This window comes from Triticum aestivum, chromosome 6D, assembly GCF_018294505.1.
Source record: "Triticum aestivum cultivar Chinese Spring chromosome 6D, IWGSC CS RefSeq v2.1, whole genome shotgun sequence".
Classification (NCBI taxonomy): domain Eukaryota; kingdom Viridiplantae; phylum Streptophyta; class Magnoliopsida; order Poales; family Poaceae; genus Triticum; species Triticum aestivum.
In genome coordinates this window covers 211,243,340-211,315,428 of record NC_057811.1, presented here as the reverse complement: position 1 = coordinate 211,315,428, position 72,089 = coordinate 211,243,340, and the positions used below count along the sequence as shown (strand labels likewise).

General features: G+C 46.6%; 1 protein-coding gene and 1 long non-coding RNA gene across 5 annotated transcripts in view; one reads left to right on the top strand and one right to left on the bottom strand.

Annotated features, from left to right (window-relative positions):
• The window catches only part of LOC123141435 (uncharacterized), a 4,544-nt gene extending 1,063 nt beyond the window's left edge, over positions 1–3,481 (bottom strand). Inside the window, exons 1-7 of one of the 2 annotated variants that reach the window (XR_006470281.1) lie at positions 3,107–3,481; positions 2,936–3,019; positions 2,578–2,679; positions 2,398–2,496; positions 2,177–2,249; positions 1,200–1,278; positions 557–685 (exon numbers count right to left, since the gene is read on the bottom strand). This is a non-coding gene — a long non-coding RNA (uncharacterized lncRNA). Of the gene's footprint in view, positions 1–556; positions 686–1,199; positions 2,250–2,397; positions 2,497–2,577; positions 2,680–2,935; positions 3,020–3,106 lie in introns of both variants that reach the window. The other variant, XR_006470279.1, reaches the window with a different exon arrangement.
• A 21,934-nt stretch (positions 3,482–25,415) lies between these two features.
• On the top strand, positions 25,416–57,457 carry LOC123144482 (ran-binding protein M homolog). Of its 3 annotated transcripts, none has more exons than XM_044563640.1 (11): positions 25,416–25,586; positions 25,688–26,073; positions 26,707–26,853; positions 27,222–27,308; positions 28,829–28,874; positions 29,247–29,323; positions 29,670–29,823; positions 56,172–56,240; positions 56,442–56,501; positions 56,633–56,719; positions 56,839–57,457. In XM_044563640.1, exons 2-11 carry the CDS (start codon positions 25,703–25,705, stop codon positions 57,115–57,117), a joined length of 1,377 nt encoding a protein of 458 aa, XP_044419575.1. In that variant the 5' UTR covers positions 25,416–25,586; positions 25,688–25,702; the 3' UTR covers positions 57,118–57,457. The 3 variants fall into 3 exon arrangements, with proteins under 3 accessions (XP_044419575.1, XP_044419574.1, XP_044419573.1); XM_044563638.1 differs by having other exon boundaries at positions 25,463–25,586; positions 25,691–26,073; XM_044563639.1 differs by lacking the exon at positions 56,442–56,501 and having other exon boundaries at positions 25,438–25,586.
• The last annotated feature ends 14,632 nt before the right edge of the window (positions 57,458–72,089 follow it).

Here is a 72,089-nt window from a genome sequence, read left to right as displayed (position 1 = left end):
GAATAGATTACAAAACATACCACATGTAAAAATGAGAAAGCTAAGAATAATATATTAGCTGCACTGTAACTTTGTGGCACAATATATACATCCATTTGAGCATACAAAATTAATTCCATGGATGTAGAAGTCAAAACAAATCAAAAGAAAATGGTTAAGAAAAACAAACATACAACTACAAAAATGAGCAGAGCTAAATCAAGGAAAAGTAACACAAGCCTAAATTAGTATATGGCTAAATTACGTTACCGTACCCTGTTCAACACAAACAATAGTACCACTATAGCAATATCTTGCACCAGATTAAACTAAAGCCCACATAGTTTATTACCCAAAACTTCCTGGCAGCACATCTATAATCCTAGCCACTAATAACTCAATCTGCCACATCTATTCAGAGCAGAGAACAAGGGCAACAACCATCCATGTGCAAACAAACAAAAAATCCCACCCCTAGTAGGATCTACACAAGGAACAAAAAGCACACACCTATAACCCACAAAAGAACAAACAAGGAAGGACAGGAGGCCAAAAAAATCCAACCATGGGATAATACCTTTTGCCTCTACCAGAAAGAAGACAACGAAGAGATACAGTCATTGGGTAACCTGCATACCAATCGAAGGTGCTCCGAACCCAACTATTTTCTTCATAAGCATGGAGAAACTCTCGTGAACAGAGCAAGCTCGCGTCATATAAAAAAATATTATAAGAAACAACACCAGATAAGAGCTAACAAAAGTAAGTTTAGAATATATGCTAGCAAATCAAGAACTTTACAAAAATATCGTGGGCCGAATCGAAGTCATATAGGCCACTAACTAAACTGAAGGGAACTCAACTTTTATATTTTAACCAATTGTTCAGCATTAGTCTGAAGCTCTTGTTCATTCATCCAAATGGATCCATCTTGCGAGTACAATTTCAACGATAAACTTACATAATCACTAAATTCTTTCATATCAGAGAGGCAACATATCACACACAAATGGTAGAGCGTTGGCAAAGTTCATAGTTGATTGTACACATGAACATCACTAATACTCTCATGAGTTTATTTTAGTAAGAATATACACATTGGAACCCAGATTCTACCATCGCCATTAAGCACTAGTTTTGTCTACAGAAATTTCAACCAATGTGGAGGAAGAAAACAGAGTGAATTACTCAAAACATGAAAACCACATATAACTCTTTACCTTCAACAACTACATCATCATCTATATCCTTAAAAGAGCTTGAAAATAATAAATCTTTGGTTTGCTGAATAGAAAAAGGCTGCATAGAAGATAAAAAAGAAATAAGAACCATGTGGGTACCAGCAACATGTCGCCACTAAGATAAAACACTCTCGCTTGTTTAAGTGTACAACAGTTCCCTGTGAAGCTTGATTTTCAGAACTACTTCATCCATTACAAATCTTTATCCACTCATAATGTACAACAAAATGTTATGGAAGATTTGTTCTACATGTTTTATAGTCTACTGATTATGAATAGAAATCTAGCATTAAACCTAAATCCATACTCTAATTATATACATGACATTCCAGTTTATACATACACAAATATAAGGAGCTATATCCTTACAGCCATCGTGAGCGTAGCATGCAAACGAGTCATTGCTTTGTCCACCCCAAATAATCAAATCATAAAGTAACATTTGGTTATGTAAATGGAATACTACACTAAGCATCACTAAAAAATTGATAAAAAGGAAATACATAAATATATACATGCATACGAACCTACTATAAATCAAACTAATGCTGGCATAGCAATCCATTAACTTTACATCATTCAAGAGAACAGATCAATATTACCAGTTTGAGAAAACAACAGTTTCATCACCAATGCACTATGTAATGCTTCTATCATACCAATGACTCAAGCACAACTGCTAAGCAATGGTACTCGTCACTCTTAGTAGTTGCCTCACAGGAAACAGTTAAGATTGTGTAAACAGAAGGACTTCATATATCATCCAGAGCATTTGGTCACATATAAGCCATGGAAAGAAATTGGTGGAATTCAGAGTGTGCTCTAACAACCTACCTATAACGCTTTACTACTGAAATGCAAAACAACATGAATTGATCATTGAGTCCTACTGTTCTTTCGTTTTCATCAAAAGATATGTGAGAAATGACATTAGGCGAGATGAGATTTGACTGTACAAAATTAATCCCTTTCGTGTAAAATATCAGGAGAATTTGGTTCAAATTCCAATGCTTTATCCAAGTCATCAGCCTGAAAAGAAAAGGAATAGAATAGAATATATCATCATGCTTGTTAATTTATTGCTATTACAATGCGACTATACTACCATACAATATCAGGGGTTTCTAAAATATAACATGTCTTTATTAACTTGACCCATGTTAGTTTGGATGCTTACACAAATATAGCAAGGTTGCCTCGACGAACTCTCCTAAAGCAGCGCGAGCTTGTCCCGCTACTTCCACGCCTCCCCAGCTGATGGATTTGATTGTATAGCCTGCCATTAGAGTTAGATCATAAGGTCATTTTACACAAAAGTAAAGGGAATGTTCTGAAGTTCTAAATTTAAAATTTCAACCTTGGTGAAGTTGGAAATAGCAGAGTCCAGTTCTCTTTGAAATGCATATGTTGTACCTCTCCCAGTTGGTGCCTCTGGATAAGCTGGACTTTCCTACAGTATCTGCAAATGTAAATGCAGATTTTTAGGTTCCTTTTCGGATGAGAGAGAATAAGCGAGAAAAATTGATAATAGACCAAAAGAAAACCAGACAAAAGAACCAGATTATAGGTAATAAAACCTAATAAAAATTAATGGTGAAATTTGCTTCAAAACAACAGTATGCACATGTAAAAGAAATAGAGATGATATCTACGGAAACTTCACTGCAGATGGAAGAACTTTTTTCATTCATGTGTTCTTTTGATCATTACTGTACCTTGGACTCAGAGCAGTGGAGCATCCACTTACAAGCCAGGCTAACGCTCAGCAACCTTCGAGCCCAACACAAGAGGTTCACCTCCTGCAGTTCCATGATGATGGGTGGAGCAATGGTCAGAGAGAGGGAGAGAGAGAGAGAGAGAGAGAGAGAGAGAGAGAGAGAGAGGACATGTAGTAGAACTGCAGTCGAGCCCCTCCTGGCAATGAAGGAGAAGGAGGAGCGATGGGGAAGCATCTGCAGTAGACGTGGAAGGAGGAGTGACGGGGGAGCGCCGCATCGAGCGCCTGCTGCAGGCGCTCCTCGGCCGCGCGCACAGCCTGACCCCCGCTTGGACAATCCCCTTGAGCATGTTGGGGACGCCCAGGGTGCAGCCGGTGTACATGGCGCGCATCACCTGGCCTCCTCCCGTCGCTGTGCCAGCCGGTGGTGATGGTGCGCCTCCGCCGGCTGGCCTCCTCCTGTCAATCCGCCTGGCCTCCTCTTGTCGATCTGCCTGACCTCCTCCCGTCGACGACGCGACAGCGTGATCCCCCGGCCGAAAGAGCAGCGCCAGGTGAGGATGCTGGGGGCGGCGCGAGGGGGAGTGATAACCCACAAGTATAGGGGATCGCAACAGTTTTCGAGGGTAGAGTATTCAACCCAAATTTATTGATTCGACACAAGGGGAGCCAAAGAATATTCTCAAGTATTGGCAGTTGAGTTGTCAATTCAACCACACCTGGATAACTTAATATCTGCAGCAAAGTATTTAGTAGCAAGTAGTATGATAGTAGTAGTAACGGTAACAAAAGTAGCGGTAGCAAAAGTAATATTTTTGGTGTTTTGTAGTGATTGTAACAGTAGTAACGGAAAAGTAAATAAGCGAAGAACAATATGTGAAAAGCTTGTAGGTATTGGATCGGTGATGGAGATTTATGCCGGATGCAGTTCATCATGTAACAGTCATAACATAGGGTGACACAGAACTAGCTCCAATTCATCAATGTAATGTAGGCATGTATTCCGAATATAGTCATACGGGCTTATGGAAAAGAACTTGCATGGCATCTTTTATCCTACCCTCCCGTGGCAGCGGGGTCCTAATGGAAACTAAGGGATATTAAGGCCTCCTTTTAATAGAGTACCGGAACAAAGCATTAGCACATAGTGAATACATGAACTCCTCAAACTATGATCATCACCGGGAGTGGTCCCGATTATTGTCACTTCAGGGTTGCCAGATCATAACACATAGTAGGTGACTATAGACTTGCAAGATAGGATCAAGAACTCACATATATTCATGAAAACATAATAGGTTCATATCTGAAATCATGGCACTCGGGCCCTAGTGACAAGCATTAAGCATAGCAAAGTCATAGCAACATCAATCTCAGAACATAGTGGATACTAGGGATCAAACCGTAACAAAACTAACTCGAATACATGATAGATCTCATCCAACCCATCACCGTCCAGCAAGCCTACGATGGAATTACTCACACACGGCGGTGACCATCATGAAATTGGTGATGGAGGATGGTTGATGATGACCACGACGATGAATCCCCCTCTCCGGAGCCCCGAACGGACTCCAGATCAGCCCTCCCGAGAGGTTTTAGGGCTTGGCGGTGGCTCCGTATCGTAAAACGCGATGATTCCTTCTCTCTGATCTTTTTCTCCCTGAAAGTGAATATATGGAGTTGGAGTTGAGGTCGGTGGAGCGTCAGGGGGCCCACGAGGTAGGGGAGCGCGCCCCCACCCTCGTGGGCAGGGTGTGGGCCCCCTGACGTGGATTTTTCTTCCAGTATTTTTCTTATTTTCCAAATAGATGTTCCATGGAGTTTCAGGTCATTCCGAGAACTTTTGTTTCTGCACATAAATAACACCATGGAAAGTCTGCTGAAAACAGCGTCAATCCAGGTTAGTTCCATTCAAATCATGCAAGTTAGAGTCCAAAACAAGGGCAAAAGTGTTTGGAAAAGTAGATACGACGAAGACGTATCAACTCCCCCAAGCTTAAACCTTTGCTTGTCCTCAAGCAATTCAGTTGACAAACTGAAAGTGATAAAGAACAACTTTTACAAACTCTGTTTGCTCTTGTTGTTGTAAATATGTAAAGCCAGCATTCAAGTTTTCAGCAAAGATTATGACTAACCACATTTGCAATAACTCTTAGGTCTCATGTTTACTCATATCAATAGCATAATCAACTAGCGAGCCATAATAATAAATCTTGGATGACAACACTTTCTCAAAACAATCATGATATGATATAACAAGATGGTATCTCGCTAGCCCTTTCTGAGACCGCAAAACATAAATGCAGAGCACCTTTAAAGATCAAGGACTGACTAGACATTGTAATTCATGGTAAAAGAGATCTAGTCATAGTCATACCCAATATAAATTAATAGTAATGGATGCAAATGACAGCTGCGCTCTCCAGCTAGTGCTTTTTAATAAGAGGGTGATGACTCAACATAAAAGTAAATAGATAGGCCCTTCGCAGAGGGAAGCAGGGATTTGTAAAGGTGCCAGAGCTCGATTTTGAAATAGAGATAAATAATATTTTGAGCGGCATACTTTCATTGTCAACATAACAACCAAGAGATGGCGATATCTTCCATGCTACACACATTATAGGCGGTTCCCAAACAGAATGGTAAAGTTTATACTCCCCCTCCACCAACAAGCATCAATCCATGGCTTGCTCGAAACAACGAGTGCCTCCAACTAGCAACAGGCCCAGGGGGAGTTTTGTTTGCAATTATTTTGATTTAGTTTGCATAAAGCATGGGACTGGGCATCCCGGTGACCAGCCATTTTCTCGTGAGTGAGGAGCGGAGTCCACTCCTCTTGAGAATAACCCGCCTAGAATGGAAGATACGGGCAGCCCTAGTTGATACATGAGCTATTCGAGCATACAAAACAGAATGTTTATTTGAAGGTTTAGAGTTTGGCACATACAAATTTACTTGGAATGGCAGGTAGATACCGCATATAGGAAGGTATAGTGGACTCATATGGAATAACTTTGGGGTTTAAGGGATTGGATGCACAAGCAGTATTCCCGCTTAGTACAAGTGAAGGCTAGCAAAAGACTGGGAAGCGACCAACTAGAGAGTGACAACAGTCATGAACATGCATTAAAATTAATAAACATTGGATGCAAGCATGAGTAGGATATAATCCACCATGAACATAAATATCGTGAAGGCTATGTTGATTTGTTTCAACTACATGTGTGAACATGTGCCAAGTCAAGTCACTTAAATCATTCAAAGGAGGATACCACCCCACTATACCACATCACAACAATTTTAATAGCATGTTGGCACGCAAGGTAAACCATTATAATTCATAGCTAATCAAGCATGGCACAAGCAACTATGATCTCTAATTGTCATTGCAAACATGTTTATTCATAATAGGCTGAATCAGGAACGATGAACTCATCATATTTACAAAAACAAGAGAGGTCGAGTTCATACCAGCTTTTCTCATCTCAGTCAGTCCATCATATATCGTCATAATTGCCTTTCACTTGCACGACCGAACGAAGTGAATAATAATAAGAGTGCACGTGCATTGGACTAAGCTGGAATCTGCGAGCATTCAATAAACAGGAGAAGACAAGGCAATATGGGCTCTTGGTTAAATCAACAATAATGCATATAAGAGCCACTTCAACAATTTAATCATGGTCTTCCCCTATCGACCCCCAAAGAAAAGAAAAGAAATAAAATTATTTACACGGGAAAGCTCCCAACAAGCAAAAAGAAGAATAGGAAATCTTTTTGGGTTTTCTTTTAATTACTACTACTACAGCAAGAAAGTAAACTAGCTAGAGGCTATTACTATTTTTTTTGTTTTTCTTAAGATTTAACAAACACACAAGAAGAAAGCAAGAAAAGGAAAATAAACTAGCACGGATATTACAGTGAAAGAGTATGAGCACCGACATCTAGCAGTGAGTGTGTGTGAACATAAATGTAATGTCGGTGGGAAATACGTACTCCCCCAAGCTTAGGCTTTTGGCCTAAGTTGGTTCATTGCCATGGATGGCCTGGCGGATATCCGTAGTTGTAGCCAGAGTCGTACTGAGATGCAGCGGCTATCGCCTCCTGAGCTGCAGCGTGGCGGCGAGCTGCCTCCGCCCTCCTCTCGTACTCATCTGCCTCCTCTCTGGTAATAACATATCTTTCTTTTGCCTGATAATCAAAGAAGGCAGGAGCAGGGAGAGTAATACGGACAGCACGACGTCTGTCAAATATTAAGCGATACCGGAGAGGTGATTCATTCCTCTCGACAAACTGGTGGTGGACCATAGCATTATAGTCTAAATAAGTAGGAGGCAACTCAATATCATCCTCACGAACGTCCACACCAAGAAAATCAGCTAAGCGGGTTGCATAAATTCCACCAAAGAAATCTCCATTAAATCTATTATGATGCAACCTACGTGCAACAATGGCTCCCAAATTATAAGATTTGTCTCCTAACACAGCACTCCTAAGAATACTAAGGTCAGGGACACACATATGACATGCGTCATCTTTACCATTTATGCACCTACCTATGAAGAGAGCAAAATAATGTATAGCAGGAAAATGAATGCTCCCTATGGTAGCTTGTGCTATATCTCTAGATTCCCCCACAGTTATACTAGCAAGAAAATTTCTAAATTCAGATTTGCGAGGTTCACTAGCACTACCCCATTGTGGAAGTTTGCAAGCAGTGGTAAAATCCTCTAAGTCCATAGTATAAGATTTTTCATAAAGATCAAACAGGACAGTTGGAGAATTACGTGAAGATGAAAATTCAAACCTCCTCACAAAGGAACTAGTGAGATAGTGGTACTGGCGGCATTTGTCTGCCTCAAAGCTCACAAGATCAGCGTTACGCAAATATGCGTTAAATTCTTCCTTGATTCCCGCTCGATCCATAAAGTTCTCTGAAGGCCATTCACAAGGCCGCACTGGAGCGTCCCTTGGTGGCTCATCGTCAGCATCACGCATTGCAAGCATGGGTCCTTGCTTCCTTGAAGAACCACCTTGGAACATTTTCCTAAGCATATTTCTTCCTCTGAAAAATTTCTGAAATTTTTAGTAACTTCAAATAAAAGTAAACCAAACTCAACAAAATTGATAGCAACCACTCCTACAAGTGCCTAGAGCCTATATCATGCATTAGAGCTACTTGGAACCATATAAATTTGACATGCAAGCTCAAGAACATGGTCACCTAGGCAGCACAAATTTGCAATGAATAAAGCACTAGAACAAAAAACTAATTGGACCAATGGAGGAGTCACATACCAAGGAACAATCCCCCCAAGCAGTTTTGTGAGAGGTGCTTTGAGCAAGGAGATCGAAAATCGCAGCAAAATGAGCTAGAACTCGTGCTTGAGCCGGATGGTGATTTTTTGGGAGGAAGAAGGAGTGTGTGGGTGCAGGAATAAGTGGAGGGGGCCCACCATGGGCCCACGAGGCAGGGGGGCGCGCCCAGAGAGTAGGGCGCGCCCAGGGGGTAGGGCGCGCCCTCCACCCTCGTGGCCAGGTGCTTGCCCCTCCTGCTGTGTTCTCAGTGCCAGATATTCTCAAATATTCCGGAAAAATCGTATTCCATTTTCAGGGCATTTGGAGAACTTTTATTTTCGAGGTATTTTTATATTGCACGGATAAATCATAGAACAGACAGAAAAATACTATTTTTACTTTATTTCAACTAAATAACAGAAAGTAGAAAGAGGGTACAGAAGGTTGTGCCTTCTAGTTTCATCCATCTCATGCTCATCAAAAGGAATCCACTAACAAGGTTGATCAAGTCTTGTTAACAAACTCATTCCGAATAACATGGAACCGGAGAAATTTCGAATAACACTATGTTACCTCAACGGGGATATGCACATCCCCTATAATATGAATATCATATTTCTTCTTGACAGTAGGAAGAGAAAATTCAAAACCCCCAAAAATAATCGATGGAATTTTTCCAATAGAATTGATACTGTGAACTTGAGGTTGTTTCCCCGGAAAGTGTACCGTATGCTCATTACCATTAACATGAAAAGTGACATTGCCTTTGTTGCAATCAATAACAGCCCCTGCAGTATTCAAAAAGGGTCTTCCAAGAATAATACACTACTGGAATCAGCTACTTTGCCATCTGCCAGCTCTTTGCCGTCTGCTAGCAGACGACAAAGAAGCTCTTTGCCATCAGCTACCCAAAAGCTGACGGCAAAGAACTGGCTGATGGCAAAGAATTCTTTGCCGTCCGCTAGCTGACGGCAAAGAGGGAGGGGGGCCCCATTGACGAGCTGCTTAAAAAAACTTAACGGCTCCCCTCTTTGCCGTCTGCTAGCAGACGGCAAAGAGCAAAAAAGCGGACGGCAAAGGGGGCGGACGGCAAAGACTTAACATATCTAACGGTCGCGCCCCACCCCGCCCTGTTTCTCTCCCTGCTCTTCACACGCGCGCCGCCGCCCCCACCACTCGCCGCCGCCCGGTCGCCCCACCACCCCGCCGCCCCACCGGCCCCCCGCCCCGTCGCCACTGTCGCCCGGCGCCGTCGCCCCACCACCCGGCGCCCCACCGGCCCCCCGCCCCGTCGCCCCCGCCGCCCTACCGTCTCGGCGCCGCCGCGCCCCGGCCCCCCGCGCCCCACCGCCCCGGGCCCGGCGCTGCCGCCCCAGGCCGCCCCGCCCCCCTCCTCCACCGGCCACCTCCCCCACCGGCCCCCCGCCCCGTCGCCCCCGCCGCCCTACCGTCTCGGCGCCGCCGCGCCCCGGCCCCCCCGCGCCCCACCGCCCCGGGCCCGGCGCCGCCCCGCCCCCCTCCTCCACCGGCCACCTCCTCCACCGGCCCTGCCCCAGGTGAGCTCTACCTCCTCTTTTTTTCCTTTTTTCTGTTTTTTTAGTTTTAGGTTTATGTTTAGTTTAGATTTAGTTTTAGGTTTAGTTTTAGGTTTAGTTTTAGTTTAGTTTTAGGTTTAGATTTAGTTTTTTCCGTTTTTCTGTTTTTTTAGTTTTAGGTTTATGTTTAGTTTAGATTTAGTTTTAGTTTTAGATTTAGGTTTAGTTTTAGGTTTAGTTTAGTTTGAGGAAAGAAGAAGAAGAAGAAGAAGAAGAAGAAGAAGAAAAGAGGAGAGGAGGAGAAGAAGAAGAGGAAAAAGGAAAGGAAGAAGAAGAGGAGGAGGAGGAGAAGAAAAAAGAAGAAGAGGAAGAAGAAGAAGAAAAAAGAGGAGAGGAGGAGAAGAAGAAGAGGAAAAAGGAAAGGAGGAAGAAGAAGAAGAAGAAGAAGAAGAAGAAGAAGGAAAAAAAAGGAAGAAAAGGAAGAAAAGGAAGAAGAAGAAAAGGAAAAAAGAGGGAAAAACCCCGACCCGACACGGCACCCCGACCCCGACCCGGCACCCCGACACGACACCCCGACCCCTAGACCCCGACCCAGACACCCCGACCTCGACCCCGACCCCGACACCCCGAGCCTGACCCGACACCCCGACCCCGACACCGACACGACACCCCGACCTGGCACCCCGACCCGACACCCCGACCCCGAGACCCCGACCCCGACACGACACCCCGACCCCCGACACCTCCCGAAAAGGTGTTCTTTGGCCTTCTAGAGGCCGACGGGGTCATATATTTGTGAATTATTAGTTAGGTCATATATTTTTCGATTTTGTTATGAAAAACATCATATATAATTGTGTTGATCGGGTAGTTTTAAATGTGCAGTTGTTTCATCGCTGTGAGGTTTGGTGTTCGACGACCTCGCCGTGCGTTTGACGAGCTCTGCCCCTTCGTTCGTGGGTGAGCACAAATGACATGTCCTCCTCCCCCATTAATTATTTGATCTATTCCGATGAAACTTGATAGCTAGCTATATATGTGTCTTGAATCATTAGTATGCGTAACCAATATGTGTCTCCCGTTCGAAAGCGTCATAGTTATAAATATGCATGCATTTGCATATTTATAACCTTGATTCTTTCGAATTGTCCAACGCTATCCATGGACAGCCCGAGTATGTTTAGATTGGGTTCGTTTTCCCATATGCTTTGCTCCGGATCCGACGCATAAATTTCGTCAGTGCCTCCCCTGTCTTTCTCCGGGTAAACATCCTCTCTGTTTATTACAGAGACGTGTATCAGGAGAACAGCGGGGAGGTGCTGCCGAAATTTTGCGTAGGATCCGGAGCATAGCATGGGAAAATGAACCCAATCTAAACATACTCGGGTGGGATTAGGACCTATCATTACCTATTAGAGTGTAGGTTGCATGGACGTAATAAAATTGACAAAGTAGATCAACTGATGAATATATACATGGTGAATTATATATATATATATATATTTGTTGTGTGTCTAGTAGCTCTGAAAGTCAAGATGAGTGATCGTGCGTGGATGTACACCAGTCACACTGGTCAGAACAAATGGAGCACTGAATGGTTCACAAAAACCAAGGGGTTTGTGCGAGCCGCATTTGCAAATGGCCAGAGGAAAACCTGGTGCCCCTGTTTACGGTGCGGCAATTGGGAAAAGAGGACAGAGGCTGAAATGGGCAAACACCTGCAGAAGAGTGGTTTTACGCCCGATTATACGGTGTGGACATTTCATGGTGAGTCTGCCCAACGTGACCGAGCTGAGGTGGATCGTCGTCGCACCGACGAGCATGGTACCGGGATGGAAAACATGGTGCAAGACTTCGATGATGCTCGGGATTCGGACGAGGAGATGGAGGAATCTGCAAAGGCCTTCAATGAAATGTTGGAGTCTTCAAAACGTCCGCTCCATGAGCACACTGAGCTTTGTCAGTTGGATGCCATCTCACAAGTAATGGCTCTGAAGGCTCAGTTCAACTTGGGCAGAGAATGCTACGATGCAATGATGACAGTATTTGGACGCTTTCTACCCAAAGGCCATGTAATGCCTGCAAACCTGTACCAGTCGGACAAAATCCTCCGTGCACTGAAGATGCCCTATGATAAGATACATGCCTGTGAGAAAGGATGTGTCTTGTTTAGGCTTGACTATGCGGACTTGAACTATTGTCCCATTTGCAAGTCTTCCAGGTATGTTGTGGTAGACAACGGTATGGGTGAGAAGACACAGACCAAAATCCCCGTTAGTGTTCTTCGGTATATGCCAATCGTACCAAGACTTCAACGTCTTTTCATGGTCGAAGAGACGGCCAGACAGATGACATGGCACAAAACGGGCAAAAGAACCGAACTAGATGCAGATGGGAATCTGATGATTGTACACACATCGGATGGTGTTGCGTGGAAAAAGTTTGATGAATTACATGGTGACAAAGCGGCAGATCCGAGGCATCCTCGAGTCGGCATCAGCACGGATGGGTTCAGTGTGTTTGGTATGACGGCAGCCCAATACAGTTGTTGGCCCGTATTTGTCTTTCCACTCAATCTCCCCCCCGGACAGATTATGCAAAGAAAGAACATTTTCCTGACGTTGATAATTCCAGGGCCCAACTATCCGGGGAAAAATATGAATGTGTACATGCAGCCGCTTAAGGACGAATTGCAAGAAGCCTGGGATAATGGGTTCAAGACATACGACGCCTATAGCAAACGGAACTTCATAATGCGTGTCTGGTACATGTACTCGACGCATGACTTGCCGGCGTATGCGCTATTCGTTGGCTGGTGTGTGCATGGAAGGTTCCCGTGCCCCACATGCAAGGGAGCTCTTGAGTTTCGTTGGCTTCAGGCCGGTCGCAAGTTTTCTTGCTTCGACATGCATAGACAGTTCCTGAATCCTCGCCATAAGTTCAGGAAAGACAAGAAGAACTTCATCAGAGGTAGAGTTGTCAAAAACTCTGCACCACCTGCATTGACAGGCCAACAGACCCTGGATCAGTTAAACGCTCTCGAGCCAGATCCAGAGCGTCCAGGGTACTTCAAGGGGTATAATTCTAAGCACGCCTGGACTCACAAAACATGCTTATGGGATCTGCCTTACTTCAAAGACCTCCTTTGCCCACACAACATCGACGTGATGCACACTGAGAAGAATATCGCCGAGGCACTTTTTGGTACATTGTTCGGCATAGATGGGAAGTCAAAGGATAATACTAAGGCTAGAGTCGATCTGGAGGCGCTATGTGATAGGCCGTTACAAAACATGAAAGAACCGAAAGGAAAGCAGAACTGGACGAAGCCAAAGGCATGGTTCAATCTTGGAAGGCCAGCTATGAGGGAAATTATCTTGTGGGTGAAAATGCAGTTGATGTTCCCCGATGGGTATGCAGCGAATCTAAAGAGGGGAGCCAGTCTTGATAAATTGAAGATATTTGGTCTCAAGAGTCATGATTGGCACATATGGATTGAGCGGGTAATGCCGGTGATGTTGCGTGGCTTCATCCCTGAGGATGAATGGCTAGTACTGGCAGAACTCAGCTATTTCTTCCGTGTTCTTTGTGCGAAAGAACTATCGCCTGGCGTGCTAGAAGAAATGGAAGAGTTGGCGCCGGAGTTGATCTGCAAGTTAGAGAAGATCTTTCCACCGGGCTTCTTTAATCCAATGCAACATTTGATTTTGCATCTCCCGACCGAGGCAAGATTGGGGGGGCCCGTGCAAAATCGTTGGTGCTACCCAACTGAGAGGATGCAGAAGACGCTTCGACAAAAATGTAAAAATAAACGTAGAATTGAAGCATCGATGGCTGAGGCATTCATCACTGAGGAGGCGGCAAACTTCGTGACAGCACACTACGAAGCCAAAAATCGTCATTTGCATAATCCGAAGCCTCGGTACAATGCTGACGACCCTAAAAAGGGTGGATCCAACCTCAGCCTATTCAAAGGGAATCTCGCACCAGCCAGTGTTTCAAATCCAGTATCTTTGGATAACGAACAATGGCGGACCATTTCGTTGTATATCTTCAACAACCTGATAGAAGTGCGGCCGTACATCGAGTAAGTTCTCGGTACATAGTTTCGCAACTTCTATTTCCTTTGAACTGCTCTTATTCCTGGATATTTCATACAGTCGATACGTCGCCTTATTCTCGTATGGAGCGGTGATCCAAAAGGATTCTGTCGAAGAGTATGAGCTTCTCGCAAAGCAAGGAGGCGGCTATCCCGGTTTCATCTCTTGGTTCAAACAAACGGTAATTTCTATTAGACAATTTCATTTCATTCGCTAATTTGTGCGTAATGCAACAATCCTTTCATATTAAACTTGTAGGCTAATTCAGAGTCTATGGACGCCGAATTGAGACAAGTCGCTAATGGTTTTGACTATAAGGTCCGTTCATTTGACAAATACGACATCAACGGGTATCGCTTTCGTACCTATGGCAAAGAGCTATCTATGGCCGACCGAAAGTCTACAAATTGTTGTGTATCTGCTATCGGCGAAGGAGGTACCGAGTATTATGGGAGAGTTGAAGCAATTTATGAACTTCTATTCTATGGTGAAAACCCACCGAATGTCGTAGTCTTCAAATGTTATTGGTTTCAGCCGAAGGAGACTAGAAGGACTCATGAACATATAGGGCTAGTTGAAATCAACCAAAGCACCCATTTAGATGTTCCTGATGTCTATATTACGGCTCAACAGGCGACCCAAGTATTCTATCTACCGTGGGCCTGCCAAACTAATCCAAATCTGAAAGGTTGGGATGTCGTTTATGAAGTGCCGCCACGTGCTAGACTATCTCCCCCAAAGGAAGAGGATTATGAACCTCACATTAACCCAGACACATATGAAGGAGAATTCTTCCAAGAGACACGTCTTTCCAAAAAGCGTTTCAAGAACCGCTATACTTCACCCCAAAACATTGAAGTAGACAGCGACAGTGAATCCGACATCACCCCAGAGGAGGAACAAGAAGAGCCGGAACAAGAAGAGGTTACTGCTGCGGATGACCTGTCATTGCTTGACCGATTACGTCAAGGTGGCCTTCCACATGTTGATGCCACTGAACCCTATGAGCCCGTCATTGATTATAGTGATGATGATGATTATGCATTTATTGATGATACTGATCGAGATTATTAGTAGTGTCAGGTATTAAATTTTTTTATGTTGTACTTGATGATGATACACTTAAGTGATACACATATTATTATTCATGTCGGTCTTTTTTTTATGTTGTACTAATTTCGTTTACTGTTTGTCATGGCAGGTGTTGAAAGATGGTGGGCGCTGGTCGGGAGCGCGCCAAGGCCCCTTCTTCGTCGGCGCGTGGTCTGAGGTCTTCCATTCCAGACGCACCTCTCCGCCGAGCGTTGCTGGACAGTATGGCGACACCGCCGGGCCCTTCTTCGTCGACCGCGGTGCCCAGCAGGGGACGAGGTAGGAAGAGAGGAGGTGGGGCACGTGGTCGCGGGAGAGGAGGTAGGGTGACTGCTACGGCGCCTTCCTCGCCGCCACCCCCAGCTGTTTCACCCGAGCACGTGACTGCTAGGGTGGACTCGTCCGAGGAGGAGGCTACACGGACTCCGGTCCACGAGCCTCCGGTCCACGGGTCTTGGGCCCACGAGCCTCGGGTCGACTGGCCTTCGGCCCACGAGAGTTCGGCCCACGAGACCCCGGAGGAGCACACGTCCGGATGGGGTACCTGGCCGGATCAGCCCGAGGAGCCGAGTGGCCATGCTGATGATGGCGGGGAGCCGACTGATATTGAGGAGGAGGGGGGCACCGTCTACCAGCGTGGTGCTACACGGCTCCCGTCCGTGCCGGCGACCCGCGAGCAGAGGTGGTTGATTTTCCCTGATGGGGAGAGGTACGTAAGTGCATTTAATATTTTTGTACCTTCTGCATTCACGTTTCTTCAAATAACTAATGCGTTGGCCTTGTCATGCTGCAGGGGTTGGGACCACCATCATAGTGTCCGCCGGCCCAACTCCGTCCTTGGAGTTCTTTGCCGGCAAAACTTCCCGGGGTTTGTCACGTTGCCTGGTGAGGGTCGGCTTCCAGAGCTTGGATTGAGCTGGGAGCACTACTTGGCTGCCCCGGCCCCGCCGGATGAGATTATCGACGGTGTCTTGTGCGACACGAGGGCAGACATGGTGATCAGAAAGTTCTGGGTAATTTCTCCTTTACACATTTAAAAATCTTCAACTAGCTAGTTATTAATTGTACTAATCAATATTGTCTCATTTGATTGCAGACATTCTACAGGTGTGAGGAGGGATACGAGGAGGACGCGGCACATGTTATCGAGAACGTCTGCAAGCGCCTACTACAGAACTTACGGCACGAGGCTCGGGTGCAGGCTGTTCGAGACTACTACGCCTTGCGTGGTATCAAGAAGACCAAGCCGGCGTGCCGCGATAAGTTCCTGAGTAAGGAGCAGTACATGAAGGTAATTCTTAAGGCCTTCTACTTAAGTTCCTTCATTTAGTAATTCTTAGCCGTAGCGCTCAAGTTTCTATTTGCTAACTTAGGCGCCTCCGAGATGGTGTGCGGATCGGATGGATTGTTGGGAGGTGTTGGTCAATGAGTGGTGCTCAAAAGAATGGCTAGCCCTCCACAACGAGGCCAAGGACAAACGTGCCCAAATGGAAGGTGTGCCACACCATCAAGGCAGCTCCAACTTATATCAGTTCGGGCGGAACTGGGTATGTGGTTTGCTTCATGATTCATGCAATTCATTCATCATGCTAGCTTGAGCCCTTTAATTACTAATTTACATTGTTTCTCTCTTTCAGGCACGCCACAATAAGGTGGATAAGGTGCCAGAGGTGTACGACCTGTATGCCATGGCCCACACTGCCTCTTTCAAGAAAGTCAAGGCTTTCTCTCAGTCTGACCTCGATGATGCAAACAACTTCACCAACATCTCCTCCCACAACAAGCTCGTGAGATATAGAGATGAGGGGAAGGCGAGGAAAGGGGAGGACTTTAACCCGAGCCAGGGTCCCATTGATCCAGAGCTGGTGATGATATCTGGTGGCGGGAGGTCCCATGGCTCCATAGCCATTGGAGATGGACTTATCCGTTGTCCTAGCACTCTCCCGGAGATCAAGGCGCGCCAGTCGAGCTCCGCTCCTGAGATAAGGCCTCGTGAACGGCCAGTGCAACTCGCCATCAAGGTTAGTGATACGTACTCAGCTATCTTTCTCCATTACATTGTGTGCGCTTCCATCAATGATTACAAATGGTCATGTGAGTGGTGTTGCAGGCTGCTATACAGAGTGAGAGAGATAGAACGGAGAAACTTCTGGCGGAGGCGGCGGAGAGGCAGCGGGAGTTGGAGGAGAGGACGACAAAGATGATGGAGGAGGAGAGGGCACGGAATGACATGCAGGCAAGGGCCATGTACGAGCTCCTTGTGGTAAGTTTCTTCTGCAGATTAGCCAAAACATTCATGTAGTGTTTGTCTCATTACTAACTAGTATGACTGAGTCGTCAAAACCAAATGTGCAGTCTGTGTGCGAGAAGACCGGTCAGACCGCTCCGCCGATGCCAGTGATTGCTCCTGGGACCACGGTGAGTTTAATTTGAATGGACATTACTTGCTAGTCTTAACATTTGAGTGTCATAATGCTAACGAGACATTGGAAATGATCTTTGGTGCAGCTTAACTCCAGAAACGCATCGCACGATCCTTCTCCAGCTACCGGCACTAGCCAGCCCGCTCCTACACCTCCCTGATCACGGTAAGTTTCTCTAGTGTTTTGCTTAACAAATGCATAAAGACCTAGACTTAGCTTTATTTCCTCCAATATGCTTACCATAATGACCTAGAGTTAGCTTCTTTTCCTCCAAAATGACTTAATAAGCTTACTGACCTCATAAACCATCCATTTTACCTAAGTTAGCTCTAAAACGATATGTACTTAGCTTACTTATGTCAAAAATTGCATAATTAGCTCATAAACGACCCATTTCACCTAGGTTAACTCATAAACGACCCATTTCACCTAGGTTAGCTCATAAACGACCCATTTCACCTAGGTTAGCTCATAAACGACCCATTTCACCTAGGTTAGCTCATAAACGACCTATTCACCTAGGTTAGCTCATAAACGACCCATTTCACCTAGGTTAGCTCATAAATGATCCATTTCACCTAGGTTAGCTCATAAACGATCCATTTCACCTAACTTAGCTCCAAAAGATCCATTTCACCTAGGTTAGCTCATAAACGACCCATTTCACCTAGGTTAGCTCATAAACGACCCATTTCACCTAAGTTAGCTCATAAACGACCCATTTCACCTAGGTTAGCTCATAAACGACCCATTTCACCTAGGTTAGCTCATAAACGACCTATTTCACCTAGGTTAGCTCATAAACGACCCATTTCACCTAAGTTAGCTCATAAACGATCCATTTCACCTAGGTTAGCTCATAAACGATCCATTTCACCTAACTTAGCTCATAAACGATCCATTTCACCTAAGATAGCTCATAAACGATCCATTTCACCTAGGTTAGCTAATAAACGATCCATTTCACCTAAGTTAGCTCATAGACGATCCATTTCAACTAATTTAGCTCATAAATGATCTAGTTCTCCTAAGTTAGCTAATAAATGGCATATACTTCTTCTTCTAGTCTTCTTCTTCTTCTTCTATTCTTTTTCTTCTAGTCTAATTCTTCTTCTAGTCTTCTTTTTCTAACTTTCTTATTTGTCATTTTGCAGGTTTCATTCACTTCACGGAAGCCAGCTTCCTATGATGGATTGCTTGTTTTTTCCTTTGATGCACTTCTTGTATTCTGCTCGCTTGCTATGATGGAATTAACTTGCTATGATGAAACTAGATTGCTATGATGAAACTTTGCATATTGTAATATGTATGGATCGATGGAACTATGTGCAACCTACTATGTATGTATGGATGGATATATATGTGCTGGATATTTATTATGTTGGATATATATGTGCTGGATATTTATTGTGAAAGAGTCCTGTGATATATTTGCTGTGATAATTGTTGGATATAAGAAAAACAGAATAAAAAAAGAGGCAGTGCAGGCTCTTTGCCGTCCGCGGCAGACGGCAAAGACACCTTTGCCATCGGTGGCAGACGGCAAAGGGGGCACGTGGCGCCCACCCGTGCTTCCTGAGACTTGGGCCATTTGGCAAATTTGCCTACCGTGGCGGACGACAAAGCTAAGCTGATGGCAAAGACTTTGCCTTTGCCGTCCGCCGTGGCAGACGGCAAAAAATAGTGGGCACTGACGCATTGCTGACGTCAACTGGCGGACGGCAAAGAGGCGCTCAAATTTGCCGTCCGCTGGCGGACGGCAAAGGCCGCCGTTAGCCGCCTAACGGACTAACGCTGGCGGACGTCCAGTATTTTGCCGTCCCTCCTCTTTGCCGTCCGCCGCTGTAGGCAAAGGACTCTTTGTCGTCCGCCATAAAAAGCAGACGGCAAAGGACCTGTTTGCTGACCCTGTCTTTGCCGTCCTTATTTGCCGTCCGCCGCTGACGGCAAAGCTCTTTGCCGTCCGCCGTCCGTGCCTTTGCCGTCCGCCGTGGCAGACGGCAAAATACTGGATTCCTGTAGTGATAGACATACTATCGTCCTCAGGAATATCAAGAATAACAAAGTTCGTAAAATAAGTAACGTTTGCAACCACAACAGGCACATCCTCACAAATACCGATAGGTATAGCAGTTGATTTATCAGCCATTTGCAAAGATATTTCAGTAGGTGTCAACTTATTCAAATCAAGTCTACGATATAAAGAGAGAGGCATAACACTAACACCGGCTCCAAGATCACATAAAGCAGTTTTAACATAGTTTCTTTTAATGGAGCATGGTATAGTGGGTACTCCTGGATCTCCGAGTTTCTTAGGTATTCCACCCTTAAAAGTATAATTAGCAAGCATGGTAGAAATTTCAGCTTCCGGTATCTTTCTTTTATTTGTAACAATATCTTTCATGTCAATCGCATACGCAAAAAGATAGGTCTAATCATTTCAGCAAAGCGCTCAAAATCCTCATCATCCTTTTTCTTGGATGGTTTTGGAGGAAAAGGCATGGGTTTCTGAACCCATGGTTCTCTTTCTTTACCATGTTTCCTAGCAACAAAGTCTCTCTTATCATAACGTTGATTCTTTGATTGTGGGTTATCAAGATCAACAGCAGGTTCAATTTCTACATCATTATCATTACTAGGTTGAGCATCATCATGAACATCATCATTAACATTTTCACTAGGTTCATGTTCATTACCAGATTGTGTTTCAGCATCAGAAATAGATATATCATTTGGATTCTCAGGTGGTTCAGCAATAGGTTCACTAGAAGCATGCAAAGTCCTATCATTTTTCTTTTTCTTCTTTTTAGAAGGACTAGGTGCATCAATATTATTTCTCTGAGAATCTTGCTCAATTCTCTTAGGGTGGCCTTCAGGATACAAAGGTTCCTGAGTCATTTTACCAGTTCTAGTAGCCACTCTAACAGCATAATCATTTTTCTTACTATTCATTTCATTGAGCAAATCATTTTGAGCCTTAAGTACTTGTTCTACTTGAGTGGTAACCATAAAAGCATGTTTAGTAATGAGTTTGAGTTCACCTTTAACTCTAGACATATAATCACCCAAGTGTTCAAGCATATCGGAATTGTATTTCAATTGTCTACCAAAATAAGCATTGATGTTTTCTTGTTTGACAATAAAATTATCAAACTCTTCTAAGCATTGTCTAGCAGACTTATAGTGAGGAATATCACCTTCATCAAATCTATAGAGAGAATTTACCTTTACTACCTGTGTCGGGTTATCAAGACCATGAGGTTCTTCAATAGGTAATGGATTAAGATCATATGTTTCTTCAATAGGCGGTAGATTAAGACCATGTATTTCTTCAATATGAGGTAAATTCTTAACATTTTCAGCTTTAATACCTTTTTCTTTCATGGATTTCTTTGCCTCTTGCATATCTTCAGGACTGAGAAATAGGACACCTCTCTTCTTCAGAGTTGGTTTAGGAATAGGCTCAGGAACTGGCTCAGGAAGTGTCTAATTATTTTCATTTGTCAACATATTATTCAATAGAATTCCAGCTTCATCCGGTGTTCTTTCCCTGAAAACATAACCAGCACAACTATCCAGGTAATCTCTGGAAGCATCGGTTAGTCCATTATAAAAGATATCAAGTATTTCATTTTTCTTGAGGGGATGATCAGGCAAAGCATTAAGTAACTTGAGAAGCCTCCCCCAAGCTTGTGGAGACTCTCTTCTTCAATTTGCACAAAATTATATATATCCCTCAAAGCAGCTTGTTTCTTATGAGCAGGGAAATATTTAGCAGAGAAGTAATAAATCATATCCTGGGGACTACGCACACAACCAGGATCAAGAGAATTAAACCATATCTTAGCATCACCCTTTAATGAGAACGGAAATATTTTAAGGATAAAAGGTAGCGAGATTTCTCATCATTAGTGAACAGGGTGGCTATATCATTTAATTTAGTAAGATGTGCCACAACAGTTTCAGATTCATAGCCATGAAAAGGATCAGATTCAACCAAAGTAATTATATAAGGATCAACAGAGAATTCATAATCCTTATCACTAACACAGATAGGTGAAATAGCAAAAGCAGGGTCAGGTTTCATTCTAGCATTAAGAGATTGTTGCTTCCATTTAGCTCGTAACCTCTTGAGTTCATATCTATCCTTGCAAGCTAAAATAGCTAAAGCAGCTTCTTTTTCAAAAACATAACCCTCAGGAATAACAGGCAAGTCTTCATCATCACTTTCATCAATATAATCAGTTTTAATAATTTCTTCCTCTCTAACCCTAGCAATTTGTTCATCAAGAAATTCACTAAGTGGCACAGTAGTATCAAGCATAGAAGTAGTTTCATCATAAGTATCATGCATAGCAGAAGTGGCATCATCAATAACATGCGACATATCAGAACGAATAGCAGAAGCAGGTTTAGGTGTCGCAAGCTTACTCAAAACAGAAGGTGAATCGAGTGCAGAGCTAGATGGCAGTTCCTTACCTCCCCTCGTAGTTGAGGGATAAATTGTTGTCTTAGCGTCTTTCAAGTTCTTCATAGTGACCAGCAGATATAAATCCCAAGTGACTCAAAGAATAGAGCTATGCTCCCCGGCAACGGCGCCAGAAAATAGTCTTGATAACCCACAAGTATAGGGGATCGCAACAGTTTTCGAGGGTAGAGTATTCAACCCAAATTTATTGATTCGACACAAGGGGAGACAAAGAATATTCTCAAGTATTGGCAGTTGAGTTGTCAATTCAACCACACCTGGATAACTTAATATCTGCAGCAAAGTATTTAGTAGCAAGTAGTATGATAGTAGTAGTAACGGTAACAAAAGTAGCGGTAGCAAAAGTATTATTTTTGGTGTTTTGTAGTGATTGTAACAGTAGCAACGGAAAAGTAAATAAGCGAAGAACAATATATGAAAAGCTCGTAGGCATTGGATCAGTGATGGAGAATTATGCCAGATGCGGTTCATCATGTAACAGTCATAACATAGGGTGACACAGAACTAGCTCCAATTCATCAATGTAATGTAGGCATGTATTCCGAATATAGTCATACGGGCTTATGGAAAGGAACTTGCATGACATCTTTTGTCCTACCCTCCCGTGGCAGCGGGGTCCTAATGGAAACTAAGGGATATTAAGGCCTCCTTTTAATAGAGTACCGGAACAAAGCATTAGCACATAGTGAATACATGAACTCCTCAAATTATGGTCATCACCGGGAGTGGTCCCGATTATTGTCACTTCGGGGTTGCCGGATCATAACACATAGTAGGTGACTATAGACTTGCAAGATAGGATCAAGAACTCACATATATTCATGAAAACATAATAGGTTCAGATCTGAAATCATGGCACTCGGGCCCTAGTGACAAGCATTAAGCATAGCAAAGTCATAGCAACATCAATCTTAGAACATATGGATACTAGGGATCAAACCCTAACAAAACTAACTCGATTACATGATAGATCTCATCCAACCCATCACCGTCCAACAAGCCTACGATGGAATTACTCACACACGGCGGTGAGAATCATGAAATTGGTGATGGAGGATGGTTGACAATGATGACGGCGGCGACGAATCCCCCTCTCCGGAGCCCCGAACGGACTCCAGATCAGCCCTCCCGAGAGGTTTTAGGGCTTGGTGGCGGCTCTGTATCGTAAAACGCGATGATTCCTTCTCTCTGATTTTTTTCTCCCTGAAAGTGAATATATGGAGTTGGAGTTGAGGTCGGTGGAGCGTCAGGGGGCCCACGAGGTAGGGGGGCGGCCCCCCACCCTCGTGGGCAGGGTGTGGGCCCCCTGACGTGGATTTTCCTTCCAGTATTTTTCTTATTTTCCAAATAGATGTTCCGTGGAGTTTCAGGTCATTCCGAGAACTTTTGTTTCTGCACATAAATAACACCATGGAAAGTCTCCTGAAAACAGCGTCAGTCCGGGTTAGTTCCATTCAAATCATGCAAGTTAGAGTCCAAAACAAGGGCAAAAGTGTTTGGAAAAGTAAATACGACGGAGACGTAACAGGGAGCAACAGCGATATGAGAGGATGAGGGAGGCGGCGCGAGGGGGAGGAGCAACGACGAGAGAGGATGAGGGAGGCGGCGACTGCAATAGAGAAGGGATGGGGCGGAGGCTAGGGTTCTCACCCAATCGGCGCTTTCCTCGCCTCATTCGACCACGGGCCAACCAGTGCCCAACACGCACGAAGAGGCAGGACATGAAAAGGCGACAATGCCCTCGACGGGGTGCGCGATTTACGGCGGTGGCATGTGATATTTCCAGTGAAGAGCAGATTGTTCATTGTGACAGTGTCGTTGGCTCAATCCGACGACTAGGTCGTCTGAAGGCTTGATCCCATGGCCCAGATTCGGTCAAGCAAGCAGATCCAACGGCCAGGAATCCAAATCGCTGAGGAGGCTGGAGGTTCCCCGTCATTCTTATTTCTCGAGGTGTAGTCTGTGAGCGAAAATGCTAGACTCACGGGGGCACTACGGGCTAATACGGGCTTCTACCAACAAATCAAACTAGCCCCCCCTGATTTTCAGGGGGTGTGGGCCGATTTTCTCCAATGCCCAATGACAAATAGCCAAGTGGAACAACCCCCGTAATAACACAGTATTAGTCCGTGTGTGTAGCATTAGACTAGCCACAATGGGGAGTAACATATGTGTGGTAACATGTAACACTTTATTTATTAGGCTATAGACTCATTTTGCCTTGATATGTGTGATGTTACTCATACTATTAGTAACTAGCTATGTTACCACTTTCCTTCATTTCTTCATTTATTTGCTTGCCACATCATCTATTTTATCTAAACATGTGTGATGTTACTACCTATGTTACTCCAATTGTGGGTAGTCTTAGTGGTCTGTGAGTGTTGCTAAAAAAGAAATGTTTTTATCAGTTTTGCCATCGATTGTATAACACTACTTAGTTTTGCCACTAAAATTTTTCACTACTAAAAAATGCCACTGTTTCGATAGACACATACTCAAAAACACCATTTTTCATCATTACCGTCAAGTCAATGCAAGTTGACTGAAGGTAGATGACGAAAATACCCCTGCTCTTATTTTGCAAGTCTCTCCATAGTGTGGGCCCCACTTGTCCAGGAGTAAGGATAAAGAATTTCGAAGAAAAAAGAGCCATGTCAGTGTTCGAACCAATGACTTCACTGTGGATCCACGAGCATGACAACCATTCCGACCAACATACGCATTCGGTTGAAATTAGAAATATTCTAATACTATAATTTATCTGGACCTAACTAAACAGACCCAATCCTACTGAACCTAATCCTCTGGCCGATCAGCCCGTGCCAGTTTTGCCAGTTTCCCCAGCGGGAACAACAAATCCCTAGCGACGTCAGCCTGCCTAATCCCTCTCCTGGCACCGCCAGTCGCCGGGCTAGCCGCCTAGGTCCGGCGCGCCTCCACTCGCCGCTGCAGCGGCGCCTCCTGCCGAGTGCCGTTGTGCTGCCCGTCCACTGCCGCCACCCCCGGCCCGCAGCTTCGGCTCTGCCTCCCGCCCAACATCGGCACTAGACGCAGGCAGCTCCGGCGCTTCTCCCGCCTGACCCCCCAGCTCCTCCAGAGTCTTGAAGTGCAGCAGTTCCACGGCAATGGCGACGGACAGCAGGCCCGGATCAGAGGGTTGCGTCGGCCACCCGACACCCCAACATGCTGCTGTGTTGGCATATTATTCCGTATAAACATTATAGAGAACATAGTTCATTGTACACTAAAGGCTTCTGTAGCTTAGTTGGTTAGCTCGCGTGACGGGCAGGTCCTGGTCATGGGTTCGAAACCTCACAATGCTCATTTATTTCTCTTTTTATGCGCCCCTTACAGATGGGCCCACCAAAAGAGAGGTGATTTGACAAACATGATAGGGTATTTTCGTCATCTACCTTCAGTCAACGTGCATTGACCTGATGGTAATGGTGAAAAATGGTCTTTTTGAGCATATGTCTAACGGGACAGTGCCGTTTTTGAGTAGTGAAAATATTTAGTGGCAAAATTGAGTAGTTTTATACAACCGACAACCCAAAAAGAAAAGCTCTCTATACGTTACCCTCACGCGACCCCCCATCCTGGCGGACACGCTTCTCGGCCCGTTCCCCACCCCCGCGCCGCAAACGCGACCTGCCAGTTCATCACTTTCCCCGCCGCCTGCTATCCTAGCGGTTCGATCCGCCTTTGGGTAAGCTCCTCCAATTCCTTATTTTGTGTTGGAGCAGTCTAGATATCTTTCTTTCTTCACTACTTGTCTAGACTGTTTTGTTCTGATGATTTATTCGCCAGAAGTTGGATTGGCGAATGGTGGCGCACCAGGAGGCGGAGGCGACGACGACGACGACGGTGGACCCGATGCGCCTGGCGTCGCGGTGGCGGTCCCCGGCGGAGTGGGTTGCCACCGCAGCGGCACTGGACTCGGAGCCCATGCCATCCGAGCTCAACACCGCCAACAGCTCGGGCCTCTTTGCAGTCGTCTCCGTCGACAAGATGTCCGTCAAGTACCTCGGCGTCAACCACCACGGCCATGACGTCGGAGTCGTGCAGGCCGACTGCCCCGCTCCCATGCACCGAGCCGTCTACTACTTTGAGATGACCGTGAGGAATGCTGGGCTCAAGGGCCAGACCTCCATCGGCTTCACCACCGAGAGCTTCAAGATGCGCCGCCAACCTGGGTGAGCCACCTTTTCTTGGCTCTTGCTGCTATTTTGGTCTCTCTAGCCTGGGTTTAGTGCTCTGCTAGCAATTAGCAATTCCAAACTTGTCTCATTTTGTGAAAATGTACTACTTTGTGGTATTCGTGCATAACCTGTCTGAGTCTGAGATGATGTGTGATAGCTGAAATTGCACAATCTGGGCGAGGAAGGCCAAATAACATGTACTCCCTCCGTTCCGAATTACTTGTTGCAGGTATATGGATGTATCTAGATGTATTTTAGTTCTAGATACATTCATTTCTGCGACAAGTAATTTGGAACGGAGGGAGTAGTTTTTAGTAGTTGTATGCGGCTATTTGTTGTAATTCCTACACCGTTCATGCTAAAAAGAGGTTTTGTGAATCTAATGAACTTACCCATTGTTGTTTGCCCTGGTGGGCATGTCTTTTTCAGGCAGTCTGTTAGTTGTAGCGTTGCTTGCTATGATCTCTATTTCTATGTAATGCTTCATATATTTTATGCGACCTGTCTCCTGTTCATTTGAACTGACTTGAAATTTGACCTGCTATAACACTTTATTTTAGTGGTTGCTACTTGCTACTCAACGACAATTACCTGCTGATTATTCTTTCTGTTCTTTCTTCATTCCAGTTGGGAATCTCAAAGTTGTGGATACCATGGCGATGATGGCTATCTTTACCGGGGTCCAGGGAAAAGTGAGTCTTTTGGTCCCAAATTCACATCAGGCGACATAATTGGCGCTGGAATTAACTACATAGAACAACTTCTTTTCTTCACGTAAGTGTTGTTGATTACACTGTTTGTTTATTTGATTCGCAGACCATTACTCTTCTATGAGGTTTTGTATTATTACATAACATTACATTTTCAGTTACCATCCTTAATATTTTCGGTTTTCTTCTGAAGATGAATAAATGCATTTGGTTGGTACTTTTGTCATTTAACTTTAATAAAAAAATGATAGTTTTGGATTTGCACTGCCACCATAACTTTATGAATGGGCATATCTTCCTCTTATGCACTCATGTTGAATGCTGTATGCACCATATGCTTATCTCTTATTCTCTGCATTAAGTCCGTCACCTGTTTAATTTATTTAAAATATTGTGCTGTGCTGTGATCTAACTAGTTGTAGCATCTTGCAGAAAAAATGGATCTCTGATTGGAGCCTTTCCAAAAGATATTAAAGGACCACTATATCCTACTATTGCGGTCCATAGCCAGGATGAAGAGTAAGCTGTCTCTTTCTATAGTGATTATTATGTTGGTTTTGTACATGCTAAATAGAAACTAAAATTTGCCCCAAATATTTCAACCTTAGTTGCAAAAACATGCGTACTTATTGAAGCGAATTCTCCCTTACATTTATATCAAGCCTTCCCTGTCCTGATTTACTGAATAAATGTTGCTATAGGAATTTATTTTTAAGCCACTCAGTGGCTTAACTCTCTGATGATTATAATAAAGAGACAAGACCAGTGGACATCTTTTAAACCGTTCCATAGCTTTAGTGCACTTTGGTCTTGGCAATTGTTGACTAGGCTCCTTCTATAGAATCATCAGCTTTTGTGTTTCTTCGTTAGTTAAGCCACATTTTATAGGAAGGATTGTAGTAATCAGTAATTACAGGCCAAGTGGACCAATCACAAGAGCTCTGACCAAGAAATTAAATGAAATAACCCCTATGCTTATTTAGCAATGAAAGCATCTGAGTTGGTATTCAAAGTTAGTTAAAATATTTGCTGAACACAGTTTTTTTTTCTGTATCTTTACTTGACAGACCTACGTAAAGCACAATTCACTCGTTTATTTTGTTTCTTTCATTCATAATAGCTTCAAATTGAAGGTGATTTTCCTTTGTGCTTCCAAATCATATACTTTATTAGTAACACTTGGTAATGACTCTTTGTTTAATGCTTATATATAACTTCTATGCAAAAATTAATTGATTGAATTTTAGATTTTGACATTCTGAATATAACATTAGTAAGTATTTTCTCACGTGTAAAATTTATGATTAGTTTAGGAGCTAATAAGTGCTACTGAATTGGGGACTTAGTAGTTAGTACCAAGAAAAAAGTCTTTAATACCGTACGAGCTTTGATAGACTGCAAAACCAGGTATTATGCCCCTTGATATTCTAAAACTGCAAATAGTCCCTGAGGTGGTTTTGCCAATGTGACGGATAACATGACGTACAAAAGAAAAATCTTCACCAGGTAAAAGTTATCTCGATCCTCTCCTTATCTGGAGGGTGAGGTTGCCAACCCGTCCCCTGCAACAGTGCAGAGGGGTAGGGTGTCAGTGGAGGAGGACATCCAGCGCCATGGCCACAGCAGGAGCAGCCTGTGGTGCTGTTTGTCATCAGGCGCTGTAGTGGCAGGTCCTCAAAGTTTCCAGTGAGAAAGGACACACAGAGAGCACTATATCAAAGCTGACCTCCTTGGCACGCTACAACCTAAGCTGGAAAAACTGCCTCCACAAAACACATAAGGCTGTTGTTTGCTCCAGTTCTAAAAGATCAGGAGGCTTAATACCTGTTTTGGAGTTCAAGGTTTAAATAGACACACCATTAAAGAGTGGGGAGGGGTAATATATATTCATTTACCATTGGTTATTCTATCGATCCCGTCTTCATCTATTTATCAACCACCTAACAGAAGCTATTCCTTGTGTTTCATTGCTGCATATACCTGCCGTGATTGTTTTTTTGTCAGATCTGATTATTTGATATTTTTTTTTTGCAAACCAGGTTGACAGTAAACTTCGGAAAAGAACAGTTCTGTTTTGATATTGAGGTGAGGCAAGATATTGCTGCTACTTAAAATTGTCCTAATTTTTCTTATCTCATCTGCAATTCCTCTTTCCATGGCCTAACTGTACACCAACAGTATTTGCATCCATGGAACATGTTTCACTGTATTATGATTATCCATCCCAGTTTGCTGGATTCGCTGCATCTTTAGGTGCAACGATTTTTATGTACTCTGAAAGGAATAATAATAATCACATACACCGTTAATAAAAAATTGGTTGATTTTTTTCTAACATAGTTGATATAGTTGCAAACTAATGATGTGCTTGTGATAGATAAACACTACACAAATATTCACTTGGTGTATACACTATAGATTTTTTTGTGTTTGATGCAATTCACTCCTGTTTGGCAGGGTTATATTCTTGAGCAGAAAATGACGCAACAATCTATTAGCGACAAACTGTACTTGCAACCTGATATCAGTCATTGGTATGCCTCCATATACTAAATGACAGCCCATTATGTTTAGTGTTGCATCACACGATCTTAGATGTGGATCCAGAATTAAGGTCAACATGGATATGATTTAGCCATTTCACATGCACTAAATGATATGCACTGTTCACTTATTTTGGGTGCTGTTTTGTTGTTCTTGAGGTTTACCATTTGGTACAATCTACTTCGTAGCTTGCCATCTTCCCATCCAACCTTATTTCGAGCTTTGTTTCCAGTAAACTGTTTAAACATTGTGTTGCATAGATCATTCCTTTCTTAATATTTAAAATCATTTCTAGGCTGACGCGTCTTATGCGTATGTACCATGCACTTATGGCAGGATTGTTCGTTCATATCTCCTACATTACGGCTACCAAGATACATTGAGTTCTTTTGATGCGGCAAGTGAAACTGACCCTCCAGCGAATCATCAAACTGGTTATGGGGAACCTCCTGAAATGTATGGTCTTAGCCACAGAAAAATGTTGCGTCAGGTAAGCTGATACATTACATCACATGTAACTGTGTTTCTGCGATAAGTCTTATTTGTTTATATTTTGTCCCCTTAATTAGCAGCTCCAGAGAATCTGATCTCTTGGTTAACCTTTTATGCAATAGTTTAACAGCTAAAGATCAGTTACTAGCCAGATGGATGAACCCTTTGTGCCCATGTGTGTTTTAGTGTAGTTATTGTCTTTGTGTGCCGTGGTGGGGTAACCGGACTATTGTTTACGATAATTCAACACATTTTATTCTTTTGAACTTGTTCATTTTTACATTTGATTGGCCTCTGAAAATGGTATGGTTGCAAGCTTCATGAGAATATCCTTAAATTATGAAACAATTATTGCCCACTCCTCTCAGCTGTTATTTAGATTGCCTTAGGCTTGTCATTTTCCATATTTTTTCTGTACAGTACTGTTGTATGTGAAGCCCATCACTCTTGGCCTATGAGGCCCAGGCCCAGGCCCATTCAGTCAAGTGACTAGCTGCCTCTGAGCACCGCTAGAGCCGTTGCAGCCACCTTGCCACGTCTCCTAGATGCTCCACATGGTATCAGTCACAGGCGGGGCACTGAAGACGGCGGCAACGGTGGTCTAGTCGTCGGCCGGATGGCTGGTGGCAGGGTCCGGCGAGGAGGCGGCGTCACATCTGGGCATGGCTGTGCGCGCGTGTGCGGGTGTGCGGTGCTGTCGGGCTGCGCGAGAGGGGGCTGCAGGACAGCAGGTGCTCTTGCCGGAGATCAGTCGGCGGCGGCGGCAGGTCTGAGCGGGAGCGCGATGGCGTGTCCAGGCGCAGGAAGGAGTAAACTCCTGCGCCTCGTTCCTGCTGGTGCGGAGGTAGCTACGGGTGCGCGTGTGTGGCTGTGCGCGCGTGTGCGGTTGTGCGGTGCTGTCGGGCTGCGCGAGAGGGGGCTGCAGGACAGCAGGTGCTCTTGCCGGAGATCAGTCGGGAAGGAGCTGTGGTACATGGACCGTGAGGGAGCTTGATCGGATGGACAGCTCAGTGATTGCGGCAATTGTGGAAGAAAGAGAGTCCTTGGTGACGAAACATCACTACAGAATGGGGCATGTATCCTTTGATAAAATGTGCAAGCTATTTCCTGATGTAATGAATGAAGTAGACAAGAACAAGCTGAAATGTGATGTGTGTGAGTTTGCAAAACTTTGCTAAACACACGAGGACGTCTTATGTGAGCAAGGGACTTAGAAGTATATCCCCATTCATGCTTATTCACTCGGATGTGTGGACAAGTCATGTGTTGTCGGATAGTGTGCAAAGTATTTTGTGACCTTTATTGATTGTCACTCGCCTATGACATGGGTCTATTTGATCCGTCACAAGGACGAAACTTTCCAATGCTTCAGGAGGTTCTATGCCTATGTGAAAAATCACTTCACTGTTCAGGTACAAGTGATAAGAAATGATAATGACACCGAGTATGTGAACAAAGTGTTTGGGACTTTTTGTCAGAGCAAGGGATTTTGCATCAAACCTCATGTTCGGACACAACTCAGAATGGAGTGGCAGAAAGGAGGAATCGACATATTTTGGTTGTTGCTCAATCACTCATGTTTACTACTATGAACGTGCCGAAATTCTTGTTGACTGAAGCTGTGATGACTGTGACATACCTGATCAATCGCACATCATTGAGAGTACTAGGTATGAAAGCACCTTCCGAGTTACTCAGGGGAAAGAATGATTTCGTGGTTCCTTCCAAGCTGTTCGATTGTGTCTTCTTTGTCAGCGATCACATGTCATCCGTGGGCAATTGGATCCATGGGCCATCAAGTGTATCTTCATTGGACATTCTTCTGGGCAGCGCGGCTACAAGTGTGGGAGTCCTGAACGAAGGACCTTTGCGAGCATGGATGTCACCTTCAGGAATCCAACCATTTTATGGTGAGAAAACTGATCTTAGTGGATTATCTGAAAGTCTTGACCATACTCAATCTACCTTGATAGGTCAAGGGGGTGGCGGTAACTGTGGTGGTGCTGATTCAATGCTGCAACAACCAATTGAGGGTGACATTCTGGTACGGTGAAGTGAGTAGCAGCCCCAGTAACTGATAACATCGCCGAGTGGTAGGCCGAGTGAAGGACTGATTGTGATTGATGGGGCGCCGAGTCAGTCAGACGGTGCTCCCACATGGATCGGTTGTGTACCGAGGTGGACGGCAGAGCAAGATGAGTAGCTAAAGACAGGCGGTGCTCCCACCTTGGTTGGTTGTGTACTGAGGTGGATGACAGAGCAATAGGAGTAGCTAAAGGTGTACACGGAAGCGAGGTGATGGTGTTACACCAACTCAAATTGGTAGTGTGCCGAGGTGGATAGCAGAGCAAGAGGAACAACTAAAGGTGTATTCACAGAAGCGAGATGATGGTATTGCTATCACAGTGAGCAACTAGGCCAGTCATTGATGGAGCAACAAGGTAGTACTGATGCGATGTCCATCTCCTCTGATGGGGATAAGGGCCAGTTGCTACTGAAGGGTCAATTGATAGGCCAATTGCTTTGAGGAAAACTACTCGAGCAACAAGAAGAATACCCCAACGACATTGGACATTATGTTACCTGTGAAGCATTATCTCTAGCCTACAAAGCATTTGGTTCTTCTCTTCGGTCTGTGTCAATTCTGACTGACTTGAAGAAGGCAAAGGAGGGCTCAAAATGGCGCATGGCCATGGTGGAGGAGCTGGAGGATCTATGTAAGAACAAGACATGGGTACTGCCACCTTGTAATAGGAAATAAGGCAGCCAGCTGCAAGTGGATATACACTAAGAAGCAGAATGTAGAAGGAAAAATTGAAATGTACAAAGCAAGGCTTGTGGCGAGGGGGTACAGCCAGACCTACAACATTGACTATTATGAGATATTTGCTCCAGTGGCAAAGATAAACGTTGAGGATTGTGATCTCCTATGCAACAAATTTCGGCTGCTCTTTACATCAGTTTGACGTGAAGAATGCGTTCTTGCATGAGAACATACAAGAGGACTACATGCCTCCTACGTGGAGATCCCATCTGGGTTCTCTACTTTGGAGACTGCTGGCAGGATATGCAGGTTAAAGAAAGCTCTTTATGGTTTGAAATAGTCTATGACAGCATGGTTCGACAAGTTCAGATGTGATGTATGTAATGTGAGGTATGGGCAGTGTAATGGTGATCATACGCTGTTCTACAGAGATGGGAAGGGGAAAATCACTATATTTGCTATATATGTGGATGATATTATTATCAACGAGAAAGCTAAAATCCATCCGACAGGAATTCTGCGACAGATCCGAATGACGTGCGATCAGTCCGATAATCTCGCGCACTCCCGCAAATAAAACGGGCTGCGCTCCCTACTCCTTTCGCTAAAACCGCTCTAGGTGCGCTCTGTAGGCTCGGCCAATCAGAGAAAAAGAGAAACTGAAAAAGGAGGTCGTGTGCATGATTTGAACCTGCGTCTCTGCCAACACTATCTCAAAGACCTCACGCCGTAGCCAACTAGTCCAACCATCATTATTGTACACTAGCTGGAAGCCATTAATTTTTACCTCAACTACTATAGAAACATGAGATATTTCATAGATATTTTCATGCCTTGTATAGTGATCATCATTGCAGTGCATCACCAATCTTGCACTTCATGTGATGGGTATAAGGGCATCTCCAATTTACCACATGTGTCCGGACCGCGCTGTCTGGACCATGGAAGTCATCCAATGCGGTCCTGTATCGGTCTGTGGTGCGGTACAAACGTACTTTCTCCCGCAAACAAGAGACAAACATGGGGCTTTGCGGGTCTGGACCGCTCACACCCCCGCTTCTGACCACCCTGGCCCACCCAAAAAACCCTCCCGCGCTTTCCTTTAGATGCACGCACCGCTTACCGTGCCGCCTTCATGCCGCCCTAGAGCACGAAGCGGCCGACATTGATGTCGCGTGGCGTGACAGGACGAAGGGCGGTGCTGACCGGCGCGACCTCTCGTCAGCCGCCGCTTCAAGCGGACGCAACTTCTCGAGAAACCTGTTAGGAATAAGCAACTTGTATTCCCATGAGGCCATAGGCCGATATATATATACGTACAGGTGTGGTACATATGCAGGAAACCCCTTATACAACGGGATAAATACAAAGGGGTATACATGACTTATATTATAACTCTAACACCCCCCCTCAAACTCATGGTGGAGGAACAACACTGAGTTTGGAGAGATAATAGCCATGTTGTGCTCTAGTCTGGGCCTTCGTCAGGAAATCCGCCAACTGTAACTCGGAAGGCACATACTGAAGAGCAATGACCTGATCCTGCACAGCAGCGCGCACATAGAAAGCATCAACACCAATATGCTTGGTGAGCTCATGCTTCACAGGATCGCGCGCAATGCTAATAGCACCTGTACTGTCAGATAAAAGCATAGTCGGTGTAGTGACAGAAACACCAAAATCCTGAAGTAACCACCGTAACCAAGTCACCTCTGCCGTCAAAAGAGCCATAGCTCGCAACTCAGCCTCAGCACTCGAACGGGAAACTGCAATCTGTTTCTTCGTCTTCCAGGCAATGAGAGAACCGCCAAGAAAAACACAGTAAGCAGAAAGCGAACGGCGATCAGAAGGATCACTAGCCCACGTAGCATCCGCATAGGCCTGAAGCTGTAAAGAACTGGAGCTAGGAAAAAAGAGACGGTGAGAGATCGTGCCCCGAAGATATCGGAGAACACGAAGGAGATGACTATAATGAACCGATGTGGGAGCAGAGACAAACTGACTCAGAATATGAACCGGATAAGAGATGTCCGGACGAGTGACAGCTAGATAGACTAGACTGCCAACGAGATGACGGTAACGCGTCGGGTCAGGGAGAGGATCACCATCAGTAGCACGGAGGTGAACATTGAGCTCCATAGGAGTCTCAACAGTGCGCTCGTCGGAAAGAGCAGCACGAGCAAGAAGATCCTGGATATACTTTTCCTGGGATATAAAAAAGCCATCAGAGGTAGAAGAGACTTCAATCCCAAGAAAGTAGCGAAGAGGTCCAAGATCAGACATAAGAAACTGCTCACTAAGACGAGCCTTTACAAAGGCAATATACTCGGGGTCATCCCCAGTGATGACCATATCATCAACATAGAGAAGAAGTCCGGCCACGAGAAGAAAGGTGAATAAACAATGCGGGATCATGAGCACTGGCTGAAAAACCAGCAGTAGTGACCACAGAAGCAAAACGCTCAAACCAGGCGCGAGGGGCTTGCTTAAGGCCATAGAGAGAGCGACGAAGACGACACACTGCCATCAGGAACAGAATACCCAGGTGGTGGCTGCATGTACACCTCACGCAGCTCACCATTAAGAAAGGCATTCTTAACATCAAGCTGAGATATAGACCAGTGGCGTGCAGAGGCAACAGCAAGAAGTGTACGAATAGTGGTCATATGGGCCACAGGAGCAAAAGTCTCGTCATAATCACGACCATGCTCCTGCTGAAAACCACGAGCCACGAGACGAGCTTTGTGACGCTCAAGAGAACCATCGGAGCGAGTCTTAACCTTGTAGACCCACTTACAAGTGATGGGACGGACTCCGGGAGGAAGAGAAACAAGATCCCAGGTACCAGTGCGTTCAAGAGCAGCAATCTCCTTTGCCATCGCAAACTGCCATTCAGGATGAACAACAGCCTGACGGTAAGAAGTCGGCTCAAGAACAGCAGCACCAGCGGTGGGAAATCCAAAGCGATCAATAGGCGGACGAGGACGAGAACGCAAGCCATAAGTAGGCTGAGAGGAAGAGGACGACTCATCCAAGGAAGCATCCACAGGTCGTGAACGACGAGTGTAATGCTGAGGAAGAGATGGAACAAGAGAAGGAGGAATCACCAAGGTAGAATCAGGGGGTGGCGACGAAGAAGTCACCGGAGATGAAGGTGTAGAATCCGGTGACATGCTAGGTGAGGAGACCGGGGAAGATGGTGGCGGCGAATCGACGAGGGGTGGAGAAGCAGAGGGAGTGGAACGAATAGGCAAAGGCGCGACGGGGGTGATAGGGGAGTCAGGAAAAGTGAGGAAAGAGATATCCTCCACGGAAAATATCGAGGAAGATGGGCGTGGAAAGAAAGGACGAGACTCATCAAAAGTCACGTCTCGAGAGATACGCATCCGACGACCGATAGGATCCCAACAACGATAGCCCTTATGTTCATCACTGTAGCCTAAGAAGACACACTCAACAGACTGAGCGGTCAGTTTGGTGCGTTCGCGAGGGGCAAGAAGAACATAGCAAACACAACCAAACAAGCGAAGCATCGAATAATCGGGAAAACGATCAAAAAGACGCTCAAAAGGAACACCACCCTGCAGAGCAGCGGACGGCTGAAGGTTGATGAGATAGGCGGAAGTGGAGATAGCCTCGGCCCAAAAATGAGGCGGAAGAGAGGCAGCGATCATCATCGCACGAGCCGTCTCAAGAAGGTGACGATGCTTGCGCTCAGACACGCCATTCTGAGCATGAGCACCAGGACAAGAGAACTGGGCAAGAGTACCCTGCTCAGCAAGGACACCACGCAACATCTTAGAGATATACTCACCAGCGGAGTCAGCACGAAAAACACGAATGGGTGAAGAGAACTGAGTATGAACCATGGCAGCAAAACGCTTATAAATAGACAACACCTCACTACGTGAAGTCATGAAATAAAGCCATGTGTAACGAGAAAAATCATCGATGAAAATAATATAGTATTTATGACCACCTTTCGAAGCGAAAGGAGCCGGACCCCATACATCAGAATGGACTAAGTCGAAAGGACGCTTAGACACTGACTCACTATGGGAATATGGTAACTGAATCTGCTTGCCAAGACGACAACCCTGACACTCTAAAGAGACATCTCCTGAGACAGACCCCAGAAGACCTCGACGAACTAAAGACGATAACCGAGAACCACACAGATGACCAAGTCGATGATGCCACTGCTTGAAGGAACCAGTAACAGAGGCGACAGCAGCGGAGGGACTGGCGATGGTAGTGGCAGCGGAAGGAACATGAAGCCAGTCCAACTCCCAAAGACCCTGAGAATCACGGCGGCGAGGGCCAGCCCCAACCAGAGTGTGCGTGCGACGATCCTGGACAGAACAAGTCAACATCAAGGATGACACGACAACCAGAATCAGTAAGTTGACCGGCAGAAAACAGATTCATGGTAAGTCGAGGAACATGAGCAACATCAGGAACAGAATAAGGAGTGGAAAGATGGCCTCTACTAGCAACAGAAAGTGGAGTACCATCAGCAGTAAAGACATGAACAGGAGAATCCAGCGAGCGAAGAGAGGACAAAGCGGAAGAATGAGAAGACATATGAAAAGAAGCTCCAGAGTCCAGAACCCATGGGAATGTACCTGACTGTGTAGAGGGCGGGTGCTCAGTGCGGGAAGCATCAGTCACAGAACCAGCAGTACCCGTCGAGGAAGAACCTGAAGCCGCGAGCAGACGCTTAAGTCTCAGAATATCCTGTTCAGTCAAAGCAATGGCTGAAGCTGGCGAGGGAGATGACGAAGTCCCTGAGGAGGATGATCGCGCCTTGCGCAGGTGTTTCCGCTTGGTGTAGCACTGGGACGCAATATGACCATCATCGTTGCAGTAGTCACAATGTGAACGGGGGCGACCTGAGCCTCCAGAAGGAGTGGGCAAGAGCGGCGGAGCACTCGAGCGAGAATGGGGCGGTGCAGCCGGCGAAGTGGAAGAAACCCGAGTAGCGAGCACAGAGGGAACCTCCAGCAAACCAGCACCACGTAGGCGAGTCTCCTCAGCACGAATCTCTGAAAGCGCCTCCATGAGAGAAATACGGCCACGAGCAAGCAACTGAGCACGCCGGGGCTCAAACTCCTTACGGAGCCGAGACAGGAACTCGTAGACGCGATGAAACTCCAAATCGGGCCTGGACAGCCTGACAGCAGGGGCAAGTACGACAACCAGCACTGCGGAGAGAATCAAGCTGGCGCCAGATAGCAGAACTCTGTGCATAAAAGTCATCAACAGTAGAGTCACCCTGCTGAAGAGCATGCTCCTGACGAACCACAGAAAGGTATAAGGCATCACCAGAGGGCTCATAGCGCTGATGAAGACAGGTCCACATCTGGAAGACAGTAGGAAGACCCAGAAACTCAGAAGCAAACTGAGGCAGAACACTAGTAGTGAGAACAGCTGCAGCACGAGCATCATCATCAAGCCACTGGGTGTAAACAGACAAAGCACCATGATACGTCTGAAGAGCCTCCTCATAAGCCAAAGCCCTCTCATCATAGGCATGATCAGCAGCCTCATCAGCAATCTTAGCCGCATCCTTGGCGGCCTGAGTAGCGTCCGGAGGAAGAACCAGTGGAGTCGGCGGAGTAGGGGCCACCGGAGGGACCGGACGTGGCGGACAGCAGACCTCGCCAGAAAGAACACCCCAGAGACGAATGCCACGCATGTGAATGCGCATGAAGCCAGCGAACTCGGTGTAGTTGGTACCATCGAAGATCACCGGACAGCGAGGGACAGCAACGTAGCCTGATGCAGCAGACATGTTTTTTTTATTTAGCAAAGATCCGAAATCAGCAGAAAGCCGGACGAGGACGGCGGCTGGAAGCGGGACCTGGCACGGGAATCACGGCGATCAACAATCGCGTAGGCGGAGCCCGTTCGTGTTGGCGACTGGGTGCACGGCTGTGAGCAGGAGGGAGGACGGGGCAGCCCAGCGTGGAGGAGAGGGAGTGGCCCAGCCCAGCGTGGCAATCCACACAGCGCCGATCGGGAACTTCGAGCGGGAGGGAGCCGGCGACTTCGATCGAGCAGGGAGGACGGGGCAGCCCAGCGTGGAGGAGAGGGAGCGGCCCAGCCCAGCGTGGCGATCCACACAGCGCCGATCGGGAGGAGAGATCGAGAGGAGAGGCAGCAGTGACGGAAACTTCGAGCGAGAGGGAGCCGGCGGCTTCGATCGAGACGGATCAGCACGAGTTGCAGCGTGCAAAAAATTGACCTAGCTCTAATACCATGTTAGGAATAAGCAACTTGTATTCCCATGAGGCCATAGGCCGATATATATATACGTACAGGTGTGGTACATATGCAGGAAACCCCTTATACAACGGGATAAATACAAAGGGGTATACATGACTTATATTATAACTCTAACAAAACCAACTCCGGCCCCTGCGCTGCATTGAAGCAGGCTAACAGCCCCTTCGCCTTGGCCTCACCGCGACTATATAAGCCGTGCGCTGGCGACGCACAAAGCCGGATTCCCCTCCCCGAGCACCGCCCCCTCCCCTCCCCTGTCTCCATGCCCGAGCCCCTCCTCCTCTTCGCCCCCAGCTGAGGCGATGTCAAAGTCGTGGTGCTCCGCGCCGACAGGCGGAGTAGGCGGAAGCTCCTCCTTCGACGGTTCTTGGCGCCGCCGCCCACGCTCTTTGGGCTTGTCGGTGATCATGTCCGCTGGCTCCTCTGCCAAGGAGGAGATCGTCATCTGCTTCGATGGCGAGGAAGACTAGGTGCCGCCGCAGCGGCCACCGATGAGCTGCCCCGACTCCTCAAGGAGGCCGCTCTGACGGCGTCAGATCGAGATAATGACGGAGTGATCACTCCGTTACATGGGCCCGTGGCCGCAATCGTCGGCGCACGTGAAGGAGGAGCAGCCGTCACCGCGCCACCGCGTCCTGTGAAGGAGGAGCCGTCCTCGCCCCGGCACAACCGCGGTGTCCAGATTGGATGCCACGTGAAGGAGGAGTCGACATCGCCCCCACACCACCGCGGCGTCCAGATCGAACGCCGGGTCAAGGAGGAGCCGGCGTATCCGCCACCCGCCGGTACGGCCGAATGGACGCGCCGTCATCGTCGTCGCGTTGCCACCATGCCGCCACCGCCTCACCGCCAAGGAGGAGCTGCTGCCCGCGATCAAGAAGGCGCGGGGCCGCCTCCTCCACTACCTCGGAGGAGGTGGCGGCGGGGGAAGGGGGTGATGAAATATACACCGGTAACTTTTGTGTGAATAGCATGGTAACTCACACATCGCAAACCTGATAACTTGTGAACCCCGGTCCTGGTCCTGGTAACTTTAGCGTGGGAAGGGGGGCAGGGGTGGTTGATGAAATATCCCCTTGTACTTTTACGTGAATAGCATGGTAACTCACACATCGCAGACCTGATAACTTATGTACCTCGATCCTGATAACTTTGGCATGGGGGGGGGGGGGGTTGATGAAATATCCTCTCGGTAACTTTTGTGTGACTAGCATGGTAACTCACACATCGCAGACCTGATAACTTAGGTGTCTCGGTCCTGATAACTTTGGCGAGGGGGGTGATAAAACATACCCACGACAACTTTAATGTTAATAGCACGATAACTCACACATCGCAGACTTGATAACTTATGTACCCTGATCATGGTAACTTTGGCGTGGGGGGGGGGTTTGGTGGTTGATAATATCCACCTGGTAACTCTTATGTGAATAGCATGGTAACTCACACATCGCATACCTGATAACTTATGTGCCTCGGTCCTGATAACTTTGGCGAGGGGGAGGGGTTGATGAAATATCCCTCTGGTAACTTTTGTGTGAATAGCATGGTGATTCACACATCGCAGACCTGATAACTTATGTGCCTTGATCTTGATAACTTTGGTGAAGGGGTTGTTTAAAAACATACCCCTGATAAGTTTCGTGTAAAGTTCGTCAACAAAAAAGTTCGTTAACAAGGGGATATGTGTAAGTTATCAGGAGATCAACTTCAGGCCATGTTTTTGTAGGAGGATATTTAGTGTCTTGGAGAAGCAAGAAACAAGCCATGTCTCAGGGATGAGTTAGTTGTTATGGTCAAGAAATATATTATAAGAGCTAAAGATATCAAAGACCAGATGCATGAATGTATGGTGTGACAACAATCAACAATTAATATAACAAACAACCCAGTTAAACATGATAGAACCAATCACCAATCATATGGAGATAGACATATTCTTTATCGATGAAAAGCTGGATGCTGGGATTATCATGTCATGTGGGGCAGGCATTACCGCCGCCACCACAGGGTCTAGGGTCCAGTGGAACCATCTTCAGGAGATAAATCCTCATATTAGTGTTTTTTTCTAGGTCTTGTTAGTTTGACGGTTTGGATTCTATGTGAGTCGTTCCTTTCTATTTCGTCCCTCTTAGTCGCCAACTATGCTATAAAGCAAAGACAGTCCCCGTGTAATAGGTCATCAAAGAAATAAACAGAGAAAATCAAAGGTTTACCTCTGGAATCAATCTATCCCCCAGCCGTCACGACGCCAAGCTTAAACTCCTTGGCCCTCGCCCTCCTACCACCCACAACTACCCCCTCCGTAACCTAGGTCGTGACAACTTGGTATCGGATTTGCCGGTCCTCGGCTCTTCCCCACCGCCGACGACCATGGCCTCCCTCGCAGAGATTACCAAGCTCTAGACAAGAAGTTTTCTCTGCGGAGGAAGGAACTTGTGGACAAACTACAGGGCACCATCCTCACGAAATTTGAGGTGGACATTGATGACCTCAAGGAGCAAGCAGCACCCAACTGGCTGGCTATCCAGCGCCTAGAGTAGGGGGGCTTCAGCAAAAGCGATGACAAGGTCAAGCCCATCGAACGACCATGACGGTGGCAAGTCTGATGCTGAACTTGCTGATTGGAAGCCCAAATTCCACAAACTGGAGTTTCCCACTTTCGACGGCTTTGAAAACACGCTGCTATGGTTCATGCGCGTGGAGCATTTTTTGAAGGGCAAGGAACACTTGGAGGCAAGGTGTGGCCCGCATCATACCATCTGTCTGGACACGCGTCCTGTGGTATCAGTCTTGGTGGTATCGGCGTTTCAAGGCGCGCATGGCGCATCCCCATGCGTAGAGTTCACCAAGCTGTTGAATCGGCGTTTCGGGCGTAAAATCTTGAATGAGCTGGCTGCTATCATGCACTTGCGCCAGACGGGCTCCGTCAACGACTATGAGGTGCAATTTTTGACGCTTGCCTGCAGGTGTGACGGGCTCACCAAGGCACACCAAGTGGAGTTGTTTGTGGCGGGTCTCCATAAGTTGATTCGGGCCGACGTCAAGCTCCGGTACCAGGAAATGCCTGGAGGTTGCCATGGATCATGCACGTGCATACGAGGAGCGTGATGCACCAGATGATGGCGACACACCTCCCATGCCTAAGGGCAGAACTTGGGGCTGGGGGGGGGGGGGGGGGGATGGCCATCCACTCCAGCACCTGCAGCTCTCCCCAAGGCTGCCTCACCAGCCGCAGTTGCGTTGCCTGGCAAGCGGCTATCACCAGCTGAGATGGATGAGTGGCGTACCAAGGGACTCAGCTACAACTGCGACGACAAATTCACCCCTGGACATCGTTGCAAGCGTATTTTTTGCATGCTACGTGGACGTTTCTGGCACGGAGGAGCCTGATACACATGTTGACTCTCCATGCCCTCATTGGCATCGCGGATCTGGAAACACCATGCAGATTTTGGTGGATGTCGCTGGCACACATCTCATAGCTCTTGTAGATTATGGGTCTACTCACAACTTCATCTCCAGGAGGCCGCATCCCGCTCGGGTTCCTGTAACCAAGTGCGTCAGCATGTGCGTGGCTGTAGCAAATGGTGACCATGTGTCCAGCAACGGTGTCTGTCGTGATATGGCTGTCATTTGTACCCAAGAGCGCTTTGTGATCACCTGTTATGCACTCGCTCTCAAGGGGTTTGACATGGTCCTCGCCGCCTCGGCATTCAGTGGCTGCGCTAGCCTGACCAATTTACTGGGATTTCTCCAGGCTGACCATGACATTTTGGATCGTCGGGTCACATTACATGGCGAGGCACTATTGAAGTCTTGATCGGGGCTGGCTTCTTACACTGCTCACGAGCTCCTGCCTGGGCTGCTTGAGGAGTTCCGGAACCTCTTTAGCAAGCCATGCATCCTTCCACCTCCCTGACATTGTGATCATTGCATCCATCTGCTCCCAGGATCCGGTCCAATGGTGGTACGCCCATACCGCTACCCAACAGTGCAGAAAGATGAAATTGAGAGGCAACACATGGATGTTAGAGTATGGGTTGATCTGGCCAACCAAATCAGGATTCTCCTCACTTGTGTTGCTTGTAAAGAAGCCTGACAAATCTTGGCGCTTCTGCATTGACTAGTGCACTTAATACTGTGAAGGACAAGTTTCTGATCCCGGTTGTTGAGGAATTGTTGGACAAACTCCGTGGTGCATGTTTCTTCACTAAATTGGACTTGCGTTTCGGCTATTACCAAGTCCGCATGCATGTTGATGACATCCACAAGACAACATTCCGCACTCACGAGGGCCTCTTCGAGTTTGTGGTCATGCCTTTTGGGCTGACTAATGCACCAGCCACCTCCCACCTTCCAGGCACTCATGAATGAAGTCCTCTAGCCCTACTTGCAACTCTTCGTTCTTGTCTCTTTTGATATATTCTTATTTACAGTACCTCGTGGCTTGATCATTTGCATGCAGTATTCCAGTTGTTACAGGAACATCAGCTAAAGCATGCTACGTGCACCTTGGGCGCACCCAAGGTGGCATACTTGGACCATGTCATCTCTGAGGGAAGCATCACCATGGATCCAGACAAGGTTCAAGCTATGGTGGACTGGCCGATGCCTAAGCCTATTCGCCATGCGGGGCTTTCTTGGTCTTGGAGGTTACTATAGCAAATTAATCCGCAACTTTGGCTCTAGTGCAGCACCCCTTACCTAGCTCCTCAAAAAGGAAGGGTACCGCTGGACCGACGAGGCAGAAATTGCATTCCAGACACTCAAGGCAGCACTTACTCAGGCACCGGTGCTAAACATGCCAGACTTCAGCAGGGAATTCATCGTCGACTGTGACATATGAATTACAGGGTTTAGGTGGAACAACCTTTGGATCTGAGGGCTATTCCGTGGCCTGGAGGTGCTTGGGGGCCGACGGGTTGTCGACGGTGCGGCGCCGCCGCCGCTGCAGTAGTAGAAGGTAGCAGGGATTAGAGATAGAGAACAGAGATTAGCGAAACTAGACTTTATTGATTATTGCTTGCCTCTAAGCTTACAAGGGTAGGTCCTTTATATAGGACATGGACTAGTACTACTTCGACATACTTCAGATTCTAATAGGAATCTGACTCAAATACTACCTTAATAGAATCTGGAGACTACCAAAACATATGCATCCTTCTAGGACATCGAACTGCCCTTGTCTAGCCACAGCCTAACCTGCCCCTGCTGCCTTGCGCCTTCCATAATGAATTCCCCACGTAACATCTCTCCCTCGACAAGCAGCTTCCCTCGAGCTGATAATCTGGATACTGCTTGATGAAGTCAGCAAGGGGCTCCCAAGTGGCATCCATTTCTGAAGAACCGACCCATTGAACAAGCACATGCTTCACTCCTCTGCGCATGCATGAGCTTAATACTTTGGCAGGCTCCGGAATGACGCGGCCATCCTGAATTAATGGCAATGGTGGTGTCACATCAGGAGCGACGCCATGGAATTTCTTCAAAAGACTCACATGGAAGACATCATGTACTCGAGAGCCTTCTGGAAGATCCAGCTTGTAGGCAATAGAACCAACGGGCTCCAGAATCTTGTAAGGTCCATAAAAGGCTGAGCTAACTTGCCACGTGTATGGCCTGGCAATGAAGCAGCTTGCTCGTGGTGAAGGCGCAGCCATGCCCACTCATCAACATCAAAGGACAGATCCCGATGATGGTCATCATCATACTTCTTGCAGCGTTGTTGGGCTCGCGGCAAGTAGACGCCCACAAACCTCCTGTAGAAACTGATCACATTCTTGCAAAGCTGTCCCTACCGACTCAACTTTGGCTTCGCCCCTGTTGTAAGTTGGTAGAGCAGGAGGGTCACGGCCATAGACCACCTTGAAAGGAGTATCACGAAGCGAAGAATGATATGATGTGTTGTAGCAGTATTATGCCCAAGGAAGCCAGTCCAGCCACTGCCGAGGTCGATCTCCTGTCATGCACCGAAGGTACATACAAATCACCTTGTTCACCACCTCGGTCTGATCCTCGGACTGAGGGTGAAACGCTGAACTCATATGCAAGCGAACTCCGGAAAGGCGGAAGATGTCGCGCCACAAATTGCTGGTAAAGACAGGGTGACGGTCGCTTATGATGGACCATGGAAGCCCATGGAGCCGAACAATACCGTCAAAGAAAGCGCGTGCCATCGGGATAGCAGTGTATGGATGTGCCAATGGTATGAAGTGTGCATATTTGGAGAAGTGATCAACAATAGAAACGATCACTCTCTTGCCATGGACACGGGGAAGGGCCTCAATAAATATCCGACCAGACCGACGCAGGTACTATCAGGGGCTGAAGGAGACTAGCAGGATGAAGAGTCTCAGTCTCGGTCCGTTGACAAATCTGGCAGGAACGTGCCGATTCTTGCACCAATGCACGGTCAACAGGTATGTGGAAGGTCTCACGCAAGCGATAAAGTGTCTTCTGAATGCCCTCATGAGGTGCACGGGGCTGTTCCAGTAAAGAAGCTACCAGTGGCGATGATGGAAGCACATAAACATGTCGGCCGTGCAAGATCAGATCATCACAACATGACCAAGGGTCATCGAGCTCACCAGACAGAATACGGGCATGCAAATCAGATAGCTCGGTAGATGTTGCAATCTCATTGCGCAAGTCATTGAAAAGAGCAAACTGCGGTGATGAGATGGCACAAACTGTGACAAGGCTATCATCAGAGTCACGTCGAGACAATGCATCAGCGACGGTGTTAAGGCGCCCACGGTACTCCACTATGAAGTCGTATCCAAATAACTTGCTCAACCCATTGATATTGTGGAATTGTCGAAAGCCGTTGGTCTAAGATGAACTTGAGACTGTAGTGGTCAGTGCGGACAGTGAATGCACGTCCCCACAAGTATGGCCGCCAATGCCGCACAGCTTGGACTAGGCCGATTAGCTCCCTCTCATAGGCTGCCAACTTAGCATGACGCGGTGTTATGGGCCGACTGTAGAAAGCCGACGGACCATCACCCTGGTGAAGAAGAACCACGCCAAAGCTGGAGCCGGAAGCATCACACTTGATGAAGCGAGTGCCGAAGCCAGGCATCTGAAGTACTGGGGCTGTAATGAGGGCAGCCTTGAGCGCACCAAATGCGGCTTGAGCTTCTGCACACCAACGAAATCCCTCCTTCAGCAGCTTCGTGAGCGGGGCTGCGATGGTACCAAAGTCCTTGATGAACTTGCAGTAATAGCCTGCAAGGCCAAGGAAACCTCGTAGCGCATGCACTGACCGTGGGTTTGGCCAATCTGCCACAACACGGACCTTGTCGACATCCATGGCCACACCATCTGCAGAAATCACATGGCCTAGGTATGCAACGGATGCAGTCCCAAAGGTGCACTTATACCGTTTGAGAAAGAGAGTATGCTGCTGCATAACCTGAAACACAAGGCGAAGATGGCGGAGGTGCTCCGACCATGATGAGCTATAAATCAAGATATCATCAAAGAAGATGAGAACAAAACGGGCGGAGGAAGGGCGAAGGATCTCGTTCATCATGGCCTGGAAAGTTGCCGGGGCATTGGTCAGACCAAAAGGCTAGGAACTCGTAGTGGGCATCATGCGTGTGAAAGGCTGTCTTCGCGATGTCATCTAGGTACATGCGCACTTGTTGATAACCAGAATGCAAATCAAGCTTGGTGAAGAAGCGCGCGCCATGAAGCTCGTCAAGAAGTTCATCCACCACTGGAATTGGAAACTTATCCTTAATCGTTTGCTCATTGAGAGCACGATAGTCAACACAAAAGCGCCACGAGCCATCTTGCTTCTTAACAAGAAGAACTGGTGAGGAAAAAGTTGAATCACTGATGCGAATAATGCCCTGCTGCAACATTTCTGTGCATTGGCGCTCAATCTTGTCCTTCTGCAGTTGCGGATAGCGGTAGGGCCGTACATCGACCGGAGACCCATCAGTCCGGAGTCGAATTCGGTGATCATGTGCATGGGCAGGTGGCAAGGAGGAAGGCTTGGTGAGATGTCGTCAAATTCTGCGAGCAGTTCAGTCATCCAATCCTCAGGCTCGGGAGCAACCAAAGCACGGACAACAGCCGGTCGTGGCAAGACGCGACTTGTCCAAGTCACAGGTTGGCCCTCCCAGTGGAATGACACGGTCATGTTGTCGAAATCCCAGAGGATAGGACCCAAATTACGCAACCAGCCAACACCAAGAACAATATCAAAGCTGCCAAGGGGTATGGCAGAACAGTCTGTTGTGAAGTGTTGCTCCCCAATATGCAATGGAAGGCCACGAAAAACTCCACCACTGGCCACTTGGTCACCATTAGCAACCATCACACGTAGGCCAGGACAAGAACGTGGGGTCAAACCAGCGCGGGTCGGCGCTCTCATCGATGAAATTATGGGTCGACCCTATATCCAGGAGCGCCGTGAAGGGTGAATTACCAATTAGAACCTCTAGCTGCAAGGTGTCGGTCGCCTGGATGCTCCACAAACTGGTCATAGCTTGGATAGACACCTTCACACAGTTCTCTTCCTCGGGCAGTGTCTCAAAATCATCATCGAAAGATGTATCAACCTCAATCGAAAACAGCTTGGCGCAACGGTGACCGCGCACAAACTGTTCGTCACAATTAAAGCAGAGGCCTTGCTTTCGGCGTTCTGCAATCTCTGTGGGAGAGAGACGACAAAAGGCGCGACCGGCTGGCGTGGTGGCTGCTGCTCAACCTGGCAATCGGGTCGGGTCAGGCCGGGTCGACCTCAGCCAGACCCACGCCCGAACCCTTTATCGGGCCAAGCTTGCGCCCACGACCCTACCCACGGGTCTCATATCAGACCCACGCCCGAACCCATCGGGTTACCCGGCCTAATCGGGCACCCATCGGTCATGACTAAAAACAATTATTAGTTCTAATTTTCGCTTATTATGGTACTACTTTTAATAGTGGCGAACCAGGCTCGCGTACACTACGATATTTATGTCTGCGAGCTGAAGTAAAATGAGCATCCGTGTGCTACCTTTATAGTGCTCCTGAAGCTCCACTTCTCATCAGCTAGGCGAGGTGGTACTAAAATTACCTGCTTTGCCCACTTTTGCTAGTGCCCCGTGCGGCTGCATATCCACCATAGGCTGATGATGGCTGAACAATGCTTGGGCCCATCATTTGTTTTGAGAACTTGGCCCATCATACATATACGTGTGTTGTGTGCACAAAAGAATGATTCAAGGCCGAGCTCGTTTGGGCTCTTGGCATAGTAGTCATGTGTTGCCCACTTGCCATCGGTAGAAAAAGCTCTCTGATGTCGTTTTACATGCATTGCTACGTTTGGTTGTTCTGAATAAATTAATTAGCAAGTATCTTCACCAAAACGTCCACACATAATATAATATTTTAATCACTATATTAATCGGGTGACCCATTGGGTGACCCACGGGCAGAACATTATACCCATACCCTACCCATATATTATCGGGTTACCCATCGGGCTTACCCATGGGTGAATATGGCGACCCAAACCCTACCCATTCGGGTCGGGTGCCCATGGGCGCAGCCGCCCATGGGTTGGATTGCCGGGTTGAGCTGCTGCAGTGGTTACCCCGGGTACAGTTGGTCCTCCAAGCCGCTGTTTGGTGGCAGGAATCGGCAAAGATGGTCGTGTGAACGAACGGGATGAGTGAGGAGTGGTTGCTATGGAGGATTGAGTCAGATATGCACGACGTTCATATGCAAGTGCAAGGCTGATGGCATCATCAAGGTCCTCGGGACGAGCTAGTTCCACATCTGTGCGCAAGGTCTCAGGCAGGCTCATGGTGAACAATTTCACTAAAGTCTCGACTGGCTGAGGGGGCGCGCGGTGCAGCAGATGAGTGAACCATTCCTGGTAGTCAGTGACGCTGCCATTGAACGGACAACGTGCTACAGCTCCAAGCTTATTGGTGTGTGCAGGTGGTCCAAATTTCTTGGCGCACAACTGCTTAAAGAGATCCCAAGATGGGCGGCCCTTTGCTTTGGCATACTTGTGATACCATAGGGGAGCATCGCCATTGAGATGGAACGATGCCAGCCAAACCTGACTTGCATCTGGAGTGCATTGACCTTCAAAAAATTGCTCACATCGTACTAACCATGCAAAAGGGTCTTCCTTGCCATCAAATAGTGGAAACTCCAGCTTGGCATACTTTGGTACATGGGGCGAAGCACCTGGGTCAAGCATGTCAATTGAGTGTCGGTTTGGGACGGATGGTGATGGGTGGAAGTGGGCAGAGCTATATGGTGGAGGCGGGTAGTTTGGAAGCTGTTGTTTTGCTGGGTCTGGAGGGATAGAGATAATTGGTTTGTTGTGTTGGATTGGGTAGGACAGGGGGTTATTCTGTGGCCTGGAGGTGCATGGGGGCCGACGGGTTGTCGACGGTGCCGCCGCAGTAGCAGAAGGTAGCAGGGATTAGAGATAGAGAACATATATTAGGGAAACTAGACCTTGTTGATTATTGCTTGCCTCTAAGCTTACACGGGTAGGTCCTTTATATAGGACATGGACTAGTACTACTTCGACATTGTTCGGACTCATAGGAATCAGACTCAAATACTACCTTGATAGAATCTGGAGACTACCAAAACAGATGCATCCTTCTAGGACATCGAACTGCCCTTGTCTAGCCACAGCCTAACCTGCCCCTGCTGCCTTGCGTCTTCCATAATGAATTCCCCACGTAACATTAGGGCACACCAAGGTGACGGTGCTATAGCTTTCTTCGTCCGCCCCATTGCCCAGTGCCATGCCAGACTGGCTGCCTACGAGTGTGGGCTCATTGGCCTCATGCACGCCATTTGACATTAGAGATCATATCTATGGGGTTGTGCTTTCTGTGTGCGGACAGACCACTACAGTTTCAACGCTTGTCCACTATCCCTCAACACCACTGGGTCAGCAAGCTCCCCGATTATGATTTCTCCATTGAGTTCCTCCCGGGCAAGGTAAACATTGTGGCTGATGCCTTGTTTCGTCTGGAGGAAGACAGGGACTGCTGATGGCATTGTCCAGCCTGTCCTTCACGCTTTTTGACACCTTGCGTGCTTCTATGGCCACAGACCTAGCACTGGTGTAGTTGCAGCAGTAGCATGTTGCGGGTGACCTCGGGCCTCCTTGGGGTTGCACCTATAGCCTTCTCACATATGGTGGATGCATCTACATCCTGCCATCCTCCATTATTTTCCACCATACTTGGCTGTGACGCCCCCGATTCGACCGTACACTAATCATACACGCAAATGTGTACGATCAAGATCAGGGACTCACGGGAAGATATCACAACACAACTCTAGACACAAATTAAAATAATACAAGCTTCATATTACAAGCCAGGGGCCTCGAGGGCTCGAATACAGAAGCTCGAACACAAGAGTCAGCGGAAGCAACAATATCTGAGAACAGACATAAGTTAAACAAGACTGCCTTAAGAAGGCCAACACAAAAGCAAAAACGATCGAAAAGGCAAGGCCTCCTGCCTAGGACCTCCTAACTACTCCTGGTCGTCGGCGGTATCCACGTAGTAGGCACTCTCGGGGTAGTAGTAGTAGTCGTCGGTGGTGGCATCTGGCTCCTGGGCTCCATCATCTGATCGCAACATCCGGAAAGGAGAATGAAGGGGGAAAAAAAGGAAGCAAAGCAATCGTGAGTACTCATCCAAAGTACTCGCAAGCATCAGATCTATACTAAGTATGCATTGACATCAAAGGAAGGGATGTATCTGTGGACTATACTGCAGAATGCCAGAATAGAGGGGAAGGCCTAGCCTATCAAAGACTAGCATCTTCAAGCATCTAGTATTAACGTCCAGAGATCCTTCCTCGACTCCCTGCGAGAAAGCAATCCCGGAGCCAACATATCCATCACATGTCTCAAGTATCCATTTCTAGTTGTAATAGATCGGGATACAACTTTGAGCGTCCGTTACCGTGGACACGGCTATTCAAATAGATAACTTCCCTGCAGGGGTGCACCACATTACCCAACACACTTGATTACTCTGGCCGGACAGACTTTCCTGGGTCATGCCCGGCCTCGGAAGATCAACATGTTGTAGTCCTACCTAGCCTTCGCAGAGGTCCCCGCCGGTCTACATCCTAAGCGCTCCGGGGTCTTGGGCCCATCGCCCTTTGCAATTCGGGTCGTTGCGCGCAGGCGGGTCCAGGCACCACCTCTGCCTAGATGGCGCCGGCCCAGCCGTGCCGCAATGCTGAACTGGATGTCTGATAGAGCTTTCGGAAGAAACGTACGACGCTGAGTGCCCATATCTGTTCCCGTGTGGTGGTTAGTGCGTATAGGCCAGTGGCCAACTCAGATCAAATACCCAAATCCTTAGTGTGTTGGGAGCTCGCGGAGACGAGCAGAGACTCACGATCATGTGACCCCGTCGCCCCGTCTCGAGGAAATACGACAAGGGCCAGGCCCAACCCTCTCTCTAGGGCGGTCTACATGCCCGGCCGTGCCTCGTAATTATTTAGCGGGTACCCTCGAGGTCAACCTAACAAACCAGAGACTGTCGGGAACTCAGGTCCACCTCTACCGGGCTGGTACCGCTTGTCCCTTCAGTCCCGCAGGAACAGTACACGGGGGCTACAGGTAAAGGTAACTGTGTGTTCGTGTCATCAAGGGGGAAATCCGAGGAATCACCCTCGACGGATTCCTTCTCGATGTAACCGTCAAGGTGAACTAGGAGGAATCACCCTCGATGGTTCACACTTGAGGGGTTGCACGACAGAGACGTCATCGGGAGTGGTGAAGGAGGAATCACCCTCGATAGACCACGACCGATTAGCTACGTTACAGAGTTATCATCAGGAGTGCGTTACGAGGTATCACCCTCGACACTCGATAGTAGCTCTGCAGAGTCGTACAACTAAGGGGGTGAGGTGATGTGTTGGGCTCTGGTCGTCGATCACGTTGATCGAGTCATCGGTGATGAAGCAGGGGCAACTGGGACAAGGTGAGGGTCACTGATGGATCACTAACCAACCTATACTAAGTAGTTTAGGATAAGTAGGTAAGGTACAATGAGCAGTTACAAAAGCAGGCTATGCATCAGAATAGGAGCAATCAAGTACAGTAGCAAAATCTAATGCAAGCATGAGAGAGAATGGAATGGGCGATATCAGAATGATCAAGGGGGGTTTGCTTGCCTAGAAGCTCTGCTGGAAAGGAAGAAGGGTCGTCGATGACGTAGTCGATCACAGGAGCATCGACAGCGGTCTCGGGGTTACCAAAGAGGAGGGGGAAGAAACAGTAAATATAAAGCACATAGGTGTAACCCAGATGTAAGACATGACAACAGGCAGTGCTAGGGGTGTTCTAACGCGGTACTATACGATGCAGACGGAGGGGGAAAACATCCGGGAATGTTTTCCTAGTGTTAGGCATTTTTGGTCAGATGAAAGAGAGGGGATGGTTCCATGTTCGCTATGCTAGGGGCACGTGACAGACGAACGGAGTGCGTATTCGGAATCGTCACGTTTTTTTGAGCAACTTTCATATATAAATTATTTTAATCCGAGTTACGGTTTATTTTATATGATTTTTTCAAAGTTTTAATTATTTTTTGAATTTATTAATAATTAATTAATTCAGAAAACGAATTAATGCGTCAGCATGAGGTTAGGTTGACATCAACAGTCACCTAGTCAGCTGACTGGTCAAACTGACATGGGGGACCCACCTGTCATAGACAGTGGGTTAAACAGAGTTAATTTAAACCTAAATTAGTTAATTAGACTAAAGGACCCACCTGTCAGTCTCTACCTATTTAACTAATTAAATTAACTTAGTAAAACCTGTTTAATTAGTATTAAGGGGGTGGGCCCCATTGTCAGTGTCCATTTGGACTTAATAACCCTGGGCCCGCCCACATGTCAGTGGCCCGGGGGTTAGTTGTTTTAGTCAGTAGGTGGGGCCCCGGGGTCGGTGGGTGATTAGTAACTAACCCCTGCGGGATCCACTTGTCAGTGGCCCACGGGGTGCCTCTGGCGGCCGGCGCACGTGGTTGGCCTCTGGCGACCACCCAGGACGGCGGCGACGGCCGGAACCTCGTACAGGGCTTGGGGGGGGGGCATGCGGCTGGGCCGGTTCGAATGTCCACGATGTGGCGTGTCGAACCGCGGCCTCGGTTTGGCCCGGGAGGGGCGGTAGTGCGCCGGCGACGAGGGTCGCGACTGCCGGAGGTCGGACTAGGGCGGCGCAGTAGCTAGAGACGGTAAGAGAGAAAGGGGGAGGGCGCATCCGGCGCGGCGGCTGGAGGCGGCGTGAGCGGCTGCGAGCGCGGGGAGGGACCGGCGCAAGGAGGCAAGGAGGCGCGTACGGGGACGTGGCGAGCAGAGCCAGCGGCTACGGTCATCGGCACGGGCGGTGGCGGGCAACCTAGAGAGAAAACGGGGACGGGAGCCTCACCATGGGGCACACGATGGCCGTCGGGAGGTTAGTAGCTGCAGCGACGAAGGTCGGCGCCGGGGATTACGGCGTAGGCGTTGCTGCGCAACTTCACCGGTCGGCCTCGGGCTTGTGCAGGACGAGGGCGACGCCGGGGAGGCCGTAGGACGGCTCGACGAGGCCCAGTGAGGGCGTTGGCCATGACCATGATGAAGCGACGGCGGCGGCAGCGTTCGGTGGATCTGGAGGAGGGGGGTGTAGCGAGAGGGGATGGGGGAGAGGGAGGGGGAAGTGAGCGAGTGGGGGAGGGGGGGGGGACGAGGAGCCGCGGGGTGGCTCCCTTATCCCCTCCACGGTGGGGATGACGAGGCGGTCCGGCAGGGACGGCGAGGGGCGTGCGCCCTCGGTCGGTCGAACAGGAAGAAGACGACCGCGAGAGGGGAAGTGGGCTGGGCTGCTGGCCTGCTACCTTGGCCTAAGGCCAAGGGCAGTGAGTGGGTTTTCCTTTTGTTTTTATTCTTTTCCGTTTCTTCTAATTTTTGTTTTCTTTTAGTTTCATTTTATTTTAATTTTTGTAAAATATATTACTAGCCCCTAAATTAGTATTATTAATTATGCCACTGCCACAATTAGTTTGGCCCCAAAATAAAATAGTTTAATATTTTATAAATTAAATAGCATTTAGATAAATGTTTTAGCCATTGTTTTATTGATTTTTGGGCATTTAGATACTTTATAAAATATGGGTTTCAACATGATAATATCTAAGGATTATTTGCCACACCTTGAACATTTTAGTTTGCATGTTTGACAAATTTAAATTTGGATTTGAATTTGAATTCTGCCTTGGACCAAATGAGGATTAGCAACAGTAATGTGATGACATGGCACCATTAACAGGGGGTTATTGTAGCTTAATTATCGAGGTGTTACATTGGCTTAGCACATGACACGGGCCATGAGGGGATTCAAAAGACGTTGCACCGCCTACGTCGGGACTTCCATGTGCCAAATGCTCGATGTGTTGTGGATGACTTTGCGTGTGCTTGCCCAATCTGCCAACGTAATAAGTCTGAGCATATGCACTCCAGCAGCCTCCTGCAATCCCTACCAGTCCCCTCTCAGATCTGGGCAGATATTTCTATGATTTTTGTGAAGGGCCTTCCACGGGTGCACGACAAATCAGTCTTTCTTTCAGTGGTGGATCGATTCTCCAAGATGGCACGCTTCATTCCGCTTGGTCACCCCTACTCGGCAGCAACAGTCATCCATGCTTTCTTCACCGACATCGTACAGCTTCACGGCCTACCAGAGACGATAGTATCTGATCGAGACCCTGTGTTTACAAATTACAAGTCAGTTCTGGTCAGAACTCTTCCGCCTCTCCAGGGTTCAGCTCCACATGAGCTCTGCCTTCCATCCGCAGTCTGACGACCAAACGTAGTTTGTCAATTGTGTAATTGCCATGTATTTGCGATGTATGACCGGCGATCGTCCATGCACTTGGCTCCAGTGGCTACCTTCGGTAGAATTCTGCTACAATACATCCTTTCATACCGCCCTCAAGACCACTCCAGTCAAGGTTGTTTTTGGCTGTGATCCTCCAGCTCTAAGGTTCTATTATACTGGGGCAGCCCACATACAAACAGTTCCTTACTCCCAAGATTGAGATGAGTTTATTGCTGATGTCCGGGACCGTCTTCTCCAGGCCCAACAAAGTGACAAGAAATATTATGATGCCAAGCACCATGAAGTCTCCTTCAATGTTGATCAGTGGGTCTGGCTCTGCCTACAGCACCGTCCAGTGGCATCTTGACTGGCTCTAGCTCTGGCAAGTTAGCGGCACGTTACTATGGGTCTGGCTCTGCCTACAGCACCGTCCAGTGGCATCTTTGACTGGCTCTAGCTCTGGCAAGTTAGCGGCACGTTACTATGGTCCTTATAAAATCACAGTGAGAGTGGGTTCAGTGGCTTACAACTTGCAGCTGCCCCCCTCCCCTCCCCCTCCCGGTCCCGTCTACACAACGTGTTTCATGTTAGCCAGCTCCTCCCAGTCTAGTCTACCGTCTACACAACGTGTTTCATGTCTACCATGGCGAACCACTAGCTGCACCTCCTCCGCTGCCAGCAATACATCATGGAAGGGTCATTCCACCACCTCTTCAAGTCCTCAAAGTCCGGCCGGCCTGAGGTATTCATCAGCTCCTAGTCCATTGGGAAGGAGCAGCTGCTTCTGAAGCTTCCCAGGAAGACATGGCAGAATTCAAGTGCAGATATCCCACTTCCAAGCTTGAGGACGAGCTGCTTGTCGAAGGGGGGGAGTGATGTCATGTGGGGCAGGCATTACCGCCGCCACCACAGGTCCAGCCGAACCACCTTCAGGAGATAAATCCTCGGATTAGTGTTTTCTTATTCTTCAAGTCTTGTTAGTTTGGTTGTTTGCATTCTGTGCGGGTCATTCCTTGTGTGTCTCTCCCTCTTAGTCGCCAGCTGTGCTATAAAGCGAAGGTAGTCACCGTGTAGTAGGGCAAAGAAATAAACAGAAAAAAGGGGAGGTCTACCTCCGGAACCAATCTATCCCCCAGCCATCGCGGCGCCCAAGCTTAAGCTCCCTCGCCCTGGCCCTCCTACCACCCACAACTACCCCCTCCGTAACCTAGGTCGTGACATATCAAGATAGAGTATGTAGATTCAGGGCAACAAATTGCAGATTGCTTGACTAAAGGACTGGGAACCAGAGAATGTAGCTTAGCGCGTGACAAGATGGGAATGATATATATCTATCATCCCTCTTGAGGGGGAGTGTTGTATGGAAACTCTTTTTTAGTTTCTGGTGTGGTTCCTGCCTTCTAAAAACACTTTATTTGATTTTATGAAGCTCATCATAAATGGGGATATCGATTCTGCATTCAAAAGGCTTGAAGAGTGGTATCCACAGGTCTTAAAGGTATACTGTACTGTCATTTTCCACACTTTGCTATTGTGGTTGCTCAATGTTTTTCGTGTTGCGACCAAAATTATATATGTGCACTGACCAATGAATTATTGTGGATATATGGTTTGTTCCTTAGCACGCTATTTTCAGTTTTCCATAATCAGTATCCTGGAAAAGGTTTCCACTCTAAAAAAGAAGCAATTTTTATCGCAGGACGAAATATCAGTTATTTGCTTCTTGCTTCATTCTCAGAGATTCATTGAATACATCAGGGTAATTATCTGAATATTCTGAATTCAGTTGTGGTTAGGTTTGCATGCAAACATTTTGTACTGGGCGTATGAGCAATTAGTATTTATTATATATTGTTTCAAAGTTGATTGTAAGTTTTTCTCATGCATAAGGCTGAGCAACTGGAGGGTGCTGTAAAATATGCCCGTGCTAACCTGGCCAACTTTTTGGCACACAAAGCTTTTGAGGGGTTGCTGAAGGTAAGTAATTCCATGGACTTTTGCCTCCTTGGCAATAGCGCGTTGCTTTGAATCTTCAACTGTGTTGAGCTATATATTTTGTATTGTTGATTTAAGGAGTGAGTATTTTTCTGTTGCAGGAGAGTGTGGCCCTGCTTGCGTATGAGAAGCCTTCAGAATCTTGCATTGGATATTTGCTGGAGTCCCCACAGCGTGAATTTGTAGCGGACGCGGTGAATGCTGCCATCCTGTCAACGAACCCCAAAATGAAGGATCCAGAGAGCTGCCTTTACTCGTGTCTGGAGAAGTTACTGAGGCAGCTCACGGTATGCAGCTCTGAGCTACGTGCGTTCAACAGCGATCAAGGGGATGTCTTCTTACTTCATAAGGAGATCTATGAAAGATCCAGGCGTCCCTAAGGCACGTCGAGCATTCATACGAGCAGTCAACTCGGAAAATAAGATCCTCATTCTTCTTGGAAAGAAAGAAACATCACCTGGAATTGTGGACCATGCCATGAGGAAACACACACATATTCTCCCCTGAGTGAGGCCTCAAGGTGAATGGAAATTTCGCAGCTTGGGCATAGGACTTTCCAGGAGCTCCTTCCCTGTAATCAGTGAATTTAGATTCACGTGTGATCTCAACCCCTTTGGTGTTTTCATAAACTTGTTGGTTATGTGCAGTTGCACATTGTGAACTTTAAGATAAAGAGCTTGAACAGTACTGTAAATGCAATCAGAATACCATTCTTGTTGACGTGCTATGCCATCAGGTATGTTCGTTCCAGAGATGTAACTGTGCGCTCCTTTTCATTATCGTAGCATTTGGGTCAATAGCGTATGAGCAGCGGGAAGGATAAAAGCAACGCCAGTTTTTTTCTTGACAATCAAGGTATCTCTTTGTTTATTACTCCCTCCATCCCAAAATTCTTGTTTTAGATTTATTATCTAGATACGGATATATCTAATACTAAAACGTGACTTGATACAGAGTAGGGCGTTTTGGTGCCCAGGCTCATGTGCACCTGGTTAGAAAAAAATTCGTAAAAATTTCAAAACAAATTCAAAAAATTTCAAATAAAATTTGTGTGATAGACAATTTGATGCGTGAGGCCCGCTCCAAATTTCAAGTCATTTGGACATATGAGCAGTTCTCAGCAAAAAAGATAAATCGGGCTAAAATAATACATGAACAGTAAACATTTTGCAGACCCCTAATTTGTTTTTTTGCTGATGTCCAAATGACTTGAAATTTGGAGCGGGCCTCACGCATCAAATTGTCTACAACACAACTTTTATTTGGATTTTTTTTGAATTTTTCTAGTATTTGTTTTGATTTTTTTCGTCGGCGCGGGTGCAGATGAGCTCGGGTGCAGAAATGGATTTTCGCTTGATACATTCATATTTAGACAAATTTAAGACAAGAATTTTGAGACGAAGGGAGTAGAAAATAAGGTTACATCATTGACTAAAAGAGATACAATTGAGGGAGGAGGACATCTATCCATGTGCTAGAATCAGTATACTTAGCAAGCTGGGCAAGTTCATGGGCAATCGTATTTGCCTCTCGGTTCTCATGTTTGAAGGAAACTTTCACAAACTCTTAGACATGAAGTAGCAATTATTGAAGATCGCTGCTTCATTACCTAGCATGCATGTCATTCTTCACTCATCAAACGAAGCATCAATGTTAACCTTGACAAAGTCTCTGTGAGGAGGGTTCCAAGTCACTTCCCTCACCCTCTGTTTGTAAAGCAACACTAGTTTTTGTTGTTGAGGTAAACAAAAATAGTTCTTGATTTGAACGCATGAATCAAGAGATAAATATTTAAAAATCAAATCAATGAGAAAACGCAAAAATCTCAGGTTGTGACAAGTGCCGCACATACAATATGTTGCTTGTCACAACTAAAGAAGATGAGAGTGACATTAGTAAGTGGTACCCATTTAACTAGTGATTTCGATGATATATAGCAATCAAAGTGACATTTGGATACCCCTTAGAGCATCTCCAACCCCTCACAAAAAACTCCCTAACATCCCTAATAAGACTTTTCTGGTTATTGAGGTTGAACGCTTTAGAAGATCCCCAATAACCCACCCCAATAAAGCAAACTGATACGGGACCCACTTGTCAACCCCACACCAGGGAACACACACTATTGATGGCAATGTCGGCGCGGCGACGATGACGATGACGTGCGGGTGCGGCACAACAGCGGGCGTTGCTGCGCCTGGCGGCCGGCGTTGTCGTATCGTGGTGGCGTCGGGCGCGGCAACTGGCGGTTGTGGGCGGCGGTGCGGTGTGGCAAGGGTGCACGCAGCAGTGGTGCCCGGCGGCAGAGTTGATGTGCGAGCGGCGGCGGGCGGCGCAGTGGCCCAACGGGCGGTCGTGAGGCGTGGCCGGACGACGGTTCGATGTGGCGGGAGCGTTAATCCAGCGACGTATGGGAGGAGAGAAGAGAAAAAACTGACGTGGCGCTATTTGGGATGGATTGGGAGAAGGCCAACTCCTCCTTTAAATAGGGGAATATGATGTATCTTTTTGCGATCATCAATAACTTAACTTCTGGATCGTGATATTTGACATATGTGTGCCACATGGCTAAAACTATTACACATCTCCTTTCTTCTCTTTTAATTACATGCATAATTGCATTAGGATGAACCATTCTTCTTGCACGTGCATTTGTAGCTCAAACCGTTGGTTTGTTGCAAAAACTGTTTTTATATAAAAGATTCGTTGCAACGAGATCTTCAAAACTAAATCCTATGTTGGTATGTTCCACGACTTTTTCCCCGGGTCAAAATTACCGCGCCTCAGCTATATAAGTTACCATACCTGTGGTATGCAACTTACCATGCTATTTCCACATAAGTTACCGGGGGCATAAACATGGTTCTTCCATCTTCTCCACGCGCACATGTATGCACTAAAGAATAAAAAAGATGATGTTATCCTGGATTCTCCTTATTTCAAAAATTTCAAAATGTTTTGTACCTCAAATCGTCGGTTCGATGCAAAAACCTTATCACATAAAAGATTTGTTGCAATGAGATCTTCAAAATTTGATCCTATATTGATATGTTCCGCTGACTTTTTTGGGGTCAAAATTTACCATGCCTCAGCTACATAAGTTACCATGCATGTGGTATGCCATTTATTGTGCTATTTCCACATAAGTTACCGGGATATATTTTTCAGCAACTTTCCCACTTGGTCAAAAGTTACTGCAGTGTTTATATTTAAGTTACCAGGTATGTGACTCAGTACATTACCATGCTATTTCCATATAAGTTATTGGGGGATATTTTTCAACATCTTTTCCTTCTTGTCAAAAGTTACCGTGATATTTGTACGTAAGTTATCAGGTATGTGGTTCATATATTACTGTGCTATTTTCACATAATTTACTAGGGTATGTTTTCAACAACCTTTTTTCCCGGTCAAAAAAGTTATCGTGGTGTTTCTAGTAAGTTGTTGGGTATGCGGTTCACATATTACTATGCCATTTTCACATAAGTTACCGCGAAAAAGGGAGTATGTTTTCAACAACTTTATTTCCCTTTGGTCAAAATTACCGCAGTGTTTATACGTAAGTTATCGGGTGTGCGGTTCGTGTATTACCGTGTTATTTTCATGTAAGTTATCGATGTATGTTTTCAATAACTTTTTTCTCCTGGTGTAAAAAGTTACCGCAGTGTTTGTACTAAGTTATCATGTATGGATTTGTATATTAACGTGCTATTTTCACATAAGTTACGGAGGTTATATTATGCAACAACTTTTTCTTTCGGTCAAAAAAGTTAACGCGGTGTTTGTACCTAAGTTATCGAGTGTGTGTTTTGCATATTACTGTGTTTCTTTTTACACCCTCTCTATATTTTACAACAACTTTTTTCTCTCCTTCAAAGTTACCACAGTGTTTGTACATAAGTTACTGGATATGCGGTTTGTATATTACCGTCCTATTTTCACATAAGTTGCCGGGAGTATATTTTTCAAATGCTCTTGTCAAAGCTACCGTCGTGTTTGTATGTAACTTATTGGGTATACAGTTCATAAGTGTTTGTTCGTAAGTTATCATGTATGCAATTTGTATATTATCATACTATTTTTACATAAGTTACCCCCAGGTATTTTCTTCAATAACCTTTTCCCTTTGATCAAAGTTACCACGACATTTTATGCAGTATGCATATTACCATGCTATTTTCACATAAGTTACAAGGTATGTTTTCAACTACTTTTTCTTGGTATGTGTTTGTCCGTGAGTTATCGAGTCTGCGGTGCATGTATTACCATGCAATTTACACATAAGTTACCAGGGTTTGTTTTCAAACATTTTTCCCTCCGAGGTTAAAAAGTTATCAAGGTGTTCGTGTGCAATTTATCGTATATGTGGTGTTCATATTATCAACATATTTACATAGAAGTTACAGGGCGTATGTTTTTAAACAACGTTTTTCCTGGGCCAAAAGTTAGCACGCTTACGCTTAGTAAGTTACCACGCCTACGGTGCGTATATTGTCATGCTATTTAAACGAAAGTTAGCGGTTTATATTTTCAATATATTTGTCCCTCTGGGTCAAAAGGTTACCAAGATGTTCATGTGCAAGTTATCATATCTGTGGTGTGCATATTATCAAAGGTATTAACACAAAATTTACCGAGGTGGGGGGTTTGTTTTTAAACAACTTTTTAGGGCTAATAGTTATCACGCGTAGGCTAAGTAAGTTACCACGTATACAATTTGTACATTACCATGCTATTTACACAGAAGTTACTGGGGGTATATTTTTGACATTTTTTTCTGTGCAAGTTATCATATTTGTAGTGTGCATATTATCAAGGTAGAAGTTACAAGGGCAATTTTTTGAACAACCTTTTTCCTGTGCAAAAGATTATCATGATGTTTGTATGTGATTTATCAGCTCTGTAGTCTGTACATTACAGTTCTATTTACATATAAGTTACACAGTGGTATATTTTCATGAACTAGGTGCGGTACTAGAGCTGCAAGCCATGTCATGCATGAACAAAAACAACAACAATTCATCATGATGGATCAAAAAATATGCATGTTGCACATCCATATGAGCGTTATGATTTTGTCTTTACTACTAATATCGAGAGGAACACTTTGCATAACTCTAATATTCAAATTTTTCATGTGCTCCCTACTGATCTTATTTAGCATTGACAGGATTAGGTAAATGTAACATGAGACACTCATCCATCTGCATATTAGAATATGTCATCTCGGTATTAGGCACAATAGACAAATAGTTCATACTTAGGTAGATTCAACGACAGAGGTGAGGGTCTCGATCATTCAATGAGATGATAGCTATCGATTTGGTAGAGACGTCTTGGACGATCCGACTACAAATGTGCAACGGCATTGCGCCTTAACAATCGTTAAACCAACTCTGAGAGGTTATTGACCACGTCGGAGCACGATCAACCTGACCATGAAGGTCTATTCCTGCAAGCAATCTAAGAACAAACAAGAATATGATAAAGCAATCTGAATATTCCGAATATGGATGAAGATTGATAAAAGTGCGGTTTCAAAAGCGGTCTTGGCCTAGTCGTAGGACACAAACAAAGTACACGAAGTTGCAACAATGGCTAACTTTTAACTAAATAAAACCCGAGTCTAAAGGATGCCTTAAGGGCTAATGTAGGGTGGAACCCTAGGGGCCGATCTTTCACGATTTGGAGGGGGATTCCCGAAGAAAACGAAGAACACACAAGAGGAAAACACTCAAATCAATTAGATCCAATCACACATGTGCTAGATCGAAGTACTCAATTTCGGAAACAAAGGTCCAAATCCAACAAAGGGGGATATAAGGGTAACTAGTTCATCTCCATGAAGGAAGTCTTGAATCCACTAGGGGATCTTCCCACAAGGGGGCCGTGAATCCACTTGGGGGATCTTCTCCTAGGAGGCCTTGGTCTCCAATGGAGTAGGGGTACAAGTGGACGAGCAAAGCTCTATCTCCAAAATGAGCTATCACAATGCTAACCCTAAAATGTAGGTGGAGCATGAGTATATATAGTCTAGGGGGCGAAGGGATACATGGGCTTCGGCCTAGATGCACTGCACGCACGCAGGGGGTGGCGGATGTCTGGGCCTTTGAGGGGGGGGGGCACATGTCCGGGCTGGAGTGGTCAGGCTTCGGGTGCGTTCTATGAAGGAGTGGCCGGATTTCCGGGCTTGGGCCGGATGTCCGGTGCCTGTAGATGCTCCTCGGCTGGGCTGTTGCTGTGGCCGCTGGCTTCAGGGGACGAATGTCTGGGTCCTCGGAACTTCCTCTGGTTCCTTTCGTCGGTCCTCTTCGTCCATGCACTTGGGGACTTGTCCATCTTCACGAGCATCTCCGAGAGGGTCTTCTTCGTACCTAATCACGCATAGCATTCCAGCTTTAGGTAGTAGCCATGTCTTGATTGCTTGTAATCTGCATTGGTAATTCCCCGAAGAGGAGGGGATGGTGCAACACAACAGAGGTAACTATTTTCCTTAGTTATGAAACCAAGGTTATAAATCCAGTAGGAGAACCAAGCAATACTATGTAAACAACACCTGCACACAAACAACAAAAACTTGCAACCCAACACGTAAAGGGGTTGTCAATCTCTCAACGATATTGAGATAGATTAAATTGTATGAGATTTGATAAATTGATCTAATTGAAACAAAAAATAAAATAAATAAAATAAAATTGCAGCAAGGTATATTTAGTTTTAATATATGATAGGAAATAGACCCGGGGGCCATAGTTTTCACTAGAGGCTTCTCTCGAAAATAGCATACGGGGTAAACAAATTACTGTTGGGCAATTGATAGAAAAGCAAATAATTATGACGATATCCAAGGCAATGATCATGTATATAGGCATCATGTCCAAGATTAGTAGACCAAAATGATTCTGCATCTATTACTATTACTCCACACATCGACTGCTATCCAACATGCATCTAGTATATTAAGTTCATGGTAAAACAGAGTAATGCATTAGGCAGGATAACATGATGTAGACAAGATAAACTCACGTATGAATAAACCCCATCTTGTTACCCTTAATAGCAACGATACATGCGTGTCATGTCTCTTTCTATCACTGAGATTGAGCACCGCAAGATCGAACCCATCACAAATCACCTCTTCCCAAGGCAAGATAAATCAATCTAGTTCGCCAAACCAAACCAATAAATTAGAGAAGAAATACGAAGCTATAACAATCATGTATAAAAGAGTTCAAGGAAGACTCAAATAATATCCATGGATAGATCTGACCATGAACTCACAATTCATCGGATCCCAACAAACACACCGCAAAAAAAGAGTTATTGAAGGAAATATGCCCTAGAGGCAATAATAAAGTTGTTATTTATGTTTCCTTATATCATGATAAATGTTTATTATTCATGCTAGAATTGTACTAACCGGAAACTTAGTACATGTGTGAATACATAGACAAACAGAGTGTCCCTAGTGTGCCTCTACTTGACTAGCTCGTTAATCAAAGATGGTTAAGTTTCCTAGCCATAAACATGTGTTGTCATTTGATGAACGGGATCACATCATTAGAGAATGATGTGATGGAAAGACCCATCCATTAGCTTAGCATAATGATCGTTTAGTTTTTCTGCTATTGCTTTCTTCATGACTTATACATGTTCCTCAGACTATGAGATTATGCAACTCCCGAATACCGGAGGAACACCTTGTGTGCTATCAAACGTCACAACGTAACTGGGTGATTATAAAGATGCTCTACAGGTGTCTCCGATGGTGTTTGTTGAGTTGGCATAGATCAAGATTAGGATTTGTCACTCCGTGTATCGGAGAGGTATCTGTGGGCCCTCTCGGTAATGCACATCACTACGAGCCTTGCAAGCAATACTAATGAGTTAGTTACGAGATGATGCATTACGAAACGAGTAAAGATACTTGCCGGTAACGAGATACCGACGATCGAATCTCGGGCAAGTAACATACCGATGACAAAGGGAACAACGTATGTTGTTATGCGGTTTGACCGATAACGATCTTTGTAGAATATGTAGGAGCCAATATGAGCATCCAGGTTCCGCTATTGGTTATTGACCGGAGATGTGTCTCGGTCATGTCTACATAGTTCTCGAACCCGTAGTGTAACGCCCACGATGCGGCTATATCTCCCACGTGTCGAGGCACGACTTAGAGGCATAACCGCATTGTGGTTTTGTCGCAAGAAGGGTCACCTTCACACAATCCCATGTAATGAACAAGAATGGGATAAAGAGTTGGCTTACAATCGCCACTTCACACAATACATAAATAAATCATACATCAATCAGAGTACACACATAGGTCCGACTACGGAACCAAAATAAAAGAAGACAACCCCAAATGCTAGATCCCCGATCGTCCCAACTGGGCTCCACTACTGATCAACAAGAACAGAAACAACACAACGAACAAGATCTTCATCGAGCTCCCACTTGAGCTCAGTTGCGTCACCTGCACTGGTATCGTCGGCACCTGCAACTGTTTTGGAAGTATCTGTGAGTCACGAGGACTCAGAAATCTCACACCTGCGAGATCAAGACTATTTAAGCTTAAGGGGTAGGAAAGGGTAAGGTGGTGAGGTTGCAACAGCGACTAAGCATATATGGTGGCTAACATACGCAAATAAGAGCGAGAAGAGGAGCAACGGAACGGTCGTCAACTAGTAATGATCAAGAAGTGATCCTGAACTCCTGCTTACATCAAACATAACCCAAAAGCCGTGTTCTCCTCCCGGACTCCGCCGAAAAGGGACCATCACGGCTACACACACGGTTGATGTATTTTAATTAAGTCAAGCGTCAAGTTCTCTACAACCGGACATTAACAAATTCCCATCTGCCACATAACCGCGGGCACGGCTTTCGAAAGATAATACCCTGCAGGGGTGTCCCAACTTAGCCCATTATAAGCTCTCACGGTCAACGACGGATAAACCTTCTCCCGGGAAGACCCGATCAGTCTCGGAATCCCGGTTTACAAGACATTTCGACAATGGTAAAACAAGACCAGCAAAGCCGCCCGAATGTGCCGACAAATCCCGATAGGAGCTGCACATATCTCGTTCTCAGGGCACACCGGATTGTCCAAGCTTCCGATAGGTGATCCCAGAGTTGCTCCTGGTGGCCACCGGCGACTGACGGGTTGGACCAACACTCAGAGGAGCACTGGCCCGGGGGTTTAAAATAAAGATGACCCTTGAGTCTGCAGAACCCAAGGGAAAAAGGCTTAGGTAGGCAAATGGTAAAACCAAGGTTGGGCCTTGCTGGAGGAGTTTTATTCAAAACGAACTGTCAAGGGGGTCCCATAAATCACCCAACCGCGTAAGGAACGCAAAATCAAGGAACATAACACTGGTATGACGGAAACTAGGGCGGCAAGAGTGGAACAAAACACCAGGCATAAGGCCGAGCCTTCCACCCTTTACCAAGTATATAGATGCATTAATTAAATAAGAGATATTATGATATCCCAACATAAACATAATCCAACATGGAGCAATCTTCAGCTTCTCCTGCAACTAGCAATGCTATAAGAGGGGCTGAGCAAAAGCGGTAACATAGCCAAACAATGGTTTGCTAGGAAGGGTGACAAAGGTTAGAGGTGGTTTCATGGCAATTTGGGAGGCATGATATAGCAAGTGGTAGGTAGCGCAGCATAGCAATAGAACGAACAACTAGCAAGCACAGATAGAAGTGATTTCGAAGGTATGGTCATCTTGCCTGAGATCCCGCAAGGAAGAAGAACGAGTCCATGAAGAAGACAAACGGATGTAGTCGAACGAATCCTCACAACTCCGGAACGAAACCGAAGGTAACGAGAGAAGCAACCCCGAAAGAAACAAACAACATAGTAAACAATCACGACATACACATGGCATGATGCACAAACAAGTATGATGCATGTCCGGTTTAAATGAGGCATGGCATGGGAAAATGCAACAAACAATACTACAAATTAAGTGGAGCTCAATATGCAACGAGTTGCATATTGACGAAACACCACATCAATTATTTAGTTCTCTCTCGTTTATGTACCCAACAATATTAAATGTTGTTAAACATGGCAAGAGGTGAAACATAAGTAAACTAACTATTTAGGCAAGTTTAAATGAGGCCGGAACAACAAACAACAATTCCGGAAAATCCCCATGTGCATATTTTAGATTTGCTACTGTTCTGCCCTAAACACAATTTTAATGTTGTTAAACAGCAAAATGAAGTGCACCATGTTAAACTAGGAATTTTTCTACCCCATTTACATATAAAGTTTATTAAATTCCGAGTAACGGTTAATTAGTTATGAAATAAATCATTTTTGCATGACATTTAGCAAATTAATACAAACAGCAATTTAAACATTTAACATAGATGAAAGCAGCATATTATGAAACTAGATGAAATTCTAAGCACTTTACATGTTGAAAATATTTCAATCCGATGCACGGTTGTTGAGTTATTAATTGCATGAAGTCTAGGGGTTTTTCTGTAAAACTGGCAGTCTCTGGATAATGTATAAATTCGTAGCAGGAAAAAAATACATGCGGGCTGAAACTGCTGGGCGTTGGGGGCACTCACCATGGGCCATCAGGCCGGCTGGTGGAGAGGCTGGGCTGCAGCGCCTTGCTGGGCCGCGGGCGAGGCGCGATGAGGCACGAGGCAAGGCCGGCCCAGGCACTAGATCGGGAAGCAACGACGACTACTCAATGCGGGAGGAGGAGGCTCGTTCGAGGACACAACAGAGCACGCAGGGTCGAACTCGCACGCAGCCAACGGCGACGGCGGGGACGCGTGGGACTCCGGCGAGCGGCGGGAAGGAGCGGACGGGCGGATCCGGGCACGGGAAGATGGATCCGGCCGGTCTTGGAGGAGATCGAGGCGCGCGAGGCAGCTCGAAGCAGAGGAGGCGTCGCCCTCTGCTCGACAGGAAGCAGCGGCAGCAGCGAGAACTTGGCGCGTCGGCGAGGGACTTGCGCGGAAGGCGAGTTGGGTCTTGGTCGGCACTCCAGGAAGCAGCAGGGCGCAGGGAGGGTCCTAGACACCGGATCCGGCAGCTGGGAAGCTCGCCGATGTGTGCGCCCATCCATGGCGTCGGGGAAGAGCCTGGGGGCGGCGCCATGCCTCGATCTGTTGCAAGCAGAGAGAGAGGGAGGTGAGGAACGAGGGAAGAAGAGGAAGGGAGGAGGGAGATGGCAAGGGCAGGACAGCCTGGTGGTGACTTCGGTCGCCGGCGGGTGAAGTGGCTCGGGGTCGTGGACGAGCTCCTGGCTCGAGGCAGGGAAGGAAGGGGTGTAGGTGGAGCTCATGGGGAGCTGCTAGTTGGATCGATGGAGGGATTGGGTGGTGACTGGCCAGTGGCTGGAATCGAGGGGAGGTGGTGGATCGATGGATTGGTATCGATGGATTGGTAGGTTGTGGTTGGCCCGATCTGGAATACAAGGTGTTGGGGATCGTAGCATAATTTTAAAATTTTCCTACGCTCACCAAGATCCATCTATGGAGTATACTAGCAACGAAGGGAAAGGAGTGCATCTACATACCCTTGTAGATCGCGAGCGGAAGCGTTCCAATGAACGTGGATGACGGAGTCGTACTCGCCGTGATTCAAATCACCGATGACCGAGTGCCGAACGGACGGCACCTCCGCGTTCAACACACGTACGGTGCAGCGACGTCTCCTCCTTCTTGATCCAGCAAGGGGAAGGAGAGGTTGATGGAGATCCAGCAGCACGACGGCGTGGTGGTGGATATAGCGGGTCTCGGCAGGGCTTCGCCGAGTTTCTGCGAGAGGGAGAGGTGTAGCAGGGGAGGAGGGAGGCACCCAAGGCTGTCATCTTGCTGCCCTCCCTCCCCCCTTTATTTAGGCCCCCTGGGAGGGGGGGGCGCCGGCCAAGATCCCATCTGATGGGGGGGGCGGCGGCCAGGGGGGTAACTTACCCCCCAAGTCAAGTGGGGCGCCCCCCACCCTAGGGTTTCCAACCCTAGGCGCAGGGGGGAGGCCCATGGGGGGCGCCCCAGCCCACTATGGGCTGGTTCCCTTCCCACTTCAGCCCATGGGGCCCTCCGGGACAGGTGGCCCCACCCGGTGGACCCCCGGGACCCTTCCGGTGGTCCCGGTACAATACCGATAACCCCCGAAACTTTCCCGGTGGCCGAAACTGGACTTCCTATATATAATTCTTCACCTCCGGACCATTCCGGAACTCCTCGTGACGTCCGGGATCTCATCCGGGACTCCGAACAACTTTCGGGTTTCCGCATACTCATATCTCTACAACCCTAGCGTCACCGAACCTTAAGTGTGTAGACCCTACGGGTTCGGGAGACATGCAGACATGACCGAGACGCCTCTCCGGTCAATAACCAACAGCGGGATCTGGATACCCATGTTGGCTCCCACATGTTCCACGATGATCTCATCGGATGAACCACGATGTCGAGGATTCAATCAATCCCGTATACAATTCCCTTTGTCAATCGGTATGTTACTTGCCCGAGATTCGATCGTCGGTATCCCAATACCTTGTTCAATCTCGTTACCGGCAAGTCTCTTTACTCGTACCGCAATGCATGATCCCGTGACTAACGCCTTAGTCACATTGAGCTCATTATGATGATGCATTACCGAGTGGGCCCAGAGATACCTCTCCGTCACACGGAGTGACAAATCCCAGTCTCGATCCGTGCCAACCCAACAGACACTTTCGGAGATACCCGTAGTGCACCTTTATAGTCACCCAGTTACGTTGTGACGTTTGGCACACCCAAAGCACTCCTACGGTATCCGGGAGTTGCACGATCTCATGGTCTAAGGAAAAGATACTTGACATTGGAAAAGCTCTAGCAAACGAAACTACACGATCTTTTATGCTATGCTTAGGATTGGGTCTTGTCCATCACATCATTCTCCTAATGATGTGATCCCGTTATCAATGACATCCAATGTCCATAGTCAGGAAACCATGACTATCTGTTGATCAACGAGCTAGTCAACTAGAGGCTTACTAGGGACACGTTGTGGTCTATGTATTCACACATGTATTACGATTTCCGGATAATACAATTATAGCATGAACAATAGACAATTACCATGAACAAAGAAATATAATAATAACCATTTATTATTGCCTCTAGGGCATATTTCCAACAGTCTCCCACTTGCACTAGAGTCAATAATCTAGTTACATTGTGATGAATCGAACACCCATTGCGTCCTGGTGTTGATCATGTTTTGCTCTAGGGAGAGGTTTAGTCAACGGATCTGCTACATTCAGGTCCGTATGTACTTTACAAATATCTATGTCTCCATTTTGAACACTTTCACGAATGGAGTTGAAGCGACGCTTGATATGCCTGGTCTTCCTGTGAAACCTGGGCTCCTTCGCAAGGGCAATAGCTCCAGTGTTGTCACAGAAGAGAGTCATCGGGCCCGACGCATTGGGAATCACCCCTAGGTCGGTAATGAACTCCTTCATCCAGACTGCTTCCTGTGCTGCCTCCGAGGCTGCCATGTACTCCGCTTCACATGTAGATCCCGCCACGACGCTTTGCTTGCAACTGCACCAGCTTACTGCTCCTCCATTCAAAATATACACGTATCCGGTTTGTGACTTCGAGTCATCCAGATCTGTGTCGAAGCTAGCGTCGACGTAACCCTTTACGACGAGCTCTTCGTCACCTCCATAAACGAGAAACATATCCTTAGTCCTCTTCAGGTACTTCAGGATATTCTTGACCGCTGTCCAGTGTTCCATGCCGGGATTACTTTGGTACCTTCCTACCAAACTTACGGCAAGGTTTACATCAGGTCTGGTACACAGCATGGCATACATAATAGACCCTATGGCCGAGGCATAGGGGATGACACTCATCTTTTCTCTATCTTCTGCCGTGGTCGGGCATTGAGCCGTGCTCAATTGCACACCTTGCAATACAGGCAAGAACCCCTTCTTGGACTGATCCATATTGAACTTCTTCAATATCTTGTCAAGGTATGTACTCTGTGAAAGACCAATGAGGCGTCTTGATCTATCTCTATAGATCTTGATGCCTAATATATAAGCAGCTTCTCCAAGGTCCTTCATTGAAAAACACTTATTCAAATAGGCCTTTATACTTTCCAAGAATTCTATATCATTTCCCATCAATAGTATGTCATCCACATATAATATGAGAAATGCTACAGAGCTCCCACTCACTTTCTTGTAAACACAGGCTTCTCCATAAGTCTGTGTAAACCCAAACGCTTTGATCATCTCATCAAAGCGAATGTTCCAACTCCGAGATGCTTGCACCAGCCCATAGATTGAGCGCTGGAGCTTGCATACTTTGTTAGCATTCTTAGGATCGACAAAACCTTCCGGCTGCATCATATACAACTCTTCCTTAAGGAAGCCGTTAAGGAATGCCGTTTTGACGTCCATCTGCCATATCTCATAATCATAGTATGCGGCAATTGCTAACATGATTCGGACGGACTTCAGCTTCGCTACGGGTGAGAAAGTCTCATCGTAGTCAACCCCTTGAACTTGTCGATAACCCTTAGCGACAAGTCGAGCCTTTGTAGATGGTCACATTACCATCCGCGTCCGTCTTCTTCTTAAAGATCCATTTGTTTTCTATGGCTCGCCGATCATCGGGCAAGTCAGTCAAAGTCCATACTTCGTTTTCATACATGGATCCTATCTCGGATTTCATGGCTTCTAGCCATTTGTCGGAATCCGGGCCCGCCATCGCTTCTTCATAGTTCGAAGGTTCACCGTTGTCTAACAACATGATTTCCAGGACAGGGTTGCCGTACCACTCTGGTGCGGAACGTGTCCTTGTGGACCTACGAAGTTCAGTAGTAACTTGATCCGAAGCTTCATGATCATCATCATTAACTTCCTCCCCAGTCGGTGTAGGCACCACAGGAACATCTTCCCGCGCTGCGCTACTTTCCGGTTCGGAAGGGGTGACTATCACCTCATCAAGTTCCACTTTCCTCCCACTCAATTCTTTCGAGAGAAACTCCTTCTCCAGAAAGGACCCGTTCTTGGCAACGAAGATCTTGCCTTCGGATCTGAGGTAGAAGGTATACCCAATAGTTTCCTTAGGGTATCCTATGAAGACGCATTTTTCCGACTTGGGTTCGAGCTTTTCAGGTTGAAGTTTCTTGACATAAGCATCGCATCCCCAAACTTTTAGAAACGACAGCTTAGGTTTCTTCCCAAACCATAATTCATACGGTGTCGTCTCAACGGATTTCGACGGAGCCCTATTTAAAGTGAATGCGGCAGTCTCTAAAGCATAGCCCCAAAATGAGAGCGGTAAATCGGTAAGAGACATC

Excerpts from the sequence above, each read along its gene's own strand:
- LOC123144482 (XM_044563640.1), top strand. The coding sequence starts at position 25,703 with ATGGTGGCGCACCAGGAGGCGGAGGCGACGACGACGACGACGGTGGAC. Across the intron at positions 26,854-27,221 it reads GAACAACTTCTTTTCTTCAC|AAAAAATGGATCTCTGATTG; the intron begins GTAAGTGTTGTT and ends AGCATCTTGCAG. Across the intron at positions 56,241-56,441 it reads GGTATCCACAGGTCTTAAAG|GACGAAATATCAGTTATTTG; the intron begins GTATACTGTACT and ends TTTTTATCGCAG.